This window comes from Bos javanicus, chromosome 11, assembly GCF_032452875.1.
Source record: "Bos javanicus breed banteng chromosome 11, ARS-OSU_banteng_1.0, whole genome shotgun sequence".
NCBI classification, from domain to species: domain Eukaryota; kingdom Metazoa; phylum Chordata; class Mammalia; order Artiodactyla; family Bovidae; genus Bos; species Bos javanicus.
The window spans coordinates 93081997-93154085 of NC_083878.1; the positions used below are offsets into that span (position 1 = coordinate 93081997).

Here is a 72089-nt window from a genome sequence, read left to right on the forward strand (position 1 = left end):
TGTCTGGGGAGGCACATGGATTAGACATTTTTGTATGTGGGATTAGGCTAATGTAAGTTTATATAGGCTTAAATCACAGGGTCAGTCAATAGTTATTGTCATATAACAAACGGACTTTGGATCAAATAATCCATGTGTTTTCAGAGTTTAGTCTCAGAGCTTTGGGGTTCAGCATGAGGAAAATAGATACTTATTAGAATGCTGGTCTTGCCTCTTAGTAGTTCCTTTTGAGAAGTTACTTAGCTCTATGAACCTCAAGTCTTTCCTCTGCTAAATGAAGATTTAACTCTTCTTGGCACTGAAATCAGGGAGCAAATTTTCTTTTGGATTTTATACAGAGAATACTTGTGTATTTTGGTGAATATCATTCACAGCAAGGATATAGGGGAAAAAGTACATTCTGCTACTGCCCTCAGGAGAGGCCAGTGCCTCATACAACACATGTGTGTCTTTTCCCTTACCTGTGAATTTAATTTAAAAATTTTATCTACATATTAAGAGTAAATACTATAGAGACAGAAAGTCCTGGGTTTGGGTCCTGCATCTTCTAATTACTATTCAGATGGCTGGCTTTCTTTCTATTAATTTAATCTCTTGACAAATACTATTTATTTACAGTTTATTGAGAAATAATGGACATAGAACATTGTTTAATGTGTACAACACAGTGATTTGACAGATGTATTTATTGCAAAATGATGACCACAATAATGTTAGTTAACATATCCATAGTTTTGATTTTTGTAGTGACAACTTTTAAAATCTACTGTCATAAAAATTTTCAAATGTACAGCACCGTCTTGTTAAACCTAGTCACCTTGCTGTATCTTTACTTGAACTATATGGATGATAGCAAATTGTTTCCTAAAGTGACTGTACAATTTATATTGCCACTAACAGCATAATTTTATATTGCTTCATATTTTTTAAACTTTTCATATTTATCCTCAGAATTCTAATTTTTGTTATCTGTTGGTGTGCAATGGCTTCCCATTGTGATTTAATTTGAATTTCTCTGATTATTAATGTAACACATCATATTTTCATATGATTATTGGTCATTTAGATTTTCTTCTCTTTTGTGACATGTTTATTTAATTTTTTTCCTAGACCCTCATCTCCCTCAGCCCCCAGCTTTGCCTGTTTTTCTTACTGATTTCTAGGGATCTTTATGTACTCTTAATCTGGTTGTTTTAATTGGTTTTTTGAATTTCAAATACCTTTTACTATTTTGTTATTTGTCTTTTTCTGCTATGATGTCTTTGATAGTAACACAGTCTAATTTACAATTTCCTTTTATGGTTAGTGCTTACTTTCTGTTTCTTATTGAAGAAATATTTTTCTATCTTAAGGAGAAAAAGATATTCTCCTATATTACTTTCTAAACATTTTTAGTTTTTGGTTTTCAAATGTAAGTTTGTAATTCATCAGGAGTAAATTTTTGCATATGGTATGTGGTAAGAATCCAGTTTCATTTTTGCATGTGATTTTCCAACTGTCTTAAGCTGCACTCAAGAAAAAATGCGCCTCATTCGTGTGAAGTGTATACCAACAGGGGGCGGGGTGTGTGTGTTTCTGGGCTCTCTATTTTATATTATTAAAAAAAATAAATTTATTAATTTTAATTGAGGTTAATTACTTTACAATATTGTATTGGTTTTGCCATACATCAACATGAATCTGCCACAGGTATACACGTGTTCCCCATCCTGAGCCCCCCTCACTCCTCCCTCCCCATACCATCCCTCTGGGTCATCCCAGTGCACCAGCCCCAAGCATCCAGTATCATGCATAGAAACTGGAATGGCAATTCGTTTCATATATGATATTATACATATTTCAATGCCATTCTCCCAAATCATCCCACCCTCTCCCTCTCCCACAGAGTCCAAAAGACTGTTTTATACATCTGTCTCTTTTGCTGTCTCGCTTACAGGGTTATCGTTACCAGCTTTCTAAATTCCATATATATGCGTTAGTATACTGTATTTGTGTTTTTCTTTCTGGCTTACTTCATTCTGTACAATAGGCTCCAGTTTCATCCACCTCATTAGAATGGATTCAAATGTATTCTTTTTAATGGCTGAGTAATACTCCATTGTGTATATGTACCACAGCTTTCTTATCCATTCATCTGCTGATGGACATCTAGGTTGCTTCCATGTCCTGGCTATTATCAACAGGGCTGCGATGAACATTGGGGTACATGTGTCTCTTTCCCTTCTGGTTTCCTCAGTGTGTATGCCCAGCAGTGGGATTGCTGGGTCATAAGGCAGTTCTATTTCCAGTTTTTTAAGGAAATCTCCACACTGTTCTCCATAGTGGCTATACTAGTTTGCATTTCCACCAACAGTCTAAGAGGGTTCCCTTTTCTCCACACCCTCTCCAGAATTTATTGCTTGTAGAATTTTGGATTGCAGCCATTCTGACTGGCGTGAAATGGTACCTCATAATGGTTTTGATTTGCATTTCTCTGATAATGAGTGATGTTGAGCATCTTTTCATGTGTTTGTTAGCCATCTGTATGTCTTCTTTGGAGAAATGTCTATTTAGTTCTTTGGCCCATTTTGTGATTGGGTCGTTTATTTTTCTGGAATTGAGCTGTAGGAGTTGCTTGTATATTTTTGAGATTAGTTGTTTGTCAGTTGCTTCATTTGCTACTATTTTCTCCCATTTTGAAGGCTGTCTTTTCACCTTGCTTATAGTTTCCTTTGATGTGCAGAAGCTTTTAAGTTTAATTAGGTCCTATTTGTTTATTTTTGCTTTTATTTCCAATATTCTGGGAGATGGGTCATAGAGGATCCTGCTGTGATGTATGTTGGAGAGTGTTTTGTATATGTTCTCCTCTAGGAGTTTTATAGTTTCTGGTCTTATGTTTAGATATTTAATCCATTTTGAGTTTATTTTCGTGTATGGTGTTAGAAAGTGTTCTAGTTTCTTTCTTTTACAAGTGGTTGACCAGATTTCCCAGCACCACTTGTTATAGAGATTGTCTTTAATCCATTGTATATTCTTGCCTCCTTTGTCAAAGATAAGGTGTCCATAGGTGCATGAATTTACTCTGGGATTTCTATTTTGTTCCATTGATCTGTATTTCTGTCTTTGTGCCAGTATCATACTGTCTTGATGACTGTGGCTTTGTAGTAGAGCCTGAAATCAGGTAGGTTGATTCCTCCAGTTCCATTCTTCTTTCTCAAGATTGCTTTGGCTATTTGAGGTTTTTTTTTGTATTTCCATACAAATTGTGAAATTATTTGTTCTAGCTCTGTGAAAAATACCATTGGTAGCTTGATAGGGATTGCATTGAATCTATAGATTGCATTGGGTAGTATACTCATTTTCACTATATTGATTCTTCCGATCCATGAATATGGTATATTTCTCCATCTATTAGTGTCCTCTTTGATTTCTTTCATCAGAGTTTTATAGTTTTCTATATACAGGTCTTTAGTTTCTTTAGGTAGATATATTCCTAAGTATTTTATTCTTTTCATTGCAATGGTGAATGGAATTGTTTCCTTAATTTCTCTTTCTGTTTTCTCATTATTAGTGTATAGAAATGCAAGGGATTTCTGTGTGTTGATTTTATATCCTGCAACTTTACTATATTCATGATTAGCTCTAGTAATTTTCTAGTGGAGTCTTTAGCATTTTCTATGTAGAGGATCATGACATCTGCAAGCAGTGAGAGTTTTACTTCTTCTTTTCCAATTTGGATTCCTTTTATTTCTTTTTCTGCTCTGACTGCTGTGGCCAGAACTTCCAAAACTATGTTGAATAGTAGTGGTGAGAGTGGGCACCCTTGTCTTGTTCCTGACTTTAGGGGAAATGCTTTCAATTTTTCACCATTGAGATAGTATTTGCTGTGGGTTTGTCTTATGTAGCTTTTATTATGTTGAGGTATGTTCCTTCTATTCCTGCTTTCTGAAGAGTTTTTTTTTTTTTTTTAAACATAAATGGATGTTGAATTTTGCCAAAGGCTTTATCTGCATCTATTGAGATAATCATGTGGCTTTTATTTTTCAATTTGTTAATGTGGTATATTACATTGATTGGTTTGTGGATATTGAAGAATCCTTGCATCCCTGGGATAAAGCACACTTGGTCATGGTGTATGATCTTTTTAATGTGTTGTTGGATTCTGATTGCTAGAATTTTGTTAAGGATTTTTGCATCTATGTTCATCAGTGATATTGGCCTGTAGTTTTCTTTTTCTGTGGCATCTTTGTCAGGTTTTGGTATTAGGGTGATGGTGGCCTCATAGAATGAGTTTGGAAGTTTACCTTCCTGTGCAATTTTCTGGAAGAGTTTGAGTAGGATAGGTGTCAGCTCTTCTCTAAATTTTTGGTAGAATTCAACTGTGAAGCCTTCTGGACCAGGGCTTTTTTTGCTGGAAGATTTCTGATTACAGTTTCAATTTCGTGCTTGTGATGGGTCTGTTAAGATTTTGTATTTCTTCCTGGTTCAGTTTTGGAAAGTTGTACTTTTCTAAGAATTTGTCCATTTCTTCCACGTTGTCCATTTTATTGGCATATAATTGCTGATAGTAGTCTCTTATGATCCTTTGTATTTCTGTGTTGTCTGTTGTGATCTTCCATTTTCATTTCTAATTTTATTGATTTGATTTTTCTCCCGTTGTTTCTTGATGAGTCTGGCTAATGGTTTGTCAATTTTATTTATCCTTTCAAAGAACCAGATTTTGGCTTTGTTGATTTTTGCTATGGTCTCTTTTGTTCCTTTTGCACTTATTTCTGCCCTAATTTTTAATATTTCTTCCCTTCTACTAACCCTGGGGTTCTTCATTTCTTCCTTTTCTAGTTGCTTTAGGTGTAGAGTTAGGTTATTGATTTGACTTTTTTCTTGTTTCTTGAGGTATGCCTGTATTGCTATGAACTTTCCCCTTAGCACGGCTTTTACAGTGTCCCACAGGTTTTGGGTTGTTGTGTTTTCATTTGCATTCGTTTCTATGCATATTTTGATTTCTTTTATGATTTGTTCTGTGATTTGTTGGTTATTCAGCAGCATGTTGTTCAGCCTCCATATGTTGGAATTTTTAATAGTTTTTCTCCTGTAATTGAGATCTAATCTTACTTCATTGTGGTCAGAAAAGATGCTTGGAATGATTTCAATTTTTTTTGAATTTACCAAGGCTAGATTTATGGCTCAGTATGCGATCTATCCTGGAGAAGGTTCCATGTGTGCTTGAGAAAAAGGTGAAATTCATTGTGTTGTGGTGAAATGTCCTATAGATTTCAGTTAGGTCTAACTGGTCTATTGTATCATTTAAAGTTTGTGTTTCCTTGTTAATTTTCTGTTTAGTTGATCTATCCATAGGTGTGAGTGGGGTATTCAAGTCTCCCACTTTAATTGTGTTATTGTTAATTTCCCCTTTCATGCTTGTTAGCATTTGTTGTACATATTGTGGTGCTCCTATGTTGGGTGCATATATATTTATAATTGTTATATCTTCTTCTTGGATTGATCCTTTGATCATTATGTAGTGTCCTTCTTTGTCTCTTTTTACAGCCTTTGTTTTAAAGTCTATTTTATCTGATATGAGTGTTGCTACTCCTGCTTTCTTTTGATCTCTATATGCATGGAATATCTTTTTTCCAGCCCTTCACTTTCAGTCTGTATGTGCCCCCTGTTTTGAGGTGGGTCTCTTGTAGACAACATGTATAGGGGTCTTGTTTTGTATCCATTCAGCCAGTCTTTGTCTCTTGGTTGGGGCATTCAACCTTTTATGTTTAAGGTAATTATTGATAAGTGTGATCCCATTGCCATTTACATTATTGTTTGGGGTTTGAGTTTATACACCCTTTTTGTGTTTCCTGTATAGAGACTATCCTTTAGCATTCGTTGGAGAGCTGGTTTGGTGGTGCTGACTTCTCTCAGTTTTTGCTTGTCTGTAAAGCTTTTGATTTCTCCTTCATATTTGAATGAGATCCTAGCTGGGTACAGTAATCTGGGCTGCAGTTTATTTTCTTTCATCACTTTAAGTATGTGTTGCCATTCCCTCCTGGCCTGAAGAGTTTCTATTGAAAGATCAGCTGTTATCCTTATGTGAATCCCCTTGTGTGTTATTTGTTGTTTTTCCCTTGCTGCTTTTAATATTTTTTCTTTGTATTTGATCTTTGTTAACTTGATTAATATGTGTCTTGGGGTGTTTTGCCTTGGGTTTATGCTGTTTTGGACTCTCTGGGTTTCTTGGACTTGAGTGATTATTTCCTCCCCCATTTTAGGGAAGTTTTCAACTATTATCTCCTCAAGTATTTTCTCATGGTCTTTCTTTTTATCTTCTTCTGAGCCTCTTTCTGGGATTCGAATGTTGGGGTGTTTAACACTCTTCTGGAGGTCTCTGAGATTGTCCTAGTTTCTTTTAATTCATTTTTCTTTTTTCCTCTCTGATTCACTTATTTCTACCATTCTATCTTCTACTTCACTATTCCTGTCTTCTGCCTCTGTTATTCTACTATTTGTTGCCTCCAGAGTGTTTTTGATATCATTTATTACATTATTCATTATATATTGACTCTTTTTTATTTCTTCTAGGTCCTTGTTAACCTTTCTTGTATCCTCTCAGTCCTTGTCTCCAGGCTATTTATCTGTGATTCCATTTTGATTTCAAGATATTGGATCATTTTCACTATCATTATTTGGAATTCTTTATCAGGTAGATTCCCTATCTCTTGCTATTTTGTTTGGTTTGGTGGGCATTTATCCTGTTCCTTTACCTGCTGTGTATTCCTCTGTCTCTTCATCTTGTTTATATTGCTGAGTTTGGGTTGGCCTTTCTGTATTCTGGCAGTTTGTGGAGTTTCCTCACTGTGGGTGGGTTGTACAGGTGGTTTGTCAAGGTTTCTTGGTTAGGGAAGCTTGCGTCGGTGTTCTGGTGGGTAGAGCTGGATTTCTTCTCTCTGGAGTGCAATGAAGTGTCCAGTAATGAGTTATGAGATGTCAATGGTTTTGGAGCAACTTTGGGTGGCCTGTATATTGGAGCTCAGGGCTGTGTTCCTGTGTTGCTGGAGAATTTGTGTAGTACGTCTTGCTCTGGAACTTGTTGGCCCTTGGGTGGTGCTTGGTTTCAGCGTAGGTATGGAGGCGTTTGATGAGCTCCTATCACTTAATGTTCCCTGGAGTCAGGTGTTCTATGATGTTCTCAGGATTTGGACTTAAGCCTCCTGCTTCTGTTTTTCAGTCTTGTTTTTACAGTAGTCTCAAGACTTCTCCTTCTATACAGCACCATTGATAAAACATTTAGGTTAAAGATGAAAAGTTTCTCCACAGTGAGGGACACCCAGAGAGGTTCACAGAGTTACATGGAGAAGAGAAGAGGGAGGATGGAGTTAGAGGTGACCCGAATGAGATGAGGTGGAATCAAAAGAGGAGAGAGCAAGCTAGCCAGTAATTACTTCCTTGTGTGTGCTCCACAGTCTGGCCCGCTCAGAGATGTTCATGGAGTTATACAGAGAAGAGAAGAGGGAGTAAGGAGACAGAGGTGGCCAGGAGGATAAAAGAGGGGAATGAAAAGGAGAGAGACAGATCCAGCCAGTAATCAGTTCCCTAAGTGTCCTCCACCGTCTGGAATACACAGAGATTCAGAGAGTTGGGTAGAGAAGAGAGGAGGAAGGGAAGAGACAGAGGCAACCTAGTGGAGAGAAAGGAGAGTCCAAAGGGTGAGAGAGCAGTCAATCCAGTAATCTCACTCCCAAGTAAAAGTGGGTACTGAAGATTGGGTTCTTAAAGGTACCAATTTGATAACAAATAGCAAAAAGCAAAGATTAAAATTCTAGAGTAGAGGTTGGATTTTTCAGAAATACAATATTAAAGAAAAGAAGAAGAAGAAGAAAAAAAAACAAAGTCACAAAAGTTATTAAAAAATATATATATGAAGTTTGTTTTAAAAATAGTGTTTTTTTGAAATGTTATAACAGATTATAAAAATGAAAATTAAAGGAGTAATAGAGGACTTAAAAATTTAAAAAAGTTAAAAAGAAATAAAAGAAAAAAATGATCATAAAAATAGTAAAAATATATATAGGACTTTCTCTGGTGTTGTTGTGGGCAGTGTGGGGTCACTTCATTTTTGGATAATTCCTTGGTCTGGCTTATATTTCTCAAGATCTATAGGCTCCTTCCTATGTAGTTGGTACTAACTACAGGGTTTTAATCTACTGCACCTGTCACTTCCAAGGCGGTTCCCTTGGTTTTAGCTTCTGTTTGCTGGTCTCTTCAGTGTCTGATTTCCACCCTGACACAAAGGGGTTGGTGGTGGACACTTTTTAAGGCTCACTTGTTCAGTTGCACTATGGGGAGGGAGGGACGCTGAAGACAAATAACACTGGCGTGTGCTCGCAGTGTCTCAGCCACACTGGGTCTGCTCCCGCTCACGGCACATGCACCCTTCCTGCTCACACTGCTCAGGCTCTCGGTTGCTCCACCAGGAACTGTCCGAGGGTGGCCCTGGGCTGCATGCACCTCCCAGGTCTAAGCCTCTCAGGTTCAGGCACTCGGGTAGTCCTCAGAGGCGCAGACTCCATTGGGCCTGCATTTTGTGCCCTTTCCAGCTCCGAGCAGCTTGGGTGATGAGGTGTTTGGAGAGTGTGGTCACTGCGACTTATTGCCTCTCCCGTCCCTGCTGCTTGGTTTTCTGGGTGTACAACTGGTGCACCTTCTCAGGCAGATGACTGTCCAGAACCCCAAGAAGTCTTAGTTAGCAAAGACGCCTGCTTGCAGTTAGGTAGATAATCTCTCTCTGGGTCTGCGATTGTCCCCTTCTGGCTCTGGCTGCCTGTCACCGCAGGGGGATGGTCTGCAGCCGGCTAGTTCTGTTCTGCCCTTTGTTCTGTGCAGGGGCCTTGTGGTGTCTTAGGGCTTTTCACGTGGTAGCTATCCCACAGTCTGGTTTGCTAGCCTAAATTAGTTCACTCTGATTACCCTCGGGGGCATTCAGGCCCGATCCTTACTCTAAGCAATGCAGCCTGTGCCTCCCTGCCTAGCCCCCATTTGCTAGTGGCGGGTGAAGGTGTCTGCGCTGCTTCTCCGCTGGGGGAGTTACCATTGGGCTCGTAATTTATGGGTTTTAATTATTTACTTATTTTTCCTCCCTATTATATTGCTCTCTGTGCTTCCAAGGCTCACCACAGACTCAGCAGTGAGAGTGTTTCCTGGTGTTTGGAAACTTCTCTCTTTTTAAGACTCCCTTCCTGGGATGGAGCTCCATCCATACCTCTTTTGTCTCTTTTTTTGTCTTTTATATTTTTCCTACTTCCTTTAGAAGACAATGGGCTGCTATTCTGGGTGCCTGATGTCCTCTGCCGGCATTCAGAAGTTGTTTAGTGGATTTTACTTAGTGTTAAATGTTCTTTTAAAGAATTTGTGGGGGAGAAAGTGGTCCCCCTGTCCTATTCCTCTGCCATCTTAGGACTGCCTCCCACCCTGTGCTTTTAGAATGTTCTTTCTGATTCTCAGATCTAAAACCTCCCTCCTTTTTTCTAGTCATCAGTCTGAGTGTTCCTCAGATCTACAACCTGTTGTACTCAACCCCATTCATTCACCAATTCAGTTAGTTCAGTTCAGTCACTGAGTCGTGTCTGACTCTTTGCAACCCCAAGGACTGCAGCATGCCAGGCCTCCCTGTCCATCACCAACTCCTGGAGTTAACCCAAACTCATGTCCATTGAGCCGGTGATGCCATCCAACCAAATCTCCACTAATTGTTGTATTGAACATTCCCCAAGCAGCCCTTTCACAAATGACTCATTTTTTTAAAACATTGATTTGTGTGTGATAAACTGCTTTACAGACAAAAACAAGGTATCTCCCTTGTTATTCACAAAACATCAGGAACCAACTTATGAGCAGGTGATGCAGGACAAAACAAACCCCTACTTTTTGTCTTCAACTCAGGGCAGTGTGCACCACAGGGCCACAGCTCCACATACCAGACATATCCTGGTCGTGCATGGCCAATTATTTCTGCCTGATTATGGCCAGTTAATCATGGATATTCACATTTTCAAATTCTACCATCTCTACAACATAGAAAGATAACTCACCTCCTTGCAAGTGAGTATGGGAGAAGAAACATTGTCAGTTAAGGGAATAGAAGGGTAATTCATGTAGGAAATTATCAAAATGAGAAAACAGAACCTTGCCTCATTGCAACAGAAAGTTAATATACCAAAACTAGAAGAGATTTAGCACAATGCTTGAGAGCATATGCTTAGAGTGAGTCTGAAATCAGAGTGGGGTTCAAATCCTGATGGCTATTTACTACCTTTAGTGACCTTGGGCAAATTGCTTCATTTCTATAAAACTCAGGCACATGATTTCAACACATGTCTCCCAATTTTTATTGTGGGGTTTAGTGAGATGTTTAGCATAAACACGATATCGAAAACTTTCAATAAATATTGATTAATAACAATATTGACTTCATTTGCTCGCTTAGTCACTCAGCCGTGTTGACTCTGCACACTTTGGACTGTAGCCCCCCAAGTTGCTCTGTCCATGGAATTTTTCAGGCAAGAGTGCTGGAGGGGGTTGCCATTTACTTCTCCAGGGGATCTTCCAAACTATAGATCAAACCTGTGTCTCCTGCATCTCCTGCATTGCAGGAGGATTCATTACACACTGAGCCATCAGGATGTGTTGAGGTTTTTACAAGATTTTATGGAAGTAATATTTGTTATGCATTGAGCTTTAAGTAATAATTATTGATTCACTCAAAGCTAAATGCCTAAACAAACATTTCTTCCATAAAATCTTGTAAAAACTTGAAATTAGCCTGACAATTTGACAGTGAGGGATAATGTAAGTGTGTATTGTGGAGATTTTTACAGTAACCAAAAATATATAACCAATGTCTCAAAATGCTTACAAAACCCTATGCTGCTGCTGCTACTGCTAAGTTGTTTCAGTCGTGTCTGACTCTGTGCAACCCCATAGACGGAAGCCCACCAGGCTCCCCTGTCCCTGGGATTCTCCAGGCAAGAACATTGGAGTGGGTTGCCATTTCCTTCTCCAATGCCTGAAAGTGAAAAGTGAAAGGGAAGTCGCTCAGTCATGTCCGACTCTTAGCGACCCCATGGACTACAGCCTACCAGGCTCCTCCATCCATGGGATTTTCCAAGCAAGAGTACTGGAGTGGGGTGCCATTGCCTTCTCCGACAAATCCCTATGGAATATGTCTATTCACAAGGCATGAGTGGATGTGCTGACTCTAAAATTTTTATTTAAAGCACTTTGCTAGTGTAAGATCTCCCATTACCTAGTTTTTCACAGCACCAAGAAACAGGCTTTTTCAATATCCACTGTTGGACAACTGGATATGATTGAAAAAATGTATATAAATGTTTCTCATATATTTTTAAATAAACATATGAAAAAGAAATTTTTAAACATGAATTGAATAATCAACAAAGGATGCCCATCCTGTACACATGAGATTTAGGACAGGGGAATTAAAGAAAGGAAAAATTATATACAACTTGCAAAGGCTGGCGATGATAGCATCCCATGAACTAAGAAGGATGAACCTCTCATTCTCTGCCAAGAGGAGGAAAAAATGCTGTTGAACTACATTTACCGTTCTTCCTAGATTTGCCCTGTTGATTATTTTCACAAATGCTCTTATTCTATCCAAAACACTGCAAAGAAAAACTTTAGAATTATGCAACAGAATTTGCTTTAATAAAAAATGAGGGCTCTCTGACTTCCCTATCTAAAATACCTCCACCTCCACTCCCCAGTCAGCTCCATTCTCTTAGGTTGCTCTATTTGCTTAACAAAATTTATCCGTACCTGATACTATGTTACATATTTGTTTGTTGATGATCTAACTCCCCAAGTACAACATAAACTACACAAAGGCAAAGATTTGTCAGTTTTATTGCTATGTTCCCAGTAAGGAAATAGGACTTTTCCCAGAATAGGAACTAAGGAACTTGAATCAGAGAGGGCCACCTCTGGCAATTTCTAAAGGAAAACTTGTCTTCTTCTGTCTCTCCAGCTTGCAATACAAGGCCCTTATGGTGCCCATGAATTTGGGAAGGGAAGAACACATCAACGACCATAAGCTGGACACGCTTTCCCGGGACGGTTACTAACAGTGACCAAATAGAGGAAAGAAAGACTTGCTGGGTTATCATGACTTGGGCTATGGAATTGGAACATGACAAATAACAAACCTTCTTGTATATGACTAGATGCAAGTCAATGGAAAGATTCAACCAAACGAGCAGAGTCTCTGAATTCATCCTCCTGGGACTCTCCTCCCTGCCTGAGGAGCAGAAGCCACTCTTCATCCTCTTCTTCATCATATACCTGGTCACCATAACAGGGAACCTGCTCATCATCCTGGCCATCCACTCTGACTCCCAGCTCCAAACCCCCATGTATTTCTTCTTGAGTTTCCTGTCTTTCATTGACATTTGCTTCACAACAACCATTGTCCCCAGGACGCTGGTGAACTTCCTGTCACATAAGACCATCTCCTATTCTGGGTGTCTGGCCCAGATGTATTTTATATATGCCTTGGGCAACACTGACAGTTGGCTTCTAGTAGTCATGGCCTTTGACCACTATGTGGCCATCTGTGACCCCTTCCATTATGTCACCATCATGAGCCATCACCACTGTGTCCTGCTTGTGGCCTTCTCCTGCTCATTGCCTCACTTCCATTCACTCCTACATACACTTCTGCTGAATCAGGTCACTTTCTGTGACTCTAATATTATCCACCACTTCCTCTGTGACTTCAGCCCTCTGGTGAAATTATCCTGCTCCTCCACATTTGTCAATGAAATTGTGATGATGATAGAAGGATCTGTTTTTTTGGTGACTCCCTTTCTATGCATTACTTTTTCATATATACGAATCCTCCTTGCGGTTCTCAAAATTCCCTCGGCTGATGGGAAATGCAAAGCTTTCTCCACGTGTGGGTCTCACCTCACTGTGGTAACACTCTTTTATGGAAGCATCTTCTATGTCTATTTACAGCCTGTGTCCACCTACAGCATCAGGGACCACATGGCAACAATCATCTACACAGTTTTAACTTCCACCCTCAATCCCTTTATCTACAGCCTGAGAAGCAAAGACCTGAAACTGGGCCTGAGAAAGCTGTTGGTTAGAAGGAAACCATAGGCAGCACCCTCTTGAGAAACACACGTGTGGATTCTGCTCCACTTGAATCTGGTTTCTGCTGATTCTTGGTAAACAAGCAAGTTCTTGGAGGTTAGCTTCTTTAACCCATGTGAGATGAGGCATCATGGGTAATTACATCCAGTGATGATGATCCTTCAGTTGGCTCTGCCTCTGCTTAATCAAGATACTTTCCCTCTCTATTTCTCCTCTCTCCTATCAAGAGTCATCACAGAGAATCTTCCAAATGAGATGCTTAAACTAATCCTTTTCCCACGGATACTTCCTGAACAAATTACTCTCTTTTCAAGACTTATCCACCCACCAACATCCTTCACATTTCAGTATATTGCTAAAAATAATTTCCTAATTTGTAGCTCTTGAATGCCTTTGTAAACATTTGAAAAGGGAGAGGAAGAAAGGAGAGGGAGGAGGAGGAGAAGGAGAAAGTACATTTTAGCTGATTTTCAATTTGAAGATTTTCATAATTCTTCATTTTTCTCTTTCAAAATATTTTTCTTTAAAACTTAAGTTTTCACTTTTTCTCTTCTCTTGGTTTTCCATTCCTCCTTTATTATATTGTTATGTCTTTCTTTCTTTTCAATTTCCTCATTTTTTCCAAACAATTAGAAATTCATGTTGATGTATGGCAAAACCAATACAATATTGTAAAGTAATTCGCCTCCAATTAAAATAAATCAATTTAAATTAAAAAAAATTGCTAATGATCAGAAAGAACAAGAACCAAGAAATTATCCATTCCACAATAGCAATGTTGAAACCATTTTTTCCTCCATCTCTTCCTACAACTATATGTTTAAAATATGTAATTTAGTATTTCTTCTAGAAACTCAAAGTCTTTTTTTTAGTATAGAAACATAATACAAAAATTTTTAAGTAGAAATTTAAAAATTACCATAACCTCATGACCTAGAGGCAGTGACTGGTAATATAAAATTACACAATCACTTTGGAAAGCAGTATGGAAATTCTTATAAACATAAAAATATGTTTATTAAAAACTCAAAAATATTCATAGTATTTTATGTTAGGAAGAACTAAACTCAAATTAAATGATCATCAACAAGAAACAGATGACCAAGTCATCAGTAAAATGCTGTACACATAAGATTTGTCATTTTACTAAATAAAAATCATGCATCAATTAAAAAAAAAAAAGCCAGGAACCTGGAGATAATAAGTAAAGGCTTTGGGGATGATTCATCACTGGTGCACAATAAAGATTAATACCAGCTGAATGTGTGCTTCATCTGAATACAAGGGAATGAGAGGGTCAAGGGTAATGTGACCCTTCACTTCACAGAATTTACCTTCAACTCACCAATTTTCTCTTTGTCTCATGTGGTGGCTCAGACAGTAAAAAATCTACCTGCAATGCAGGAGACCCAGGTTCGATCCTGGGAAGATCCCTGGAGAAGGGTATGGCAACCCACTCCAGTATTCTAGTCTGTTGAATTTCATGGACAGAAGAGCCTGGTGGGCTAAATGAAGTTCCATGGGGTCTCAAAGAGTCGGACACAACTCAGCAACTAACACGTTCACCAGTTTACTCTTTGTCTTGGGAATCCAATTGATTTAAGTTAAGGGTACTATTTATATGTCCATACCAAAGGAGACAGTGCTGCTGAGAATTCTATTTAAATTCCAACCAGTTTGGCTACAAAGGTCTGTATAGTCAAAGCTATGGTTTTTCCAGAAATCACATATGGATGTGAGAGTTGGACCATAAAGAAGGCTGAATACCAAAGAATTGATGCTTTTGAACTGTGGTGCTGGAGAAAACTCTTGAGAGTCCCTTGGACTGCAAGGAGATCAAACCAGTCGATCCTAAAAGAAATCAACTCTGAGTATTCATTGGAAGGACTGGTGCTGAAGCTGAAGCTCCAATACTTTGGCTACCTGATGTGAAGAGCTGACTCATTGGAAAAGGCCCTGATGCTGGGAAAGATTGAGGGCAAGAGGAGAAGCGGTCAGCAGAGGATGAGATAGTTAGCATCACTGACTCAACGGACATGAATTTGAGAAAACTCCAGGAGATAATAAAGAACAGAGGAGCCTGGTATGTTACAGTCTGTGGGGTCTCCAAGAGGGAGACATGACTTAGCAACTGAACAACAACAAATTTTGACTGTGCCTACTTCTGAAGGAAAAATGTTCTGGGGCATGCCTTCCTCTAGATGGGCCCAATTAAGACTCACCATGGGCAATGCCTCAGTCCCTCTATTTAGAGATAATCCCATCATTCTTTGTCTTTCTACTTCTTTCTGGTCTTCTGGTTTATAATCACTCAGTCAAATCCAAGTCTTTGTGATCCCATGGACTATAGCCCTCCTGGTTCTTCTGCCCATGGGATTCTCCAGGCAAGAATACTGGGTGGGTAGCCATTCCCTTCTCCAGGGGATCTCCTCAACCCAAGGATCAAGCTTGGGTTTCCTGCATTGCAGGCAGATTCTTTACCATCTGAGCCACTAGTGTTGCACTTCTTCCTACAAATGGACAAAAGCAGCAGCTCTGGAGAGCCTCATCTTTCTGCATGCCTATAGAAGGCAGTAGAGCTAAACCGAGCTGATTATCCAGAGAAGTGCAGTCTGGGTTAGGACAGATGCTCGAGAATATCCAGGGGGACTCCTGAGGCTCGATCCAGCCTTTGCGAATGTCAAGCCTCCTTCCTCATGACCTTTGCCACGGATGGAGGTCCTCACGCCGACTCCCAGCAGACAGGCTCAGTTCTGTTCAGCACTCAGTCGTGTCCAACTCTCGGTGACCCCATGGACTGCAGCAAGCCAGGCTTCCCTGTCCATCACCAACTCCTGGAGCTTACTCAAACTTTTGTCCATTGAGTCAGTGATGCTGTCCAACCATCTCAACCTCTGTCGTCCCCTTCTCCTCCTGCCTTCAATCTCTCCCAGTATCAGGGTCTTTTCCAATGAGTCAGTTCTTCACATCAGTTGGCCAAAGGATTGGAGTTTCAGCTTCAGCATCAGATCTTCCAATGTATATTCAGGACTGATTTCATTTAGGATGGACTGGTTGGATCTCCTGGCTGTCCAAGGGACTCTCAAGAGTATTCTCCAATATCAGAGTTCAAAAGCATCAATTCTTTGGTGTTCAGCTTTCTTTATAGTCCAACTCTCACATCCATACATGACTAATGGGAAAACCATAGCTTTGACTAAATGGACCTTTGCTGGCAACGTAATGTCTCTGCTTTTTAATATGCTGTCTAGTCCTTTAGGATTGACTGGTTTGAACTCCTTTCAGTCCAAGGGAATCTCAAGAGTCTTCTCCAATACCACAGTTCAAAATCATAAATTCTTTGCTGCTCAGGTTTCTTTATAGTCCAACTCTCACATCCATTCATGACTCCTGGGAAAACCATAGCTTTGAGTAAAGGGACCTTTGTCTGCAAAGTAATGTCTCTGCTTTTTAATATGCTGTCTAGGTTGGTCATAGTTTTTCTTTCAAGGAGCAAGTGTCTTTTAATTTCACGGCTGCAGTCACCATCTGCAGTGATTTTGGAGCCCAAAAAATTCAAGTCTCTCACTGTTTCCATTATTTCCCCTTTTATTTGCCATGAAGTGATGGGACTGGATGCCATGATCTTAGTTTTAGGACAGCTAGTAATTGGAAAAAGTGGGAGAACTAAGGCAGCTGAAGTGAGATCACCTAATGAAAAATAAAGGCAGGAAAGGGATTCAATATTCCTTTCTTGCAAAACTACCTCAAAGCAAGAGTGTAGTGTTTTTAACCCTCTCTCACATGTGGTGCTGAGTCAGGGCCAATACAGGATGTTTCCAGGGTTCGTTTTTCCAGGAGGTGAAGTATTGGGCCAAAGCCAAACTATAATAATTTCCTGAGACATTTTGTATACAATTTAGAGAGAAGCTATCAATGAGTTTCTTAAAGACCTGCCTAGACAATAGTAAGTTAGGATTATCACTGTAGACACATATTGCTGTTACATTTGCTGTAGCACTAAGACAGGGCGCCTGCCTTTGAACATCAGTGACATACTGCGACTGTGAGTGAGCAGCTGCTGCTTTATGTTTCTGTAACCAGGATGACACCTTGGTTAAAGCAGGCACCTGAGTACAAGAGAGACATGCCGAGGTCCTCCACCCTGTATGGTGGAATCTAATTGGTCTTTTAACTACAACAGATTTAAATTGGGTGGAAAATTATATTGGAAGGAACTCAAAGAGTTAAAAATAGAACTGCCACATGATCCAGCAGTTTCACTTCTGAGCATTTTCTTGAGGAAAACAAACACACTAATTGAAAAAAAAAAAGTGCACCCTAACGTTCACTGGAGCATTGTTTACCACAGAGAAAGTATGAAACTAATTAACTATCCATCAGTAGATAAATAGATTTTAACAATGTGGTATGCATACAAAATAGAATATTACTCAGCCAGAAAAAATGAGATCTTGCCATTTGCAACAACATGGATGAACTTAGAGGGTATGATGCTAAGTGAAATAATCACACAGAGAAAGAAAAATATCATATGACCTCACTTCAATGTGGAATATGAAAAACAAAACAAGCAAAACAAACGAAAAATCTCACATGTACAGAGAAGAGACGGGTGGTAGCCAGAGGAGATGGACTTTGCAGGGGAGTGGGTATAGTTGAAGGGAACTAAAAGACCCAAACTTCCAGTTATAAATAAGTTGTGGAGATGTAATGTACATCTTGGAGAAGGAAATGGCAACCCACTCCAGTATTCTTGCCTGGAGAATCCCAGGGACGGGGGAGCCTGGTGAGCTGCCACCTATGGGGTCGCACAGAGTCAGACATGACTGAAGTGACTTAGCAGCAGCAATATAATTTTAAGAAATGAGGTCAATAGTATTATAATAACTTTGTATGGAACAAATGATTACAGACTCACACCTATACAGAAATAACTAGTAGTTACCAGCAGGGAGAAGGAGAAGGGGAGGGGAAACACCGGGGTACGGAACTTGTTAAAAAGAGTTACTGTGGGATTATATGAAATTGTGTAAGTGAAATTTTTAAAAGTTGTAAAGCACTATAGAATTTAAAGAATATTTCATTGAATAAAAACAAAACACTAAATGAAACAATAACAGAGACAAATACTATATGATATCACTTATATCAGATCAGGTCAGATCAGTCACTCAGTCGTGTCCGACTTTTTGAGATGCCATGAATCGCAGCACGCCAGGCCTCCCTGTCCATCACCAACTCCCAGAGTTCACTCAGACTCACGTCCATCGAATCAGTGATGCCATCCAGCTCTCTCATCCTCTGTCGTCCCCTTCTCCTCTTGCCCCCAATCCCTCCCAGCATCAGAGTCTTTTCCAATGAGTCAACTCTTCACATGAGATGGCCAAAGTACTGGAGTTTCAGTTTCAGCATCATTCCTTCCAAAGAAATCCCAGGGCTGATCTCCTTCAGAATGGACTGGTTGGATCTCCTTGCAGTCCAAGGGACTCTCAAGAGTCTTCTCCAACACCACAGTTCAAAAGCATCAATTCTTCGGCGCTCAGCCTTCTTCACAGTCCAACTCTCACATCCATACATGACCACAGGAAAAACCATAGCCTTGACTAGATGAATAGACTATTAAAAGACAAAATAATGAAAATTTTAAAAAGACCAACTTGTAGATACATACACCAAACTATAGATTAGCAGTAGGCAAAGAGAAAGGGAAGAGACAAGTTAGGGGTAGAGAATTAAGAGGTACAAACCACTATGTAGAAAATAAATAACCTACAGGGACATATTGTTCAGCACAGAAAATATACCCAATATTTTATAATAACTATAAATGGAGTATAACCTTTAAAAATTGCAATTCAGTATGTTGGATACCCGAACTTACATAATATTGTATATCAACCATACCTCAATTTTAAAAAATTTAAAGAAAGAACTTAACCTCAAAACACTGCTCCAGGTCCATCCATGTTGTTGCCAGAGCCAAGATTTCCTTTTTTCTGGCTGAGTAATATTCTATTTTGTATGCATACCTCCTGAACTCTGAAATACATACATCTTTTCCAAAAGCTCCTTTGTTAAATATGACAATAAATTTGCCTGACCCTGTGCATTAAAAATACATTAATATCAACCTAATCCCACACAGAAAAAATCTAATCCACATGCACACCAGACACTGGCAAGCACATACACACCATTGATCTCCCTCAACTGAATCCCCTGAAAAGTACAATGTTCCCACATTGACTTATGATCTGCCAGATCTAGACTACACCTTGGTCCATACCTGAATCCCCCAAAATAAAAGTACTCACCCACATAAATATTTGTCCACTCATGATAGCCCATCCTGGGAAAACTGAAGCATAGTCTTGAGATGATGTACTGAGGTTCAGAAACTCTGAGATTAGTGCCAACATCTTAACAGGAAGCCTCAGGGGTCCCCTGTCCTCTTGGAGTCAGCAGTGCTGGCTGTGATTCCCATTTGCTTTCTCTGCCTACAGAGATTCAAGGACAAACTCCTCTGAGAGGTGCTCACATCACGACTCCCTCAGCCTAATAAATGCCCCAGAGACCAGCAGAGCAGATCTCAGACTCATGAGAAGCTGGCTGGGCTTCCACAATCAGGAGAGTCCTCCCACTTGAGTCAGACCATCTCTGCCTTCTGAGATCTGGAGCTAGGAGGAGCAGCATCATGCTAGGGACCAGGCGTTAGGGAGGAAATGGGGATTGAGGTCAGGAAAGGGAAATGTGCTATCTCTTTGGAGTAGTGTGTCGGCTCCTCCTCCATCCCTGCTTCTCTCCTTGTCAGTCAGCCCAGAAGTACATGGAAGACACATGCAGAAGCTGAACTTTGGCTGAGAAGCAGATTTGACCTGATGAACAGACGTGGTGCACATCATCTTCTGGAGCGGCTGGGAAGGAAAGAAAAGCATCTGGACGTGGAGGTGAGCTGCAGAAGCTGTCCACTCACTTGGCTACTCCAACCCAGTTTGGTACCTTACTCTTTTCTCCCTGATACTTTCAAATATTTCATGGATTGGGAAGTCATAAGATCCAAGTAACATTTTCATATGTCACTTGGTTTTAAATCCATCCAGTTGGACTTCTAGGCACCTATACCATATGTTTTGGTGGAAGCAAAATCCTTCAATAGAAATAAGAGGAAAGAGTTGTATTCCCAGCATCATTCATACACCCTGTCCTTTTAGAGCTAATCTTCCTGATTCTCAAATCCAAAACCTTCCTCTCTTTCTAGTCATCAGCCTGGGTGTTCCTCACTTCTCTGACCTAGAGCAATCAATTCCATTAATTCACCAAATCTCCACTAATTTTTGTATTGCACATTCCCCAGGCAGCCCTTTCACAATGACTCACTTTTGAATATTGATCTGTGTGTGATGTATGGCTTTACAGACATAGTGTCTCCCTTGTTATTCATAAAACATCAGGAACCAGCTTGTGAGCAGGTGATGCAGGGTGAATCAAACCCCTCACTGTTTGTCTTCACCAGAGGGCACTGTCCACTGCACGACACCAGCTCCACACACCAGACACGCCCAAGTCATTCATGGCCAATTTTTTCCACCCGATTTGGCCTGTTAATCATGGATATTCATATTTTCAAATTCCACTACAACACAGAAAGGCCACCTCTCTAGCAAATACAAGGATAAATTCTGAATATGGGAGAAGAAAGTGTGTCAGAGGGTACAAGGGCAATTCGAGTAGGAAATTTTTAGAACAATAAAAACAGTGCCTATGTTGATGGTGATCGACAATTAACATAGCGTAATTAGAGGAGGGGAAGCTTAACACTGGAGAGCATAAACTTAGAGTGAGCCAGCTTGGAGTTAAACCTGATTGCTTCTCAGGTCCTTAGTGAACTTCAGCAAACCACTTCACCTCTGTAAGCCTTAGTCTCCTGAAATGCTTCATAATTCCTTGGGATTCAGTGGCATGTTTAGCATAAGCTTGGTACAATACTTACTCATAAATATTGGTCATTATTATTAGTTTTAATTACTGATTCATCCAATTCTTCAGTGCATAAACAAATATTCTTTCCATAAAAACTTGACAAATCCTGAAATTAGCTGGACAGTTTGGCAGTGAGGGATGTGATACTTTATATACATAAATTAATTGATTTGAGAACATCAAGAAATAGAAGACAAAGGAAGGTGACACAGGGACTGATGAGGATCAACAGCTTCTCCTGCATGCTGACAATATGCTCTTCTCTCTTCTAAGTGTTTTCATGCATTATTTCACTATCTTCATGAGAATGTGAATATTTGTGTCCTATATGACACATGAAGTACTTGAGGTTTAAAGATGTTTAATAACTTATATAAAAATATGAGCAGTTAATTGTAAATGAAGTAATGTATTAATTTAATAATGTTAAATATATTAATATATTAAGAAATTCATGTGTAATATATGACTTTAAGGCCTTCCCAGGTTGCACTAGTGGTAAAGGATCTGCCTGCCAGTGCAGGAGTTGTAAGAGACGTGGATCCAATCCCTGGGATGATCTCCCTGAGAAGGGAATGGCACCTCACTCCAGTATTCTTGCCTGGAAAATTCCATGGGCAAAGGAGCCTGGCAGACTATAGTCCTTGGGGCCTCAATGAGTTGGACGCGACTGAACGACCGAGCACACACACGCACACAAGACTTAAAGTCCTGAGTATGACTGGAAGACACATATTTACATGTTTCTCATACGTATCTTTGAATAAATATATGACAGAAGAAATTTTAAAACATAAACTGTATAGTTAACAATGGATGCCTTTCTGTACAAAAGTGGTTTACGACAGGGGATTAATGAAGGGAAGAATGATTTACAAAAGAGGGGAGACTTGCACAGACTGATGATAGCATGCCGTGAGTTCAGGAGGGGTTAACCTTTGAAAGGTTAAGAACCCTTCATTCTGTGTCCAAACAAGGAAAAACCACTGTTGAATTGGATTCAATATCTCTCTCAGATATTCACTGTTGATTATTTTGGCAAATGCTTATTTCTATCAAAGACACACAAAGTCTAGTTTTATAACAGCTGAATTTGCTTTGGTAAAGAATGGGGGTCCTTCATGTTGATACATGGCAAAACCAATACAATACTGTAAAGTAATTAGACTCCAATTCAAATAAATAAATTTATATTATAAAAAGAAAGTGGAAAAAAAGTACTCCCTACCTCCAATGATCTCTATCTGCTTATACTAATAATACCCTGTTTTTTAACAAATGTATAACTCAGTTCAGTTCAGTTCAATCACTCAGTCACGTCCAGCTTTTTGCAACCCTATGGACTGCAGCACGCCAGGCTTCCCTGTCCATCACCAATACCCAGAGCTTGCTCAAACTCATGTCCATACACTCGGTGATGCTATCCAACCATCTAATCCTGTTTTCCCCTTCTCCTCCTGCCTTCAATCTTTCCCAGCATCAGGGTCTTTTCCAATGGGTCAGTTCTTCATGTCAGGTGGCCAAAGTATTGGAGTTTCAGCTTCAACATCAGTCCTTCCAATGAATATTCAGGACTGATTTCCTTTAGGATTGATTGGTTTGATCTCCTTGCAGTCCAAGGGACTCTCAAGAGTCTTCTCCAACACCACAGTTCAAAAACATCAATTCTTTGGTGCTCAGCTTTCTTTATAGTCCAACTCTCACATCCATTCATGATTACTGGAAAAACAGTACGTTTGACTAGATGGACCTAGTAAAGTAATGTCTCTGCTTTTCAATATGCTGTGTAGATTGGTCATAGCTTTTCTTCCAAGGAGCAACCATCTTTTCATTTCATGGCTGCAATCAGCATCTGTAGTGATTTTGGAACCCAAGAAAATTAAGTCTGTCACTGTTTCCATTGTTTTCCCGTCTATTTTCCATGAAGTGATGGAACTGGATACCATGACCTTAATTTTTTGAATGTTGAGTTTTAAGTCAGCTTTTTCACTCTCTTGTTTCAATTTCATCAAACGGCCCTTTAGTTTCTCTTCACTTTCTGCCATAAAGGTTGTATCATCTGTGTATCTGAGGTTATTGATATTTCTCCCAGCAATCCTGATTCCAGCTTATGCTTCATCCAACCCGGCATTTTGCATGATGTACTTTGCATATGAGTTAAACAAGCTGGGTGACAATATACAGCCTTGATGTATTCTGTACTGCTACGTGTATGTATCACTACCTGATACTGTATTACATATACTGTTTGTGATCATCTGACTTATCACCCAAGCTACATGAATTACACAAAGGCAAGAATTTCTGTTCTATTGCTGTTTTCCCACCAGGGACACAGATTTCATAGACTAGGAACTAAGGAGCTTGAATCAAGGGGTCCAGCTGTGACGGTTTCTAAAGGAAAACACTTCTGTTCCTTCAGGTTTCATCATAAGGCCCTTATGATCACATGGATTTGGGAAGGGAGGACAACATCAAGGCACCAGGAGGGTAACAAGCTTTCCCAGCACAGCTGCTAATAGTGCCCAAATAGAGGACAACAAAAACTTGCTGGGTTCTTGTAATTTGGGCTGTGGAATTGGAGCATGATAAATAACAAACCTTCTTGTACATAGCGAGACCAAAGTCAATGGAAAGACTCAATCAAACCAGCAGTGTCTCTGAGTTCATACTCCTGGGACTTTCCTCGTGGCCAGAGGACCAGAAGCCACTCTTTATCCTCTTCCTCATCATGTACCTGGTCACCATAACAGGGAACCTACTCATCATCCTGGCCATCAATTCTGACCCTCAACTGCACACCCCCATGTATTTCTTCTTGAGTTTCCTGTCTTTCATTGACATTTGCTTCTCAACCACCATTGTCCCCAGGGTGCTGGTGAACTTCCTGTCAGAGAAGAAGACCATCTCCTATGCTGGATGTCTGACCCAGATGTATTTTACATATGCCTTGGGCAACACTGATAGTTATCTTCTGGCAGCCATGGCCTATGACCGCTATGTGGCCATCTGTGACCCCTTCCACTATATCACCATCATGAGCCGCCGCCCCTGTGTCCTGCTGGTGGCCTTCTCCTGCTCACTGCCTCACCTCCACTCACTCCTACACATACTTTTGCTGAATCAGCTCACCTTCTGTAACTCCAATGTTGTCCACCACTTCCTCTGCAACATCAACCCTCTGCTGAAATTGTCCTGCTCCTCCATATTTGTCAATGATCTCACAATAAAGACAGAAGGGCTGGTGTTTTGGGTGACCCCCTTCCTATGCATTGTTTTCTCGTATGTGCGAATCCTCATAGCAGTTCTCAGGATCCCCTCAGCTGCAGGGAAACGCAAAGCCTTCTCCACCTGTGGCTCCCATTTTACTGTGGTGATCCTGTTTTATGGAAGCATCTTTTATGTGTATTTACAGCCCTTGTCCAGCTACACTGTTCAGGACCAAGTGGCAACAATTGTCTACACGGTCCTGACCTCCATGCTCAACCCTTTCATTTACAGTCTGAGAAATAAAGACATGAAGAGGGGCCTGGTGAAGCTGATGGGCAGGAGGAAAACCTAGCTAGAAGGAGGAAATCCTAGCCTTCTGGGGATATGTTCATGGGTTTCTCTGAGGCTCTAGATCCTGTTTCTCTTGGTTCTTGACAAACATAATAAACTCTTGTAGGTCAGTAGATATGACTCACACGTGTCATTGATGTTGGGTTGCACCCACTTCTTTACACATGCAACTACTAACCATGGAGACTTTATGATGATTCAGGAATAGGCTCCAGGTCTACCAATATCTTGGCTTCCATTTTTCATATATCTGCAACTCTCTTTCTGCCTTCCTCTTCTTCAGGAAACCACATCTTTTTCATTGCTTCAAATGCTGTTGAAACCTTTGTTTTCCACAAAATTTCCTAGAACATACATCAGTCTGATAACTTTTGATTCTCTTAATATAATTTGGGTTTCAATGTAATTTCTGTAATGAGTTAGCTTTTTGAAAATCGTTGCAGTAATTTAGAAAAAAGAAGCAACTAGACAGAGATGGTGACAAGACAGAGACTTAAAAAACTGAAGCTTCCACCAAGCGAGGAGTGTGTCTAGTGGAACAGTTATACAGAGATTGTGCCCTTCCTTCTTCCATGTTTTTGACAGCAGAATGTTCTGAGCTCTGTAGTGAACAAAAACCCAACTCTTATGCATGTTAATTATCATTATTGTGGTAATCATTCTGTAATAAAAACATCTATCAAATCACTGTGTTGGACAACTTATTGTCATGTATCCATTATGTCTCAATAAAGCTGGAATAAATAAATCACACTTGTCAAGAGGATGAATGAATAGAAAGGCAGACACATGAATAGTAAGTGGAGGAGACAAAACCCAAAGCCAAGACTTTCTGTCTCTACATTATTTATTCTTGATATGTAGATGAAAGTTTAAAATAAATTCACCATAAAGGAAAAGGACCCCTCACTGCATGAGGCAGTGGTTTATTTTGAGGGTGGTAGCCAAATGTACCTTCTTATCTATAACTTTACTATGGATAATGTTTACCAAAATACACAATATTTTCTGTATAAAATTCAAAAGTTAATTTTCTCTTCAATGTTCATGCCAAGAAGCAGTTTTACCCTCATTTAGTAAAGGAAGAACCTGAGGCTTCTAAAGGCTAAGTAACTTCTTAAATGTAACTACTAATAGAAAAGGGCAGTATTCTAATAAATATCTCTTTTCCTCAACACTAAACTTCAAACACTGCTCTGAGACTGAACTTTAAAAACACATGCTTTTTTTTATCCAACATCCATTTGCCACATATGACAATATCCTTTGCATGGCTCTGGGCTTTAAACATACATAAACGTTTACTGCATACCACATGGAAAAATGTCTAGTCCACATGCCAACCCAGATACTGGGAAGCACAGACACTGAAAGCACATAGATCTACCACTGCCTTCCCTGAAAGCGTTAACCTTCCACTACATTAACTGATGACCTGCCAGGATCTAGAATACACCTTGGTCCACATTTGAATGTCCTGAAATAACAAGATTTACCCCAGTGAGTATTTGTCCATCCTTGATAAAGCATATCACTTGGGGAAACTGAAACAGCCCATGACACAGTGCACTGAGGTTCAGAAGCTCTGAGCTTAGTCCCAACATCTAATCAGAAAGTCTCAAGGGTCTCCTGGCCCCTTGGAGTCAACAGTGCTAGTTGTGATTCCTCTTCTGCTTTCTCTGCCTACAGAGATCCCAGGATAAACTCTATGAAGAGATCATCACACCTCAACTCCCTCAGCCTAACAAACACCCCAGAGGCCAGCAGTGCAGACCTCAGACTCATGAGAAGCTGGCTGGGCTTCCTCAAACAGGAGCATCCTCACACTTGAGTCAGAGCATCTCTGCCTTCTGAGATCTGGAGCTGGCAGAAGCAATAGAGAGCTAGGGACCAAGTGTTAGGAAAGAAGTGGGAGTTGAGGTCAGTGAAGGAAAACATGTTACCCCTTTGGAGTAGCCTATCAGCTCCTCCTCCATCTCTGTCTCCTTGTCAATCAGTCCAGAAGTTCATGGGAGACATATGAGGAAGCTGATCTTTGGTTGAGAAACAGACTTGACCTGATAAACAGACGTGGTGCACATCAACTTCTGGAGTGGCTGGGAAGGAAAGAAAAGCATCAGGATGTGGAGGTGAGCTTCAGAAGCTGGTCACTTACTTGGCTACTCCAACCCAGTTTGGTACCTTACTGTTTTCTCCCTGATACTTTCAAATATTTCATGGATTGAGAAGTCATAAGTCCAGGGAGATAAGACTTACTTTTGGAATTTGGTTTTAAGTCCATGCATTTGGACTTCTAGGCCATATACACCATGTATTTATTTAAATTTTATTTTATTTTTAAACTTTACATAATTGTATTAGTTTTGCCAAATATCAAAATGAATCCACCACAGGTATACATGTGTTCCCCATTCTGAACCCTCCTCCCTCCTCCCTCCCCATACCATCCCTCTGGGTCGTCCCAGTGCACTAGCCCCAAGCATCCAGTATCGTGCATCGTACCTGGACTGGCATCTCGTTTCATACATGATATTTTACATGTTTCAATGCCATTCTCCCAAATCTTCCCACCCTCTCCCTCTCCCACAGAGTCCATAAGGCTGTTCTATAAATCAGTGTCTCTTTTGCTGTCTTGTACACAGGGTTATTATTACCATCTTTCTAAATTCCATATATATGCGTTATTATACTGTATTGGTGTTTTTCCTTCTGGCTTACTTCACTCTGTATAATAGGCTCCAGTTTCATCCACCTCATTAGAACTGATTCAAATGTTTTCTTTTTATGGAAACAAAACCCCAGCAGTAGAAAGAAAAGAGAGAGAGAGAGAGAGAGAGAAAAGATTATAGTGTTGGCCTGATCCATTTACCCTCTGCTTTTAGAATGTTCGAGTCAAAAACCTTCCTCCTCTTTTCTTGTCTTCAATCTGGGTGCCCCTCACTCTCTGAATAGAACAACCAATCCCATTAATTCACCAAATCTCCACTAATTTTTGTATTGCACATTCCCCAGGCAGCCCTTTCACAAATGACTCACTTTTGAATATTGATCTGTGTGTGATGTACTGCTTTACAGACATGGTGTCTCCCTTGTTATTCATAAAACATCAGGAACCAGCTTGTGAGCGGGTGATGCAGGATGAACCAATGTCATCAGCCCAGGGTGCTGTCCTCTGTATGACTCCAACACCAACGCCAGACACGCCCTAGTTATGCATGGCCAATATTTCTACCCAATTTGGCCAGTTAATCATGGATATTCAATTTTCAAATTCCACTATCTCTACAACACAGCAAGATAGGCCACCTCTCTAGCAAATACAAGGATAAATTCTGAATATGGGAGAAGAAAGTGTGTCAGATAAGGAGGATAGATGGGGAAACTGTGTAGGAAATTGTCAAAACAATTAAAATAGAGCCTATGTTGATTGTTATAGACAATTAACATGCCAAACCTAGAGGAGGAGTAGCATGATACTGGAGAGCATAAACTTAGAGTGAGCCAGCTTGGAGTTCAAATTCTGATTGCTCTTCACATCCTTGAAAGTGAGAATGCAAGTAGCTCAGTCGTGTCCGACTCTTCGTCACCCCATGGACTATACAGTCAATGGAATTCTCCAGGCCAGAATACTGGGGTGGGTAGACTTTCCCTTCTCCAGGGGATCTTCCCAACCCAGAGATTGAACCCAGGTATCCCACATTGCAGGTGGATTCTTCACCAACTGAGCTATCAGGGGAGCCTTAATGTCCTTAGTGAACTTCAGCAAACCACTTCAATGCTGTAAGCCTTAATCTCTTAAAATGCTTCACAATTCCTTAGGATTTAGTAGGATGCTTAATATAAACTTGATACATAATACTTACTCACAAATATTGGTCATTGTTATTAACTTTAATTACCAATTCATCCAATTATTCGGTGCATAAACAAATATTCCTTCCATTAAAACCTTGCAAAATCCTGAAATTAGCCAGACAATTTGGCAGTGAGGAATGTGATACTTTATGTACGTAAATTAATTGATTTGAGAACATCAAGAAATAGAAGATAAAGGACGGGTACACAGGGACTGATAAGAATCAACAGCTTCTCCTGCATGCTGACAATATGCTCGTTGCTCTTCTAAGTGTTTTCATGCGTTATTTCACTAAATCTTCATGAGAATGTGAATATTTGAGTCCAATATTACACATGAAGTATTTGAATTTTAAAGATGTTTGCTAAGTTAGTATATGAGCAGTTAATTATAAATGAAGCAACATGTTAATTTAACAATGTTAAATAAATTAATATAGCAATCAATAAATTAATATATAATATAAGACTTTAAGGGCTTCCCAGGTTTTGCTAGTGATAAAGGATCTGCCTGCCTGTGCAGGAGATGTAAGAGACATGGATTCAATCCCTGGGAAGTTCTCCCAGAGAAGGGAATGGCACCTCACTCCAGTATTCTTGCCTGGAAAATTTCGTGGGCAGAGGATCCTGGCAGGCTGTAGTCCATGGGGCCTCAATGAGTTGGACACGACTGAGTGACTGAGCAAACACACACACATACACACACACACACACACACACACACACACACAAGGCTTTAAAATGCCTTAAAGTTCCAGTGTGATATGTCCATTTAAAATGTATTAAAGAATACACTGCCTCTGAAAATGAAACACTTGAATGATATAAGTATATTCATTGTAGGGATTTTTGTGGTAACCAAGAATTTATAAATAACCAATGTCTCAAAATGTTTGAAGCTTCGGATGTAATATGTAATTCAGAAATTATGGATGAATATGCTGGCTCTAAAAAATTTCTTTAAAGAACATTTGCTGATGTAAGATCTATCATTATAGAGTATTTTGCAGTAGCAAGAAAGAGAGGCAATTTGATGTCCATTATTAGGTAACTGGGTATGACGAAAATGCATACTTACATGTTTCTCATAGATATCTTTGAATAAATATGTGAGAGAAGAAATTTTAAAACATGAATTGAATAGTTAACAATGGATGCCCTTCTGTACAAATGTGGTTTAGGACAGGGGATTAATGAAAGGAAAAACAATTTACAAAAGAGGGGAGACTTGCACAGACTGATGATAGCATGCCGTGAGCTAAGGAGGGTGACAGACAAGTGTATCCAGACAAGGACAGAAACACTGTTGAACTGGGTTCAACATTCCTCTCAGATATTCCCTGTTGATTATTTTGGCAAATGCTTATTTCTATTGAAGACATGCAAAGATAAAGTTTAATTTTACAACAACTGAATTTGCTTTGATAAAGAATGGGGGTCGTATGACTTCAGTATCTAAAATACTCCCTACCCCCAATGATCTCTTACACTATTAATACCCTCTTTTTTAACAAATGTATTGCTATTTGGTATTATATTACATATACTGTTTGTAATCATCTGATCTATCAGCCAAGCTACATGAATTACACAAAGGCAAAGATTTCTGCTTTGTTGCTGTGTTCCCAGCACTAGGAACTTCCTAGATTTCCCAGACTAGGAACTAAGGAACTTGAATTGGAGGTTTCTAAAGGAAAACTCTTCTTCTGTTCCTCCTGGTTTCAACACAAGGCGCTTATGATAATGTGGATTTGGGAACAGAGGACCACATCAAAGACCACGAGGGTAACGAGCTTTCCCAGCACAGCTGCCAATAGTGACCAAACAGAGGAAACAAAGTTTGCTGGGTTCTTGTGATCTGGGCTGTGGAATTGGAGCATGATGAATAACAAACCTTCCTGTATCTAACTAGACCCAAGTCAATGGAAGGACTCAACCAAACCAGCAGTGTTTCTGAGTTCATCCTCCTGGGACTCTCCTCCCAGCCTGAGGACCAGAAGCCACTCTTCATCCTCTTCCTCATCATGTACCTGGTCACCATAACAGGGAATGTGCTCATCATCCTGGCCATCAGCTCTGACCCCCAACTGCACACCCCCATGTATGTCTTCTTGAGTGCCCTGTCTTTCACTCACATTTGGTATACAACAGCCATTGTCCCCAGGATGCTAGTTGACTTCCTGTCAGAGAAGAAGACCATCTCCTATACTGGATGTCTGACCCAGATGTATTTCATATATGCTCTGGGCAATACTGATAGTTATCTTCTGGCAGCCATGACCGCTATGTGGCCATCTGTGACCCCTTCCACTATGTCACCATCATGAGCCACCGCCGCTGTGTCCTGCTAGTGGCCTTCTCCTGCTCATCGCCTCACCTCCACTCACTCCTACACATACTTCTGCTGAATCAGCTCACCTTCTGTGACTCCAATGTTGTCCACCACTTCCTCTGTGACATCAACCCTCTGCTGAAATTGTCCTGCTCCTCCATATTTGTCAATGATCTCACAATAAAGACAGAAGGGCTGGTGTTTGGGGCGACCCCCTTCCTATGCATTGTTTTCTCATATGTGCGAATCCTCATAACAGTTCTCAGGATCCCCTCAGCTGCAGGGAAACGCAAAGCCTTCTCCACCTGTGGCTCCCACTTCACTGTGGTGATCCTGTTTTATGGAAGCATCTTTTATGTCTATTTACAACCCTTGTCCAGCTACACTGTTAAGGACCGAGTGGCTACACTTGTCTACACAGTTCTGTCCTCCATGCTCAACCCTTTCATTTACAGTCTGAGAAACAAAGACATGAAGAGGGGCCTGGGGAAGCTGCTGGGCAGGAGGAAATCCTAGCTAGAAGGAGGAAATCCTAGTCTTTTGGGGATATGTTCATGGGTTTCTCTGAGGCTCTAGATGCTGTTTCTGCTATTTCCTGATACACATAATAAACTCTTTAGGTCAGCAGAAATGACTCACATGTGTCATGGATGTTGGGTTGTGTCCACTTCTTTACACGTACAACTATTAACCATGGAGACTTTATGATGATTCAGGAATAGGCTCCAGTTCTACCAAAGTCTTGGCTTCCAGTTTTCATGTATCAGCATCTCTCTTCCTGTCTTCCTCTTCTCCATGAAACCACATCCTTTTCATTGCTCCAAATGCTGTTGAAACCTTTTTTTTCCCACAAAATTTCCTAGAACTTAACATATATCTGTTCAATAACTTTTGATTCCCTTAATATAATTTGGCTTTCAATGTAATTTCTGGAATACACTAGCTTTTTGAAAGTCGTTGCAGTGATTCAGAAAAGGAGAAGCAGAGAGAGAGGGACAGGATTGAGGCTCTTAAGAAAATGAAACCTCCACCAAGCGAGGAGTGTGTCTAGTGCAACAGTTATCCAGGGATTGTGCCTCATCCTTCTTCCATATGTTTGGCAGCACAATGTTCTAGGCTCTGTAGTGAACAAAAGCCCAACTCTTAGCCCCGCTTAGCCAGGTGACCTAGTAGTTCAGCACACAACTGCCCTGATTATCAGGCCAGTGTGCATGAGGCTGAGTTGCCTCTGGGTCTCTACCCTGGTCATCTGGTGCCTCAAATATGCCTCGAGGCACTGGTCTTGTTCCCTCTCTTAGCTTTAGTTCCCCTTAGAGAGTCCCCTCTTGCCACCATCATAATCATCCAGATCTGTCTGCTTCCCAGAGAAAGTGCATACATTAATTCTATGTACTTAGAACTGATGATTCTAAAGAGAGTATAAAAACCCACATGTGAACATTAAAGGCAGATGTAACTAGGAACTTTGGGAACCATTCAGAGACATATGGAGTGTTCTGGGAAGTAGAGTCATCTAGGCAAGGACTTTATGCTGTTCACTTCTGTTTCTTCCTTTATTCTCTATTATTACTCAGTGATTTTATACTTTATTTTATATCTGAATATTTTATCATTTATTATTCTTCTATGTTCTTCTTGGAGCTATTATTCAATAGGTCCCATGTGGGCCTGTGAACCTGCATTTTAAGGAGCCCCCCATAGAAAAGACTAACCTAGTCTTTATGTGGGAAGCTGCATGATTGAAAATTCCTGACCACTGCCTATGTCCCAGTATTTGTATTTCTGGACTCATGCCTTCAGTAATGCTATACCAAGTGTATAATCTACATGTATACAGATACTCATTGATTGCAGCATTTTTCATAATAGAAAAAATTAGAAAAATTAAAAATAATCTAAATGCCCTTCAATAGAGAAATAGATAAATAGTGCTTCAATTTTTCTTTTTTTTTTCTTCCAATTTTATTTTATTTTAAACTTTACATAATTGTATTAGTTTTGCCAAATATCAAAATGAATCCGCCACAGGTATACATGTGTTCCCCATCCCGAAATACCATCCCTCTGGGCCGTCCCAGTGCACCAGCCCCAAGCATCCAGCATCATGCATCGAACCTGAACTGGCAACTCGTTTCCTACATGATATTTTACATGTTTCATTGCCATTCTCCCACATCTTCCCACCCTCTCCCTCTCCCACAGAGTCCATAAGACTGTTCTATACATCAATGTCTCTTTGCTGTCTCGTACACAGGGTTATTGTTACCATCTTTCTAAATTCCATATATATGCGTTAGTATACTGTATTTATGTTTTCCTTCTGGCTTACTTCACTCTGTATAATAGGCTCAGTTTCATCCACCTCATTAGAGCTGATTCAAATGTATTCTTTTTAATGGCTGAGTAATACTCCATTGTGTATATGTACCACAGCTTTCTTATCAATTTTTCCATAGAGAGAAATAATCTGTAATAGATATACATAAGGAGGTATATCTCTAGGACTGACGTGAAAAGCCATTACGAATACCAGCGAAATTGTCTATGAATAAACCTGTTAGGGTAAAAAAAAAGTATATATCTGTGTGTGTGTGTGTGTGTGTGTGAGGGTATATTTTTTTGTATCTGGTGAGATTATATACCCAGTAAGAAAACATGCACCCTTACACACACATGCACACACACACACACATATAACACACACACCATTACACAGAAGACTAGAAGGAAATAATGTGTGCTTTAAAGTCTGCACATGTTTTTAACATCAGAATTTTTAAATGGGGACTTTTTTTTTCATAAAATAAACACCAATTGTTAAGAGTACTGTAAAATCTATCTATTGCTCTGTTGTTCCTCATCATTGAGTTTTGTTGAGTTTTGTTTTGTTTAAAAAGTAATAATATTGCATCATGATAGGAAAGAGCTGGTAGAAAAGAGGTCGGATCACCAATGGGACCCTCCATTGAATGTCCTAATTCTCATTTTGATGAACTAGATAAGGAGGAAACACTTCATGCCTGAAATCATCACACTTCTACACAACATAGGGTTTTTGCTATCAACACTTTGGGTTTGGAAGAGAAAATCCTGATCTGTACACTTTTCTCCAAGACTAGGCATGGCCATGGAGCTATGGCTATGTCCCTTGAGTCAGTCTGAGTGAGGCCCAGGAATTTTCATTTCTAACAAGCCCTCAGGTGATGCCACATACTGATTAAGAAAAATACTTTGAGAATCACTAGTCTAGTAGATACCAAGACCCACTATAGACCTATTGTAATGAAGGCTATGTGGATATTGGTGAAAGAGTAGACAAACAAGACAGCTGCTATAAAATAGAGAGCCCAGAAACACACACACCCTGCCCCCTGTTGGTATACACTTCACACGAATGAGGTGCATTTTTTCTTGAGTGCAGCTTAAGACAGTTGGAAAATCACATGCAAAAATGAAACTGGATTCTTACCACATACCATATACAAAAATTTACTCCTGATGAGTTACAAACTTACATATGAAAACCAAAAACTAAAAATGTTTAGAAAGTAATATAGGAGAATATCTTTTTCTCCTTAAGATAGAAAAATATTTCTTTAATAAGAAACAGAAAGTAAGCACTAACCATAAAAGGAAATTGTAAATTAGACTGTGTTACTATCAAAGACATCATAGCAGAAAAAGACAAATAACAAAATAGTAAAAGGTATTTGAAATTCATAAAACCAATTAAAACATCCAGATTAAGAGTACATAAAGATCCCTAGAAATCAGTAAGAAAAACAGGCAAAGCTAGGGGCTGAGGGAGATGAGGGTCTAGGAAAAAAATTAAATAAACATGTCACAAAAGAGAAGAAAATCTAAATGACCAATAATCATATGAAAATATGATGTGTTACATTAATAATCAGAGAAATGCAAATTAAATAACAATGGGGAGCCATTGCACACCAACAGATAATAAAAATTAGAATTCTGAAGATAAATATGAAAAGTTTAAAAAATATGAAGCAATATAAAATTATGCTGTTAGTAGCAATATAAATTAACAGCATAATTTTATATTGCTTCATATTTTTTAAACTTTTCATATTTATGCTGTTAGTAGCAATATAAATTTGAAGAAGGCAATGGCACCCCACTCCAGTACTCTTGCCTGGAAAATCCCATGGATGGAGCAGCCTGGTAGGCTACAGTCCATGGGGTCGCTAAGAGTCGGACACGACTGAGCAACTTCACTTTGACTTTTCACTTTCATGCATTGGAGAAGGAAATGGAAACCCACTCCAGTGTTCTTGCCTGGAGAATCCCAGGGATGGAGGAGCCTGGTGGGCTGCCGTCTATGGGGTCACACAGAGTCGGACACGATTGAAGCGACTTAACAGCAGCAGCAGCAGCAGCAGCAATATAAATTGATACAGTCACTTTAGGAAAGAATTTGCTATCATCTATATAGTTCAAGTAAAGATACAGCAAGGTGACTAAGTTTAACAAGACGGTGCTGTACATATGAAAATTTTTATGACAGTAGATTTTAAAAGTTATCACTACAAAAATCAAAACTATGGATATGTTAACTAACATTGTTGTGGTCATCATTTTGCAATAAATACATCTGTCAAATCACTGTGTTGTACACATTAAACAATGTTCTATGTCCATTATTTCTCAATAAACTGTAAATAAATAGTATTTGTCAAGAGATTTAGAAATTAATAGAAAGAAAGCCAGCCATCTGAATAGTAATTAGAAGATGCAGGACCCAAACCCAGGACTTTCTGTCTCTATAGTATTTACTCTTAATATGTAGATAAAATTTTTAAATTAAACTCACAGGTAAGGGAAAAGACACACATGTGTTGTATGAGGCACTGGCTTATACTGAGGGCAGTAGCAGAATGTACTTTCCCCCCTATATCCTTACTGTTAATGATATTCACCAAAATACACAAGTATTCTCTGTATAAAATCCAAAAGAAAATTTGCTCCCTGATTTCAGTGCCAAGAAGAGTTAAATCTTCATTTAGCAGAGGAAGGACTTGAAGTTCATAGAGCTAAGTAACTTCTCAAAAGCAACTACTAAGAGGCAAGACCAGCATTCTATTAAGTATCTATTTTCCTCATGCTGAACCCCAAAGCTCTGAGACTAAACTCTGAAAACACATGGATTATTTGATCCAAAGTCCATTTGCTATATGACAACAACCATTGCCTGACCCTATGATTTAAGCCTATATAAACTTACACTAGCCTAATCCCACATACAAAAATGTCTAATCCATGTGCCTCCCCAGACACTGGAAAGCACATTTACACCATTGAACTACCCCTCACTGAATATCCTAAAAATTGCAACCTCCTCATTTTGGCTTGTCTTCCCCAGATTTAGAATACACCTTGGTCGACATCCGAATCCCCCCAAATTCAAGTTTTCACCTACATAAGTATCTGTCCATCCCTCATAACTCATAGTTGGGGAAACAGAAGTATGCCCTTGAGATGTCACAGAGAGATTAAGAAGATCAAAGATCAGTCCCAACATCTAAACAGGAAGCCTCAGGGGTCCTCTGTCCCCTTGGAGACAAACCCCCTAGAGAGTTCATCACATCACAACATCCTTAGCCTAATAAGAATCTGAGAGGCCACAGAGGAGACCTCAGACTGTGAGAAGCTGGCTGTACTGCCACAATCAAGAGAGCCCTCCCACTTGAGTCAGAGCATCTCTGCCTTCTGAGATCTGGAGCTGGGAGAGCAGCAGTGAGCTAGGGACCAGGGACCGTTAAGAAAGAAGGGTGGGGGTTGAGGTCAGGGAAGGAAAATGTGTTACCCCCTTGGAGTAGTATATCAGCTCCTCCTCCATCCCTGCTTGTTTCCTTGTCAATCAGCCCTGAATTTCATGGGAGACACATGAGGAAGCTGAGCTTTGACTGAGAAGCAGACGTGACTTGACGAACGCACATGGTGCACATCAGCTTCTGGAGAGGCTGAGAAAGAAGGAAAAGCATCTGGACATAGAGGTGAGCTTCAGAAGCTGGCCACCCACTTGGCTACTCCCACCCACTTTGGTACCTTACTTGTTTTCTCCCAGATACTTTCAAATATCTCACAGATTGAGACATCCTAAGGTCCAAGTAGAACTTCCATGTGGCATTTGGTCTTTAGTTCAACCAGTTTGATCTCTAACCCATTTATACCATTGGTTTTATTGGAAGTAAAACCCCACCAGTAGAAGGGAAAGAAAAGAAAACCCATCATATTCACAGCCTGATCCACTCACCCTGTGCTTTTAGAACGATTCTTCCTGATTCTCAGATCCAAAATATTCCTCCTTTTTTCTAGTCATCAACCTGTGTGTTCTTCACGTCTGTGACCTACAGCACCGAATCCCATTAATTCACTAACTCTGCACTAACTTTTGTATTCCACATTCCCCAGGCAAACCTTCCATAAATACCTCATCTTTGAATATTGATCAGTGTGTGATACACTGCTTTACAGACATAGTATCTCAGTTGCTATTCATTAAACATCAAGAATGAGTTTGTGAACAGGTGATGGAGGACAAATCAAATTCCCACAATTCAACTTTAGTCCAGGGCACTGTCCACTCCAGGACCCCAACTCCACTCACTAGACACACAGCGGTCACACATAGTCAAAATTTTCCACCTGATTTTGGCCAGTTTATCATGCAGATTCAAAATTTCAACTTCCTCCATCTCTACTTCACAGAAAGATAGGCTACCTCTTTTGCAACTCCAAGGATGCATTCTGATCATGGAAGAAGAAACATTGTCAGTTAAGGGACATAAAAGGGTAATTCATGTAGGAAACTGTCAAAATGAGGAAAACAGTGTCTGTGCCTGATTGTGATAGACAATAAATATACCAAAACTGGAGGAGAGATACATAATGCTTAAGAGCATAAGCTTGGTGTTTGATACCTGATTGCTATTCAACTCCTTAGTAACCGTGAGCAAACTGCTTCACCTCTGTAAACCTTAGTTTCCTGAAACAATGCATGCTTCATAATTCCTTATCATGGGATTTAGTCAAGTGCTTAGCATAGGTTTCATAGGGAATATGTATTTGTAAACACTGGTTGTTATTTTCTGCTTTAACTACTGATACACTCAAATCACTAGATGCATGAACAAATATTCCTTCCATAAAATTTTGCAAAATGATATCATGCCATGAGGTAAGGAGGATTAGCTTCCCATTCTGTGCCCAAACAAGGAAAATAAAACAATGTTGACCTAGCTTTACCATTCCTCTTAGACTTGCCCTGTTGGTTGTTTCAGCAAACCTTTACCCGTTCCCCAGACGTGCAAAGTTAAATCCAATAGGATAACAACTTATTGTGCTTTAGAAGGAATGATGGTTCTGCGACTTCTGTGTTTCACCATCCACACCCTCCAGCCATCTCCATTGTCTCATAATACCCTATTTTGCTAATAAAACTTCTCTTCACCTGATATAATGTTCTATATTCTGTTTTTCCATGATTTATCTCCCAAAATACAACATGAACTACACAAAGCAAATATTATTTTTTGCTATGTTCCCATTAGGGAAACAGAGTTTCTCCCAGAACAGGAACTAAGCAACTTGAATCAAAGAAGACCACTCTGATAGATTCTATAGGAAAACTCTTCTTCTGTCCCTACAGCTTGCTATATAAGGTCCTTATGATGCCCATGGATTTGGGAAGCTAAGACCACATCATGGACCATGAGGATGAGAAGCTTTCCCTGCACACCTGCTGTGAAAGTGAAAGTGTTAGTGGCAGTATGGACTGTAGCCTGCCTGGCTTCTCTGTCCATAGAATTCATCAGGCAAGAATGCTGGAGTGGGTAGCCATTCCCTTCTCCAGGGAATCTTCCCAACCCAGTGATTGACCCAGGTCCCCTGCATTGCAGACAGATTCTTTGGGAGAGTACAGTTGCTACTGGTAACCAAAAAGCCTTGGTGGGTTCTCCTGATTTGGACAATGGAATTGGAGCATGTGAAATAACAAAGCACCTTGCATATAACTTAGACCCAAGTCAATGGAAAGACTCAACCAAACCAGTAGTGTCTCTGAATTCATCCTCCTGGGACTCTCCTCACGGCCTGAGGACCAGAAGCCACTCTTCATCCTCTTCCTCATCATATATCTGGTCACCATAACAGGGAACCTGCTCATCATCCTGGCCATCTGCTCTGACCCCCAACTGCACACCCCTATGTATTTCTTTTTGAGTTTCCTGTCTTTCACTGACATTTGCTTCACCACAACCATTGTCCCCAGGATGCTGGTGAACTTTCTGTCACACAAGACCATCTCCTATGCTGGGTGCCTTGCCCAGATGTATTTTATATATGCCTTGGGCAACACTGACAGTTGGCTTCTAGTAGTCATGGCCTTTGACCGCTATGTGGCCATCTGTGACCCCTTCCACTATGTCACCATCATGAGTCACCGCCGCTGTGTCCTGCTGGTGGCTTTCTCCTGCTCATTGCCTCACTTCCACTCTCTCCTACACACACTTCTACTGAATCACCTCACCTTCTGTGACTCCAATATCATCCATCATTTTCTCTGTGACCTCAGCCCTCTGATGAAATTATCCTGCTCCTCCACATTTGTCAATGAAATTGTGTTAATGACAGAGGCATCTGCCTTTTTGGTGACTCCTTTTCTATGCATTGCTTTTTCTTACATACGAATCCTCATCACGGTTCTCAAAATTCCCTCAGCTGCTGGGAAACACAAAGCCTTCTCCACCTGTGGGTCTCACCTTACAGTGGTAACACTATTTTATGGAAGCATCTTCTATGTCTATTTACAGCCTGTGTCCACCTACACTGTCAGGGACCACGTGGCAACAATTGTCTACACAGTTCTCTCCTCCATGCTCAATCCTTTAATCTACAGCCTAAGAAACAAAGACCTGAAACAGGGTCTGAGGAAGCTGGTGGGCAGGAGGAAACCTCAGGCAGCACCCCCTTGATGAAAACACAAGGGAATCTTCCCCATTTGAATCTGGTTTCTACTGCGTCTTGGTGAACAAGCAAGCTCTTGGAGGTTAACATTTTTAACCCATGTGAGAATAGGCATTGTGGTCAATTACATCCATTGATGAAGACCCTTTATTTGACTTTGCTTCTGCTTAAATCATGATGTTCTTCCCCACTGTTTCTCCTCTTTCCTATGAAGATTCATTACTTTGCATCTTCCAGATGAGATGCTTTAAACCAATCTTTTTCACACAGATATTTCCTAAACAAATTTCTCATTTCAAGACTTATCCTCCAAAATCCTTCACATTTCAGTATATTGCTACAAATAATTACTTAATTTGTAGCTGTTGGATGCCTGTGCAAACATTTGAAAGGGGGGACAGAAGAAGAGGAGGAGGAGAAAGAGTACATTTTAGCTAACTTTCACTTTGAATATTTTTATAACTCCTCATTTTTCTCATTCAAAAATGTTTTCTTGTTTAAAAGTTCAGTTTTCACTTTTTCTCCTCCTAGTTTTTCTGTTCCCCCCTTATCATATTGCTATGACTTTATTTCTTTTCAATTTCATCATTTTTTAACCAAACAACTAAAAATTGCTAATGACCAGAAAGAATAAGAATCAAGAAATTATCCATACCACAGGTGGAATGCTGAAACCTTTCCTCCCTCCATCTATCACTAAATTATGTTTTAAAATATATAATTTAATACTTATTCTAGAAACTTCAAGTCTTAAGAATCTCACAGAAATATTGCCATAACCGTATGTTGAGTGTAGAGATTTTATTTGAGTGAATCTTAGTTTTTAATATAAAAATAGGCCAAAACATAAAATCTTATCAGTAGGAAATAAATCAATTATGATTAATTGCAGTATTGTTTTAAGATGTAAGGGCTGTAGTAGACGGAGAATGGGAGACATTTGTGTTTCAAAAAATAGTGTGCATACATAAAAAGCCAGGAGTCTGATCTTCAAAGCAGAAAGCTTTTCCACCCCATCACAATAAAAATAGTGCAAACTCCAAGTAGCAGACAGATTATATAGTGACTTATTTGGTAATTGCTGTTGTTCAGCCACTAAGTCATGTTCAACTCTGCCACTCCATGACCTGCAGCATGTCAGGCTTGCCTGTCCTTCACTGTCTTCTGGTGTTTGCTCAAATTCATGTCCATTGAGTAGGTGATGCCATCCAATCTTTTCTTCCTCTGTCTCCCCCTTCTCCTCCTGCCCTCCATCTTTCCCAACATCAGTTTTCTCCAGTGAGTCAGGTCTTCGCATCAGGTGGCCAAAGTATTGGTGCTTCAGCTTCAGTATCAGTCCTTCCAATGAATATTCAGGACTGATTTCCTTTAGGATAGACTGGTTTGATCTCCTTGCTGTCCAAGGGACTCTCAAGAGTCTTCTCCAGCACCACAGTTGAAAAGCATCAATTCTTCAACAGAAATGGAGGAAAGCAGCAGCTCTGGAGAGTCTCATCTTGCTGCCTGCCTATAGAGGCGGTAGGGTTGAACCAGAGCTGATAATCCAGAGAAGTCCGGTTTGGGTTAGGACAGGTAGAAAGCAGAAAAAGTGCAAGAACTAAGGCAGGTGAAGAGAGATCACCTAATGAAAAATAAAGGCAGGAATGGGATTCAATATTCCTTTCTTAAGAAACTACCTCAAAGCAACAGTTTAGTGTTCTTAACTGTTTATCTCATGTGTAGTGCTGAGTCATGGCCAATAATGTTCCAGAATTCGTTTTTCCATGAGACGAAGAATTGGACCAAACCTACATTAAAACAATTTTCTGAGACCTTTTATTTTGTTGTTGTTTGGTCGCTAAATCATTTCCCACTCTGAGACCCCATGGCCTGCCGCATGCCAGGCTTCTCTGTTCTTCACTGTTTCCTGGAGTTTGCTGAAATTCATGTCCATTGAGACCTTTTATATACAATTTATGTACAATTTAGAAAGACAATGTCAATGAGTTCCTTAAAGACCTGCCTAAACTATAGTAATTTGGGCTTATCACTTGAGTCACATATCATTACGTTTGCTGTTGCACTAGGAGGATGCCTGCCTTTGAACCTCTATAACACACTGTGACTGTCAGGTAGTAACTGCTACTTTATGTTTCTGTAGCCAGAATAACACCCTGGTTAAAGCAAGTACTTGATTGTGAGAGAGACACATTACTGTCCTCTGCCTGACACATTGGAATCTAATTTGGTCTTTTAACTACACCAGATTTCAATGTGGATGGAAAATTATACTGGAAGGAATTTACAAAGTTAAAATGGAACTGCTAAATGATCCAGCAATTTCACTTCTGGGTATTTACCTGAATAAAAGAAAAACACTAATCCAAAAAAATGCACGCTGATGTTCACTGAAGCATTATTTACAATAAAGAGGGTATGAAAGCTCACTAAGTGCTCATCAGTAGATGAATAGATTAAACAAAGATGTGGTGTGCACGACACAGAGCAGGCTGCTACATTTGGGGGGTGGCTACCCCCACGACCACCATGTCCTCTGCCTGCCTTTTGTCAAAGAGTAAGTTTAATCAGAGAAGAACTGCAGAAACAAAGGAAAACAGTCAAAGGAGACCAAATAATAATAACGTGGTCATTAAGCTTGAACTAAAGTCAAGGACCTTTAGTGCTTTCTCAAGGGCTGTAGATAATATTCTGAGCCATATCCTGGGAGCTGTCTTAAAGATACTAGACTACCAGGTGGAGAAGTTAACTGCTTGATGACCAGATTGCACCCAGGTCATGAGGGGCCACAATTCTGAGAACTGGCTGAAAAGAAATGGGAACATATGGACCCTGAAACTGAAGATTATTAACTGTACCTAAAACAACCAAGATGATGCTGGTCAGATCAACGATGACCAGTTTGAAAATGACTATGCTGTTTCTATACATTGCTCGCCCCCACTCCCACCCCGCCGCCAGTCTGTCTGTAAAAGCTCTCACCCCCTGCTTGTTGGGGGCAGGGTGGAAGTCGGCCTTTGGACAGATGTCGATGTCGGCCACCCTTCCCCGCAGTTGCTGGCACCTGAAATAAAGCAAACTTTCCTTTCCACCAACCTGGTCTGTCTGTTGAGTTTTGAGAGGTGAGCAGCCAAAGCCCACATACCTTTCAGTAACATGCATAGAAAATGGACGATTACTCAGCCATAAAAAATGAAATCTTGCCATTTGCAACAAGATGGATGAACTTGAGGCTATTATACTAAGTGAAATAAGTCACACAGAGAAAGAGAAATACCATATGATATCACTTTAATATGTAATCTAAAATACAAAACAAAATGAAAACAGACTCATAAACACAGAGAACAAATGGGTGATAGCCAGAGGGGATTTGGAGGGGAGGGGGAAAGTGGAAGGGGATTAGAGATACAAGCTTCCAGCTATAAATCAACAAGCTGCAGAGATGCACCATACATCATAAGAAGTCTGGTCAGTAATAATGTAATAACTCTGTGTGAGGACAGATGATGACTGATTCACAGATACAGAGAACAAACTAGTGGCCACCAGTGATGAGAGGGAAGAAGGGAGAGGCAATAGAGCCTTAGGAATTCTTTTAAGGATTATGATGGAATTATATGGAGAAGGCAATGGCACCCCACTCCAGTACTCTTGCCTGGAAAATCCCATGGATGGAGCAGCCTGGTAGGCTGCAGTCCATGGGGTTGCTAAGCGTCTGACATGACTGAGCGACTTCACTTTCACTTTTCACTTTCATGTATTGGAGAAGTAAATGGCAACCCACTCCAGTATTCTTGCCTGGAGAATCCTAGGGATGGGGGAGTCTGGTGGGCTGCTGTTTTTGGGGTCGCACAGAGTCGGACACAACTGAAGCGACTTAGCAGCAGTAGCAGCATGGAATTATATGAAATCATGTAAGTGAAACTTCAAAATTGTAAAGGCACTATATAATTAAAGAATCTTTCATTGAATAAAAACAAGGATCTAAATAAAACAATTTCCCCTTAAAAAAATAAAACAGAGGAAGACAAGTATTGTCTGATAATACTTATATGTAGACTACTGAAAAAACAAACTACTGAAAAAAAGACACAGATTCATGAATATATGGAGCAAACTATAGATTAGCAGTAGGGAAGAGGGGAGGGAAGAGGCAAGATGGGGTAGAGAATTAAGAGTTACCAACCATTATGGGGTCCATGGGGTCACTAAGAGTCGGACACGACTGAGCGACTTCACTTTCACTTCTCACTTTCATGCATTGGAGAAGGAAATGGCAACCCACTCCAGTGTTCTTGCCTGGAGAATCCCAGGGATGGGGGAGCCTTGTGGGCTGCCATCTATGGGGTCACACAGAGTTGGACACGACTGAAATGACTTAGCAGTAGCAAAAGCAACCACTATGCAGAAAATAAGTAACCTACAAGGACATATTGTTCAGCACATGGAATACACCCAATATTTTATAGTAACTATAAATGGAATATAACTTTAAAATTTATGAATCACTATGTTGGATACCCAAACTTATATAATATTGTACATCAACTAGACCTCAATTTGAAAAAAAAATTTTTTTAAACGTCTGAGTGAGCAGATATAACAGTTCTCACCAAAACAAGTCAGTAAGTTTTAACCATGTAAACGTATGGATGTGTTAGCTAACATTACTGTAGTGATCATTCTTCAACAAGTACATGTTCTGTGTGAGGCAGTGGTACTCTGAGGGTGGTAGCAGAATGTGTTTTATTTCCTATAATATTGTTGTAGATATTATTCACCATAATACACAATATTCTCAGTATAGAACTCAAAAGGAAATTTCATTTCTTGTTTTGGTGCCAGAATTGTTACACTAATTTTTCAGATGAAGAACCTGAAGCTTATAGAGGCTAAGAAGCTTATTAAAAGCAACTACTAAGTGACAAGGCCAAAGTTCTAGGAAATATCTCCTTTCCCCAACACTTTACCTCAAAACACTGCTCTTAGTCTAAACTATGAAATACATACCTTTTTTCCAAAGCTCTTTTGCTAAATGTGACAGTAACTTTTGCTGGAACCTGCCCCTTAAATATACATTAATGTTAACCTAATCTCACCTAGTAAAACATTTATTTACTCCACATGCGGACAGACAGTGGAAAGCATGTACACACCATTGATCTACCCCCATGGAATCCCCTGGAAACTGCAGCCTTTTCAACACATTGACTCATGACCTCCCCAAACCTAGAATACACTTTGGTCCACATCTGAGTCTCCAAAAATGAAAGTATTCACCCACATAATTATTTGTCCACTCTTGATAATCCATAGTAAAGGAAATTGAAGCATGCCCTTGAGATGTCACAGTGAGGTTTGGAAGCTCTGAGATTAGTCCTAACATCTAAACTGGAAGCCTCAGGGGTCCCCTGTCCCCTGGGAGTCAGCAGTGCTGACAGTGATTCCCATTCTGCTTTCTCTGTCTGCTCTCTACTCCCCCTCTGGGGACAAATTCCCCTGAGAGGTCATCACACCTCAACTCCCTCAGCCTAACAAGTGCCCCAGATGCCAGTAGAGCAGACCTCAGACTCATGAGAAGCTGGTTGGGCTTCCTCAATCAGGAGAGTCCTCCCACTTGAGTCAGAGCATCTCTGCCTTCTGAGATCTGGAGCTGGGAGAGCAGCAGTGAGCCCAGGACCAGGTGTTGGGAAAGAGGTGGGTGTTGAGGTCAGGGAAGGGAAACATGTTATCCCTTTGGAGTAGTAGATCAGCTCCTCCTCCATCCCAGCTTCTCTCGTCGATCAGCCCAGGAGTTCATGGGAGACATATGAGGAAGCTGAGCTTTGTGTGAGAAGCAGACTTGACCTGATGAACAGATGTGGTGCAGATCAACTTCTGGAGTGCCTGGGAAGGGAAGAAAATCATCTGGACATGGAGGTGAGTTTCAGGAAACTGGCCACCCACTTGGCTACTCCAATCCAGTTTGGTACCTTACTCTTTCCTCCAAGATACTTTCAAATAACTCATGGATTGAAAAGTCATAAGGTCCAAGTAAAATTTACATATGCCATTTGGTTTTAAATCCATCCAGTTGAACTTCTAGGCTATCTATATCACATTTTAAAAAATGTTGGCTGCACCACATCTTCGTTGCAACATGCAGACTCCTAGTTGTAGGATATGAATTCTTAATTTTGTCATGTGGGATGTAATTCCCTGACCAATGATCAAACCCAAGCCCCCCTGTGTTGGCAGCATGGAGTCTTAGTTCTGGACCACCAGATAAGTCCCCCTATACCACAAGTTTTAATGGAAGCAGAGCCCATAGGTAGAAAAGAGACAAAAACTATGGAATCCCCAGCCTCATTCACTCAACCTGTGCTTTTTTTTTTTTTTAGATTAATTTTTTTGATTGTATTCGTTTTGCCACACATCAACATGGATCTGCCACAGGTGTACACGTGTTCCCAATCCTGAACCCCTCCTTCCACCTCCCTCCCCACACCATCCCTCTGGGTCATCCCAGTGCACCAGCCCCAAGTTTCTGGTATCCTGCATCGAACCTGGACTGGCGATTCATTTCATATATGATATTACATATGTTTTAATTCCATTCTCCCAAATCATGCCCCCCACCTCTCCCACAGAGTCCAGAGGACTGTTCTATACATCTGTGTCTCTTTTGCTGTCTCGCTTACAGGGTTCTCGTTACCGTCTTTCTAAATTCCATATATATGCGTTAGTATACTGTATTGATGTTTTTCATTCAGGCTTACTTCACTCTGTATAATAGTCTCCAGTTTCATCCACCTCATTAGAACTGATTCAAATGTATTCTTTTTAATGGCTAAGTAATACTCCATTGTGTATATGTACCACAGCTTTCTTTATCCATTCATCTGCTGATGGACATCTAGGTTGCTTCCATGTCCTGGCTATTATAAATAGTGCTGCGATGAACATTGGGGTACACGTGTCTCTTTCCCTTCTGGTTTCCTCAGTGTGTATGCCCAGCAGTGGGATTGCTGGGTCATAAGGCAGTTCTATTTCCAGTTTTTTAAGGAATCTCCACACTGTTCTCCATAGTGGCTGTACTAGTTTGCATTCCCACCAACAGTGTAAGAGGGTTCCCTTTTCTCCACACCCTCTCCAGCATTTATTGCTTGTAGACTTTTGGATCGCAGCCATTCTGAATGGTGTGAAATGGTACCTCATTGTGGTTTTGATTTGCATTTCTCTGATAATGAGTGATGTTGAGCATCTTTTCATGTGTTTGTTAGCCATCTGTATGTCTTCTTTGGAGAAATGTCTATTTAGTTCATTGGCCCATTTTTGATTGAGTCGTTTATTTTTCTGGAATTGAGCTGCAGGAATTGCTTGTATATTTTTGAGATTAGTTGTTTGTCCGTTGCTTCATTTGCTATTATTTTTTCCCATTCTGAAGGCTGTCTTTTCACCTTGCTTATAGTTTCCTTTGTTGTGCAGAAGCTTTTAAGTTTAATTAGGTCCCATTTTTTAATTTTTGCTTTTGTTTCCAATATTCTGGGAGGTGGGTCAGAGGATCCTGCTGTGATGTATGTCGGAGAGTGTTTTGCCTATGTTCTCCTCTAGGAGTTTTATAGTTTCTGGTCTTACGTTTAGATCTTTAATCCATTTTGAGTTTATTTTTGTGTATGGTGTTAGAAAGTGTTCTAGTTTCATTCTTTTACAAGTGGTTGACCAGTTTTCCTAGCACCACTTGTTAAAGAGATTGTCTTTGATCCATTGTATATTCTTGCCTCCTTTGTCAAAGATAAGGTGTCCATAGGTGCATGGATTTATCTCTGGGCTTTCTATTTTGTTCCATTGATCTATATTTCTGTCTTTGTGCCAGTATCATACTGTCTTGATGACTGTGGCTTTGTAGTAGAGCCTGAAGTGAGGCAGTTTGATTCCTCCAGTTCCATTCTTCTTTCTCAAGATAGCTTTGGCTATTCGAGGTTTTTTGTATTTCCATACAAATTGTGAAATTATTTGTTCTAGCTCTGTGAAAAATACCATTGGTAGCTTGATAGGGATTGCATTGAATCTATAGATTGCATTGGGTAGTATACTCATTTTCACTATATTGATTCTTCCAATCCATGAACATGGTATATTTCTCCATCTATTAGTGTCCTATTTGATTTCTTTCATCAGAGTTTTATAGTTTTCTATATATAGGCCTTTAGTTTCTTTAGGTAGGTATATTCCTAAGTATCTTATTCTTTTCGTTGCAATGGTGAATGGAATTGTTTCCTTAATTTCTCTTTCTGTTTTCTCATTATTAGTGTATAGAAATGCAAGGGATTTCTGTGTGTTGATTTTATATCCTGCAACTTTACTATATTCATGATTAGCTCTAGTAATTTTCTGGTGGAGTCTTCAGGGTTTTCTATGTAGAGGATCATGTCATCTGCAAACAGTGAGAGTTTTATGTCTTTTCCAATTTGGATTCCTTTTATTTCTTTTTCTGCTCTGATTGCTGTGGCCAAAACTTCCAAAACTATGTTGAATAGTAGTGGTGAGAGTGGGCACCCTTGTCTTGTTCCTGACTTTAGGGGAAATGCTTTCAATTTTTCACCATTGAGGATAATGTTTGCTGTGGGTTTGTCATATATAGCTTTTATTATGTTGAGGTATGTTCCTTCCATTCCTGCTTTCTGAAAGTTTTTATCATAAATGGATGTTGAATTTTTTCAAAGGCTTTATCTGCATCTATTGAGATAATCATGTGGCTTTTATTTTTCAATTTGTTAATGTGGTGTATTACATTGTTTTGTTTGTGGATATTGAAGAATCCTTGTGTCCCTGGGATAAAGCACACTTGGTCATGGTGTATGATCTTTTCAATGTGTTGTTGGATTCTGATTGCTAGAATTTTGTTAAGGATTTTTGCATCTATGTTCATCAGTGATATTGGCCTGTAGTTTTGTTTTTTTGTGGCCTCCTTGTCAGCTTGTGGTGTTAGGGTGATGGTGGCCTCATAGAATGAGTTTGGAAGTTTACCTTCCTGTGCAATTTTCTGGAAGAGTTTGAATAGGAGAGGTGTTAGCTCTTCTCTAAATTTTTGGTAGAATTCAACTGTGAAGCCGTCTGGACCTGGGCTTTTGTTTACTGGAAGATTTCTGATTACAGTTTTAATTTCCATGCTTGTGATGGGTCTGTTAAGATTTTGTATTTTTTCCTGGTTCAGTTTTGGAAAGTTGTACTTTTCTAAGAATTTGTCCATTTCTTCCACGTTGTCCATTTTATTGGCATATAATTGCTGATAGTAGTCTCTTATGATCATTTGTATTTCTGTGTTGTCTTATGATCTCTCCATTTTCGTATCTAATGTTATTGATTTAATTTTTCTCCCTTTGTTTCTTGATGAGTCTGGCTAATGGTTTGTCAATTTTGTTTATCCTTTCAAAGAACCAAATTTTGGCTTTGTTCATTTTTGCTATGGTCTCTTTTGCATTTATTTCTGCCCTAATTTTTAAGATTTCTTTCCTTCTACCAACCCTGGGGTTCTTCATTTCTTTCTTTTCTAGTTGCTTTAGGTTTAGAGTTAGGTTATTGATTTGACTTTTTTCTTATTTCTTGAGGTATGCCTGTATTGCTATGAACTTTCCCCTTAGCACGGCTTTTACAGTGTCCCACAGGTTTTGGGTTGTTGTGTTTTCATTTTCGTTCGTTTCTATGCATATTTTGATTTATTTTGTGATTTGTTCTGTGATTTGTTGGTTTTTCAGCAGCATGTTGTTCAGCCTCCATATGTTGGAATTTTTAGTAGTTTTTCTCCTGTAATTGAGATCTAATCTTACTGCATTGTGGTCAGAAAAGATGCTTGGAGTGATTTCACTTTTTTTGAATTTACGAAGGCTAGATTTATGGCCCAGGATGTGATCTATCCTGGAGAAGATTCCGTGTGTGTTCGAGAAAAAGGTGAAATTCATTGTTTTGGGGTGAAACGTCCTATAGATATCAATTAGGTCTAAATGGTCTATTGTACCATTTAAAGTTTGTGTTTCCTTGTTAAATCTGTTTAGTTGATCTGTCCACAGGTGTGAGTGGGGTATTCAAGTCTCCCACTATCATTGTGTTATTGTTAATTTCCCCTTTCATACTTGTTAGCATTTGTCTTACATATTGTGGTGCTCCTATGTTGGGTGCATATGTATTTATAATTGTTATATCTTCTTCTTGGATTGATCCTTTGATCATTATGTAGTGTCCTTCTTTGTCTCTTTTCACAGCCTTTGTTTTAAAGTCTATTTTATCTGATATGAGTGTTGCTACTCCTCCTTTCTTTTGATCTCTATTTGCATGGAATATCCTTTTCCAGCCCTTCACCTTCAGTCTGTATGTGCCCCCTGTTTTGAGGTGGGTCTCTTGCAGACGACATATATAGGGGTATTGTTTTTGTATCCATTCAGCCAGTCTTTGTCTTTTGGTTGAGGCATTCAACCCATTTATGTTTAAGGTAATTATTGATACATATGATCCCATTACCATTTACTTTATTGTTTTGGGTTTGAGTTTATACATCCTTTTTGTGTTTCCTTTCTAGAGAATATCCTTTAGCATTTGTTGGAGAGCGGTTTGGTGGTGCTGACTTCTCTCAGCTTTTGCTTGTCTGTAAAGCTTTTGATTTCTCCTTCATATTTGAATGAGATCCTTGTTGGGTACAGTAATCTGGGCTGTAGTTTACTTTCTTTCATCACTTTAAATATGTCTTGCCATTCCCTCCTGGCCTGAAGAGTTTCTATTGAAAGATCAGCTGTTATCCTTATGGGAATCCCCTTGTGTGTTATTTGTTGTTTTTCCCTTGCTGCTTTTAATATTTTTTCTTTGTGTTTGATCTTTGTTAATTTGATTAATATGTGTCTTAGGGTGTTTTGCCTTGGGTTTATCCTGTTTGGGACTCTCTGGGTTTCTCAGACTTGAGTGATTATTTCCTTCCCCATTTTAGGGAAGTTTTCACCTATTATCTCCTCGAGTATTTTCTCATTGTCTTTCTGTCTTCTTCTTCTGGGACCCCTATGATTTGAATGTTGGGGCATTTAACACTGTCCTGGAGGTCCCTGAGATTGTCCTCATTTCTTTTCATTCGTTTTTCTTTTTTCCTCTCTGATTCATTTATTTCTACCATTCTATCTTCTACTTCACTAATCCTATCTTCTGCTTCTCTTATTCTACTATTTGTTGCCTCCAGAGTGTTTTTTTATCTCATTTATTACATTATTCATTATATATTGACTCTTTTGTATTTCTTCTAGGTCCTTGTTAACCTTTCTTGTATCCTCTCAATCCTTGTCTCCAGGCTATTTATCTGTGATTCCATTTTGATTTCAAGATATTGGATCATTTTCACTATCATTATTCGGAATTCTTTATCAGGTAGATTCCCTATCTCTTGCTATTTTGTTTGGTTTGGTGGGCATTTATCCTGTTCCTTTACCTGCTGTGTATTCCTCTGTCTCTTCATCTTGTTTATATTGCTGAGTTTGGGTTGGCCTTTCTGTATTCTGGCAGTTTGTGGAGTTCTCTTTATTGTGGAGTTTCCTCACTGTGGGTGGGGTTGTTCAGGTGGATTGTCAAAGTTTCTTGTTCAGGGAAGCTTGCGTCGGTGTTCTGGTGGGTGGAGCTGGATTTCTTCTTTCTGGAATGCAATGAAGTGTCCAGTAATGAGTTATGAGATGTCAATGGTTTTGGAGCAACTTTGGGTGGCCTGTATATTGGAGCTCAGGGCTGTGTTCCTGTGTTGCTGGAGAATTTGTGTAGTATGTCTTGCTCTGGAACTTGTTGGCCCTTGGGTGGTGCTTGGTTTCAGTGCAGGTATGGAGGCGTTTGATGAGCTCCTGTCAATTAATGTTCCCTGGAATCAGGAGTTCTTTGGTGTTCTCAGAATTTGGACTTAAGCCTCCCGCTTCTTGTTTTCAGTCTTATTTTTACAGTAGTCTCAAGACTTCTTTGCAACACCATTGATAAAACTTCTAGGTTAAAGATGAAAAGTTTTTCCACAGTAAGGGACACCCAGAGAGGTTCACAGAGTTACATGGAGAAGCGAAGAGGGATGAGGGAGTTAGAGGTGACCCGAATGAGATGAGGTGAAATCAATAGAGGAGAGAGCAAGCTAGCCAGTAATCACTTCCTTATGGGCACTCCACAACTGGACCACTCAGAGATGTTCATGGAGTTATACAGAGAAGAGAAGAGGGAGGAAGGAGACAGAGGTTGCCAGGAGGATAAAAGCGGGGAATCAAAAGGAGAGAGACAGATCCAGCCAGTAATCAGTTCCCTAAATGTTCTCCACTGTCTGGAACACACAGAGATTCAGAGAGTTGGGTAGAGAAGAGAGGGGGAAGGGAGGAGACAGAGTCGAGCTGGTGAAGAAAAGGGAGTGTCCAAAGGGGGAGAGAGCAGTCAAGCCAGTAATCTCGCTCCCAAGTAAAAATGGGTACTGAAGATTGGGTTCTTAAAGGTACAAAAGTGATAACAAATACCAAAAAGCAAAGATTAAAAATCTAGAGTAGAGTTTGGAATTTCAAAAATACAATATTAAAGAAAAGAAGAAAAAAAAAGACAAAGAAAGAAAAGAAACAAAATCGCAAAAATAATAAAAAAATATATGTATATATGAATTATGCTTTAAAAAACAGGGTCTTTTTTTTTTTTTTGCAAAATAATGGTAGGTTATAAAAGTGAAAATTAAAGGAGTAACAGAGGACTTAAAATTTTTTTAAAATAATAAAAAAAAGAATGATCATAAAAATAGTAAAAATATATCTAGGACTTTCTTTGGTGTTGTGGTGGGTATTGTGGGGTCAGTTCATTTTTGGATAGGTCCTTGGTCTGGCTTATATTTCTCAAGATCTAAAGGCCCCTTCCTATGGAGTCAGTACTAACGACAGGGTTTTAATCTGTTGCACCTGTCACTTCCAAGGTGGTTCCCTCTGTTTTAGCTTCTTCTGTTTGCTCGTCTCTTCAGTGTCTGATTTCTGCCCTGATACAGAGAGGGCAGTGGTGGACACTTATTTTAGGCTCACTTGTTCAGTCGGGCTGTGGGAGGGAGGGACAGTGCAAACAAATAACACTGGCATGTGCTCGCAGTGTCTCGGCCACACTGGTCCTGCCCCCACTCACGGCTGGTGTACCCTCCCTGCCCACACTGCTCAGGGTAGGTTGCTCCCCCGGGAACCGTCCGAGGCCGGCCCTGGGCTGCATGCACCTCCCAGGTCTATGCCGCTCAGGTTCAGGCACTCGGGTAGTCCTCAGGGGCACAGACTCCGTTGGGCCTGCGTTTTGTGCCCTTCCCAGGTCCCAGCACCTCAAGTGATGAGATGTTTGGCGAGCACGGTCGCTGCGACTTATCGCCTCCCCCGTCCCTGATGCTCGGTTTTCTGGATGTACAACTGGCGCACCTTCTCAGGTTCACTGTCCAGAACCACAGGAAGTCTTAGTTAGCAAAGAAGCCTGCTTGTGGTTTGGTAGATAATGTCTCTCTGGGGCTGTGATTGCCCCCTTCCAGCTCTGGTTGCCTGTCACCGGAGGGGGATGGTCTGCAGTCGGCTACTTCTGTTCAGCCCTTTGTTCTGTGTGTGGGCCTGGCAGTGTCTTAGGGCTTTTCGTGTGGTAGCTATCCCACAGTCTGGTTTACTAGCCCAAGTTAGTTCGCTCAGATTGCCCTCAGGGTATTCAGGCCAGATCCTTAACTCTAAGCAATGCAGCCCGTTCCTCCCTGCCCAGCCCCCACTTGCTAGTGGTGGGTGCAGGCGTCTGCACTGCTTCTCTGCTGGGGGAGTTACGGTTGGGTTCATAATCTGTGGGGTTTAATTATTTATTCATTTTTCCTCCCTGTTATGTTGCCCTCTGTGCTTCCAAGGCTCACCACAGACTCAGCAGTGAGAGTGTTTCCTGGTGTTTGGAAACTTCTCTCTTTTTAAGACTCCCTTCTTGGGATGGAGCCTATCCCTACCTTTTTTGTCTCTCTCTCTTTTTTTTTGTCTTTTATATTTTTTCCTATCTCCTTTCGAAGACAATGGGCTGCTTTTCTGGGTGCCTGATGTCCTCCGCTGGCATTCAGAAATTGTTTTGTGGAATTTACTCAGAGTTTAGATATTCTTCTGATGAATTTGTGGGGGAGAAAGTGGTCTCCCTGTCCTATTCCTCCACCATCCTAGGACCGCCCCTTGGGCTCTCTATTTTATAGCAGCTGTCTTGTTTGTCTAGTCTTTCACCAATATCCACATAGCCTTCATTGCAATAGGTCTATCGTGGGTCTTGATATCTACTAGACTAGTGATTCTCAAAGTATTTTTCTTAATCAGTATGTGGCATCACCTGAGGGCTTGTTAGAAATGAAAATTCTTGGACCTCACTCGGACTGACTCGAGGGACATAGCCATAGCTCCATGGCCATGCCCAGTCTTGGAGAAAAGTGTAAAGAACAGGATTTTCTCTTCCAAACCCAAAGTGTTGATAGCAAAAACCCTATGTTGTGTAGAAGTGTGATGGTTTCAGGCATGAAGTGTTTCCTCTTTATCTAGTTCATCAAAATGAGCATTAGGACATTCAATGGAGGGTCCCATTGGTGATCCGACCTCTTTTCTACCAGCTCTTTCCTATCATGATGCGATATTATTGCTTTTTAAACAAAACAAAACTCAACAAAACTCCATGATGAGGAACAACAGAGCAATAGATTTTACAGTACTCTTAACAATTGGTGTTTATTTATTAAAAAAAATGTCCCCTTTTAAAATTCCTGATGTTAAAAATATGTGCAGACTTTAAAGCACACATTATTTCCTTCTAGTCTTTTGTATAACGGTGTATGTGTTTTGTGTGTGTGTGTGTGTGTGTGTGTGTGTGTGTAAGGCTGTATGTTTTCTTACTGGGTATATAATCTCACCAGATACAGAAAAATATACCCTCACACACACACACACAAACACACACAGATATATTTACCTTTTTTTTTTTTACCCTAACATGTTTACTCATAGACAATTTCATTTATATTTGTAATGGCTTTTCAGGTCAGTCCTAGAGATATACCTCCGTATGTATACATATTACAGATTATTTCTCTCTGTGGAAAAGTGAACCACTATTTATCTCTTTCTCTATTGATGGGCATTTAGATTATTTTTAATTTTTCTAATTTTTTCTATTATGAAAAATGCTGCAATCAGTGAGTATCTGTATACATGTAGATTCAGGTCAGTTCAGTCGCTCAGTCATGTTTGACTCTTTGTGACCCCATGAATCGCAGCACACCAGGCCTCCCTGCCCATCACCAACTCCCGGAGTTCACTCAGACTCACGTCCATTGAGTCAGTGATGCCATCCAGCCATCTCATCCTCCATCGTCCCCTTCTCCTCCTGCCCCCAATCCCTCCCAGCATCAGAGTCTTTTCCAATGAGTCAACTCTTCGCATGAGGTGGCCAAAGTACTGGAGTTTCAGCTTTAGCATCATTCCTTCCAAAGAAATCCCAGGGCTGATCTCCTTCAGAATGGATTGGTTGGATCACCTTGCAGTCCAAGGGACTCTCAAGAGTCTTCTCCAACACCACAGTTCAAAAGCATCAACTTTTCGGCACTCAGCTTTCTTCACAGTCCACACATGACCACACATCCACACATGACCACTGGAAAAATCATAGCCTTGACTAGACGGACCTTTGTTGGCAAAGTAATGTCTCTGCTTTTGAATATGCTATCTAGGTTGGTCATAACTTTCCTTCCAAGGAGCAAGTGTCTTTTAATTTCATGGCTGTAATCACCATCTGCAGTGATTTTGGAGCCCCCCAAAATAAAGTCTGACACTGTTTCCACTGTTTCCCCATCTATTTCCCATGAAGTGATCGGATGCCATGATCTTCATTTTCTGAATGTTGAGCTTTAAGCCAACTTTTTCACTCTCCACTTTCACTTTCATCAAGAGGCTTTTGAGTTCCTCTTCACTTTCTGCCATAAGGATGGTGTCATCTGCATATCTGAGGTTATTGATATTTCTCCCAGCAATCTTGATTCCAGCTTGTGCTTCTTCCAGCCCAGCGTTTCTCATGATGTAGTCTGCATAGAAGTTAAATAAGCAGGGTGACAATATACAGCCTTGATGTACTCTTTTTCCTATTTGGAACCAGTCTGTTGTTCCATGTCCAGTTCTAACTGTTGTTTCCTGACCTGCATACAGATTTCTCAAGAGGCAGATCAGGTGGTCTGGTATTCCCATGTCTTTCAGAATTTTCCACAGTTTCTTGTGATCCACACAGTCAAAGGCTTTGGTGCCGAGGTCCAGCCCTGGCTGATCCAGGGTATTCGAAGGGGAGACGGCATCGGCGACCTATTCAAATGGTAATTAGAGATATAAAGAGTAATAGAATGAGGATAGCTCAGTAGGAAAATTCAGTGGAGAAAAGAGGCTGAGTAGCTCGGGTTTACGCGGAAAATCAATATAACCCGTGACACCAGGTTAGCTCTGACCACGGAGGCCGCAGGCGCCCTCTCGAATAGCAGAAGGTGCCCCACCTTAGACACCTTCTCGAGTGGCTCTTAGAAGCCCAGGCAAATAAATGATCACAGAAGATATCCGCGCTCCAGATGGAGACTTCAGCCAGAATGTGAAAAGAATGACATGGGGAGACCAAGCGTTGGTGAGCAAGGCCCATAGCTTTATTTTTAACAGGGGTTTATATACCCTAAGTTACACATAGAGGATAATAGGGGATGCAAAGTCAGCAGTCTTTGATCCTTATCAAAAACCAGGGTTTCTTTCCTGCAAATTTATCGTATACAAATGGTTTAGGTGATTTACATCATCTTCTGGCCAGAAGGCCTATTAACATTTTATGACTCTTGACAAGGACTTATCAACAAAGACTTATTTTCTCTAAGAGTAATTATTTTAAGGTTTGGCACCATCTTCCAAAGATAAAATTGCATTCCTATAGGGTGGATGTGTAATGGGTTTACAACAAAGGAAAGAATTTATTACCTTAAGGGTCTAACACTACTTATTTTTTCTACATACCAACTGTATTAATTAATACACATTCAAGGATACAATTCAGGGGATGTGAAAACTTGGCAACAAACATTGGCTCATCAATGAAATCCTTTACTAGTTTATTCTGACAGTTTCTAACTCTCTGAGAGGTTCTAAGCTATTTGAATATCTTAAGCTTCCCGGGAGACTGTAAACAATCGTATGCATAGCTGTAGGAGTCCGGGTAAACTTGTCAGGTGAGTTAGAGAGCCATCTGAGGGGTTTGGATTTAAACACTCCTAATTGCCCAGGAACTTTATTAATTGGAGCTGTAAGTTAACTTTTTGACAGAGAGAGCGAGATGGTGGTGGGGGACAGCCCCCAGTAAAGTCAGAGGTGAGAGCACAAAGCAATAAAGTAGGCACACCCTGGTTTTTTGGGGGTAGATGCTCGAGAATATCTGGGGGGACTCCTGAGGCTCGATCCCACCTTTGCGTATGCCGAGCCTTCTTCCTCATGACCTTTGTCACGAGTGGAATGTCTCTTGCCGGCTCCTGGCACTTTGGCATAGTCAAAAAAGCAGAAATATATGTTTTGCTGGAACTCTCTTGCTTTTTCCATGATCCAGCGGATGTTGGCAATTTGATCTCTGGTTCCTCTGCCTTTTCTAAAACCAGCTTGAACATCAGGAAGTTCATGGTTCACGTATTGCTGAAGCCTGGCTTGGAGAATTTTGAGCATTACTTTACTAGCATGTGAGATGAATGCAATTGTGTGGTAGTTTGAGCATTCTTTGGCATTGCTTTTCTTTGGGATTGGAATGAAAACTGACCTTTTCCAGTCCTGTGGCCACTGATGAATTTTATAAATTTGCTGGCATATTGAGTGCAGCACTTTCATAGCATCATCTTTCAGGATTTGGAATAGCTCAACTGGAATTCCATCACCTCCACTAGCTTTGTTTGTAGTGATGCTTTCTAAGGCCCACTGGACTTCACATTCCAGGATGTCTGGCTCTAGGTCAGTGATCACACCATCGTGATTATCTGGGTCATGAAGATCTTTTTGTACAGTTCTTCTGTGTATTCTTGCCATACACTTGATATAGCATTACTGAAGGCATGAGTCCAGAAATACAAATAATGGGACATAGGGAGTGGTCGGGAATTTTCAATCATGCAGCTTCCCACATAAAGACTAGGTTAGTCTTTTCTATGGGGTGCTCCTTAAAATGCAGATTCACAGGCCCACATGAGACCTATTGAATAATAGGTCCAGGAAGAACATAGAAGAAGAATAAATGATGAAATATTCAGATATAAAATAAAGTATAAAATCACTGAGTAATAATAGAGAATATAGGAAGAAGCAGAAGTGAATTGTATAATGTCCTTGCCTAGATGACTCTACTTCCCAGAGAACTCCGTATGTCTCTGAATGGTTCCCAAAGTTCCTAGTTATATCTGCCTTTAATGTTCACATGTGGGTTTTTATACTCTCCTTAAAATCATTAATTCTAAGTACATAGAATTAATGTATGTGCTTTCTCTGGGAAGCAGACAGATCTGGATGATTATGATGGTGGCAAGAGGGGACTCTCTAAGGGAACTAAAGCTAAGAGAGGGAACAAGACCAGTGTCTCGAGGCATATTTGAGGCACCAGATGACCAGGGTAGAGACCCAGAGGCAACTCAGCCTCATGTACCCTGGCCTGATAATCAGGGCAGTTGTGTGCTGAACTACTAGGTCACCTGGCTGAGCGGGGCTAAGAGTTGGGCTTTTGTTCACTACAGAGCCTAGAACATTGTGCTGTCAAACATATGGAAGAAGGAAGAGGCACAATCCCTGGATAACTGTTGCACTAGACACACTCCTCGCTTGGTGGAGGTTTCCGTTTCTTAAGAGCCTCAATCCTGTCACTCTCTCTCTGCTTCTCCTTTTCTGAATCACTGCAATGACTTTCAAAAAGCTAGTTTATTCCAGAAATTACATTGAAAGCCAAATTATATTAAGGGAATCAAAAGTTATTGAACAGATATATGTTAAGTTCTAGGAAATTTTGTGGGAAACAAAGGTTTCAACAGCATTTGGAGTGATGAAAAGGATGTGGTTTCCTGGAGAAGAGGAAGACAGGAAGAGAGCTGCTGATACATGAAAACTGGAAGCCAAGAATTTGGTAGACCTGGAGCCTATTCCTGAATCATCATAAAATCTCCATGGTTAATAGTTGTACGTATAAAGAAGTGGATACAACCCAACATCCGTGACACATGTGAGTCATTTCTGCTGACCTAAAGAGTTTATTATGTGTATCAGGAACTAGCAGAAACAGCATCTACAGCCTCAGAGAAACCCATGAACATATCCCCAAAAGACTAGGATTTCCTCCTTCTAGCTAGGATTTCCTCCTGCCCAGCAGCTTCACCAGGCCCCTCTTCATGTCTTTGTTTCTCAAACTGTAAATGAAAGGGTTGAGCATGGAGGACAGGACTGTGTAGACAAGTGTAGCCACTCGGTCCTGAACAGTGTAGCTGGACAAGGGCTGTAAATACACATAAAAGATGCTTCCATAAAACAGGATGACCACAGTGAAGTGGGAGCCACAGGTGGAGAAGGCTTTGCGTTTCCCTGCAGCTGAGGGGATCCTGAGAACTGCTACGAGGATTCGCACATATGAGAAAACAATGCATAGGAAGGGGGTCACCCAAAACACCAGCCCTTCTGTCTTTATTGTGAGATCATTGACAAATATGGAGGAGCAGGACAATTTCAGCAGAGGGTTGATGTCGCAGAGGAAGTGGTGGACAACATTGGAGTCACAGAAGGTGAGCTGATTCAGCAAAAGTATGTGTAGGAGTGAGTGGAGGTGAGGCAATGAGCAGGAGAAGGCCACCAGCAGGACACAGCGGCAGTGGCTCATGATGGTGACATAGTGGAAGGGGTCACAGATGGCCACATAGCGGTCATAGGCCATGGCTGCCAGAAGACAATTATCAGTGTTGCCCAGAGCATATATGAAATACATCTGGGTCAGACATCCAGCATAGGAGATGGTCTTCTCTGACAGGAAATCAACTAGCATCCTGGGGACAATGGTTGTTGTATACCAAATGTCAGTGAAAGACAGGACACTCAAGAAGACATATATGGGGGTGTGCAGTTGGGGGTCAGAGCTGATGGCCAGGATGATGAGCACATTCCCTGTTATGGTGACCAGGTACATGATGAGGAAGAGGATGAAGAGTGGCTTCTGGTCCTCAGGCCGGGAGGAGAGTCCCAGGAGGATGAACTCAGAAACACTGCTGGTTTGGTTGAGTCCTTCCATTGACTTGGGTCTAGTTAGATACAGGAAGGTTTGTTATTCATCATGCTCCAATTCCATAGCCCAAATCACAAGAACCCAGCAAACTTTGTTTCCTCTGTTTGGTCACTATTGGCAGCTGTGCTGGGAAAGCTCGTTACCCTCGTGGTCTTTGATGTGGTCCTCTGTTCCCAAATCCACGTTATAATAAGCGCCTTGAGTTGTAACCAGGAGGAACAGAAGAAGAGTTTTCCTTTAGAAATCTCTAATTCAAGTTCCTTAGTTCCTAGTCTGGGAAATCTAGGAAGTTCCTAGTGTTGGGAATACAGCAACAAAGCAGAAATCTTTGCCTTTATGTAATTCATGTAGCTTGGCTGATAGGTCAGATGATTACAAACAGTATATGTAATATAATACCAAATAGCAATACATTTGTTAAAAAAGAGGGTATTAATAGTGTAAGAGATCATTGGGGGTAGGGAGTATTTTAGATACTGAAGTCATATGACCCCCATTCTTTATCAAAGCAAATTCAGTTGTTGTAAAATTAAACTTTATCTTTGCATGTCTTCAATAGAAATAAGCATTTGCCAAAATAATCAACAGGGAATATCTGAGAGGACTGTTGAACCCAGTTCAACAGTGTTTCTTTCCTTGTCTGGACACACTTGTCTGTCACCCTCCTTAGCTCACAGCATGCTGTCATCAGTCTGTGCAAGTCTCCCCTCTTTCATAAATTGTTTTTCCTTTCATTAATCCCCTGTCCTAAACCACATTTATACAGAAGGGCATCCATTGTTAACTATTCAATTCATGTTTTAAAATTTCTTCTCTCACATATTTATTCAAAGATATCTATGAGAAACATGTAAGTATGCGTTTTCCAGTCATATCCAGTCATACCCATTACCTAATAATGGACATGAAAATTGTCTCTGTTTCTTGCTACTGCAAAATACTCTATAATGATAGATCTTACATCAGCAAATGTTCTTTAAAGAAATTTTTTAGAGCCATCATATTCTTCCATACTTTGTGAATTACATATTACATCGGAAGTTTCAAACATTTTGAGACATTGGTTATTTATAAATTATTGGTTACCACAAAAATCCCTACAATGAATATACTTATATCATTAAAGTGTTTAAACTAATTTTCAGAGGCAGTGTATTCTTTAATACATTTTAAATGGACATATTGCACTGGAACTTTAAGGCATTTAAAAGCCTTATGTGTGTGTGTGTGTGTGTGTGTGTGCTCAGTCACTCAGTCATGTCCAACTCATTGAGGCCCCATGGACTATAGCCTGCCAGGATCCTCTGCCCATGTAATTTTTGAGGCAAGAATACTGGAGTGAGGTGCCATTCCCTTCTCTGGGAGAAATTCCCAGGGATTGAATCCATGTCTCTTACATCTCCTGCACTGGCAGGCAGATCCTTTACCACTAATAAAACCTGGGAAGCCCTTAAAGTCTTATATTATATATTAATTTATTGCTTGCTATATTAATTTATTTAACATTGTTAAATTAATGTTGCTTCATTTACAATCAACTGCTCATATTCTAAGTTATCAAACATCTTTATTTTATTTTTTAATTATATTTTATTTTTAAACTTTACAATATTGTATTAGTTTTGCCAAATATCGAAATCTATTCACATTCTCATGAAGATTTAGTGAAATAACGCATGAAAACACTTAGAAGAGTGACGAGCATATTGTCAGTATGCAGGAGAAGCTGTTGATTCTTATCAGTCCCTGTGTCACCGTCCTTTATCTTCTATTTCTTGATGTTCTCAAAATCAATTAATTTATGTACATAAAGTATCACATTCCTCACTGCCAAATTGTCTGGCTAATTTCAGGATTTTGCAAGTTTTTAATGGAAGGAATATTTGTTTATGCACCGAATAATTGGATGAATTGGTAATTAAAGTTAATAATAATGACCAATATTTGTGAGTAAGTATTATGTATCAAGTTTCTATTAAGCATCCTACTAAATCCTAAGGAATTGTGAAGCATTTTAAGAGATTAAGGCTTACAGCATTGAAGTGGTTTGCTGAAGTTCACTAAGGACATTAAGGTTCCCCTGGTAGCTCAGTTGGTGAAGAATCCACCTGCAATGTGGGATACCTGGGTTCAATATCTGGGTTGGGAAGATCCCCTGGAGAAGGGAAAGTCTATCCACTCCAGTATTCTGGCCTGGAGAATTCCATTGACTGTATATCCATGGGGTGGCAAAGAGTCGGAAACGACTGAGCTACTTTCATTTTCACTTTCAAGGATGTGAAGAGCAATCCGAATTTGAACTCCAAGCTGGCTCACTCTAAGTTTATGCTCTCCAGTATCATGCTACTCCTCCTCTAAGTTTGGCATGTTAATTGTCTATAACAATCAACATAGGCACTATTTTAATTGTTTTGACAATTTCCTACACAGTTTCCCCATCTATCCTCCTTATCTGACACACTTTCTTCTCCCATATTCAGAATTTATCCTGTATTTGCTAGAGAGGTGGCCTATCTTTCTGTGTTGTAGAGATAGTGGAATTTGAAAATTGAATATCCATGATTAACTGGCCAAATTGGGTGGAAAAATTGGCCATGTATGACTAGGGCGTGTCTGGTGTTGGTGTTGGAGTCGTACAGAGGACAGTACCCTGGGCTGATGACATTGGTTCATCCTGCATCACCCGCTCACAAGCTGGTTCCTGATGTTTTATGAATAACAAGGGAGACACCATGTCTGTAAAGCAGTACATCACACACAGATAATATTCAAAAGTGAGTCATTTGTGAAAGGGCTGCCTGGGGAATGTGGAATACAAAAATTAGTGGAGATTTGGTGAATTAATGGGATTGGTTGCTCTAGGTCAGAGAAGTGAGGAGCACCCAGGTTGAAGACAAGAAGTGGAGGAAGGTTTTTGACTCGAATATTCTAAAAGCAGAAGGTGAGTGGATCAGGCTGAGACTACAATCTTTTTTTTTTCCTTCTCTTTTCTTTCTACTGCTGGGGTTTTGTTTCCATAAAAACAAATGATATATATGGCCTAGAAGTCCAAATGCATGGACTTAAAACCAAATTCCAAAAGTGAGTTTTACCTCCCTGAACTTATGACTTCTCAATCCATGAAATATTTGAAAGTATCAGGGAGAAAAGAGTAAGGTACCACACTGGGTTGGAGTAGCCAAGTGAGTGGCCAGCTTCTGAAGCTCACCTCCACATCCTGATGCTTTTCTTTCCTTCCCAGCCACTCCAGAAGATGATGTGCACCACGTCTGTTTATCAAATCAAGTCTGTTTCTCAACCAAAGTTCAGCTTCCTTGTTATGTCTCCCATGAATGTCTGGACTGACTGACAAGGAGACAAACAGAGATGGAGGAGGAGCTGATAGGCTACTCCAAAGGGGTAACATGCTTTCCTTCACTGACCTCAACTCCCACTTCTTTCCTAACACTTGGTCCCTAGCTGCCTATTGCTTCTGCCAGCTCCAGATCTCAGAAGGCAGAGATGCTCTGACTCAAGTGGGAGGACTCTCCTGATTGAGGAAGCCCAGCCAGCTTCTCATGAGTCTGAGGTCTGCTCTGCTGGCCTCTGGGGTGTTTGTTAGGCTGAGGGAGTTGAGGTGTGATGATCTCTCCATAGAGTTTATCCTGGGATCTCTGTAGGCAGAGAAAGCAGAAGAGGAATCACAACTAGCACTGCTGACTCCAAAGGGACAGAGGACCCTTGAGACTTTCTGAATAGATGTTGGGACTAATCTCAGAGCTTCTGAACCTCAGTGTACTATGTCATGGGCCTGTTTCAGTTTCCCCAAGTGATATGCTTTATCAAGGATGGACAAATACTCACTGGGGTGAATCTTGTTATTTCAGGACATTCAAATGTGGACCAAGGTGTATTCTAGATCCTGGCAGGTCATCGGTTAATGTAGTGGAAGGTTAACGCTTTCAGGGAATGCAGTGGTAGATCTATGTGCTTTCAGTGTCTGTGCTTTCCAGTATCTGGGTTGGCATGTGGACTAGACATTTTTTCCATGTGGTATGCAGTTAACGTTTATGTATGTTTAAAGCCCAGAGCCATGCAAAGGATATTGTCATACGTAGCAAAAGGATGTTGGATAAAAAAGCATGTGTTTTAGAGTTTAGTCTCAGAGCAGTGTTTGACGTTTAGTGTTGAGAAAAGAGATACGTATTAGAATACTGCCCTTTTCTGTTAGTAGTTACATTTAAGAAGTTACTTAGCCTTTAGAAGCCTCAGGTTCTTCTTTTACTAAATGAGGGTAAAACTGCTTCCTGGCATGAAAATTGAAGAGAAAATTAACTTTTGAATTTTATACAGAAAATATTGTGTATTTCGGTAAACATTATCCATAGTAAAATTATAGGAAAGAAGGTACATTCGGCTACTGCTCTCAATATAAACCACTGCTTCATGCAATACCCATGGGTCCTTTTCCTTTGTCGTGAATTTATTTTTAAACTTTCATCTACATATCAAGAATAAATAATGTAGACAGAAAGTCTTGGCTTTGCGTTTTGTCTCCTTCACTTACTATTCATGTGTCTGCCTTTCTATTCATTCATCCTCTTGACAAGTGTTATTTATTTATTCCAGCTTTATTGAGATATAATGGACACATGACACTGTTTAAAGTATCCAACACAGTGAATTGTTATGTGTTTTTATTACAGAATGATTACCACAATAATGATAGTTAACATGCATAAGAGTTAGGTTTTTGTTCACTACAGAGCCCAGAACATTCTGCTGTCAAAAACATGGAAGAAGGAAGGGCACAATCTCTGTATAACTGTTGCACTAGACACACTCCTCGCTTGGTGGAAGTTTCAGTTTTCTAAGTCTCTGTCTTGTCACCGTCTCTGTCTAATTGCATCGTTTTTCTAAATTACTGCAAGGATTTTCAAAAAGCTAGTTCATTATAGAAATTACATTGAAACCGAAATTATATTAAGAGAATCAAAAGTTATCAGACAGATGTATGTTCTAGGAAATTTTGTGAAAAACAACAGCATTTGGAGCAATGAAAAAGATGTGGTTTCCTGGAGAAAAGTAAGGCAGAAAGAGAGTTGCAGATATATGAAAACCAGAAGCCAAGATTTTGGTAGACCTGGAGCCTATTCCTGAATCATCATAAAGTCTCCATGGTTAGTAGTTGCATGTGTAAAGAAGTGAGTGCAACCCAACATCCATGACACATGTGAGTCATATCTACTGACCTACAAGAGTTTATTATGTTTGTCAAGAACCAGCAGAAACAGGATCTAGAGCCTCAGAAAAACACATGAACATATCCCCAGAAGGCTAGGATTTCTTCCTTCTAGCTAGGATTTCCTCCTGCCCAGCAGCTTCCCCAGGCCCCTCTTCATGTCTTTATTTCTCAGACTGTAAATGAAAGGGTTGAGCATGGAGGACAGGACCGTGTAGACAATTGTTGCCACTCGGTCCCGAACATTGTAGCTGGACAAGGGCTGTAAATACACATAAAAGATGCTTCCATAAAACAGGATCACCACAGTAAAGTGGGAGCCACAGGTGGAGAAGGCTTTGCGTTTCCCTGCAGCTGAGGGGATCCTGAGAACTGTTATGAGGATTCGCACATATGAGAAAACAATGCATAGGAAGGGGGTCACCCAAAACACCAGCCCTTCTGTCTTTATTGTGAGATCATTGACAAATATGGAGGAGCAGGACAATTTCAGCAGAGGGTTGATGTCGCAGAAAAAGTGGTGGACAACATTGGAGTTACAGAAGGTGAGCTGATTCAGCAAAAGTATGTGTAGGAGTGAGTGGAGGTGAGGCAGTGAGCAGGAGAAGGCCACCAGCAGGACACAGGGGCGGCGGCTCATGATGGTGATATAGTGGAAGGGATCACAGATGGCCACATAGCGGTCATAGGCCATGGCTGCCAGAAGATAACTATCAGTGTTGCCCAAGGCATATGTAAAATACATCTGGGTCAGACATCCAGCATAGGAGATGGTCTTGTTCTCTGACAGGAAATTCACCAGCATCCTGGGGACAATGGTTGTTGAGAAGCAAATGTCAATGAAAGACAGGAAACTCAGGAAGAAATACATGGGGGTGTGCAGTTGAGGGTCAGAACGGACGGCCAGGATGATGAGCAGGTTCCCTGTTATTGTGACCAGGTACATGATGAGGAAGAGGATAAAGAGTGGTTTTTGGTCCTCTGGCCGCGAGGAAAGTCCCAGGAGTATGAACTCAGAGACACCGCTGGTTTGATTGAGTCTTTCCATTGACTTTGGTCTCGCTATGTACAAGAAGGTTTGTTATTCATCATGCTCCTATTCCACAGCCCAAATTACAAGAACCCAGCAAGTCTTTGTTGTCCTCTATTTAGGCACTATTAGCAGCTGTTCTGGGAAAGCTTGTTACCTTCTTGGTCCCTTGATGTGGTCCTCCCTTTCCCAATCCATCATAAGGGCCTTATTATGAAACCTGAAGGAACAGAAGAAGGGTTTTCCTTTAGAAACCATCACACCTGGACCCCTTGATTCAAGTTCCTTAGTTCCTAGTCTACGAAATCTGTGTCCCTGCTGGGAATACAGCAATAGAACAAAATTCTTGCCTTTGTATAATTCATGTAGCTTGCGTGATAAGTCAGATGATCAAAAACAGTATATGTAATACAGTATCAGGTAGTGATACATACACGTAGCAGTACAGAATACATCAAGGATGTATATTGTCACCCAGCTTATTTAACTTATATGCAGAGTACATCGTGCAAAATGCCGGGTTGGATGAAGCATAAGCTGGAATCAGGATTGCTGGGAGAAATATCAACGACCTCAGATACACAGATGATACAACATTTATGGCAGAAAGTGAAGAGAAACTAAAGGGCCTTTTGATGAAATTGAAACAAGAGAGTGAAAAGCTGACTTAAAACTCAACATTCAAAAAATTAAGATCATGGTATCCAGTCCCATCACTTCATGGAAAATAGATGGGAAAACAGTGGAAACAGTGACAGACTTAATTTTCTTGGGTTCCAAAATCACTACAGATGGTGATTGCAGCCATGAAATGAAAAGATGCTTGCTCCTTGGAAGAAAATTATGACCAATCTAGACAGTGTATTAAAAAGCAGAGACATTACTTTACTAGGTGCATCTAGTCAAAGGTATTGCTTTTCCAGTGATCATGAATGGATGTGGGAGTTGGACTATAAAGAAAGTTGAGCACCAAAGAATTGATGTTTTTGAACTGTGGTGTTGGAGAAGACTTTTGAGAGTCCCTTGGACTGCAAGGAGATAAAACCAGTCCATTCTAAAGGAGATCACTCCTGAATATTCATTGTAAGGACTGATACTGAAGATGAAACTCCAATGCTTTGGCCACCTGATGTGAAGAACTGACTCATTGGAAAAGGCCTGATGCTGGGAAAGATTGAAGACAGGAGAAAAAGGGGAAAACAGAGGATTAGATGGTTGGATAGCATCACCGAGTGTATGGACATGAGTATGAGCAAGCTCTGGGTGTTGGTGATGGACAGGGAAGCCTGGCATGCTGCAGTCCATAGGGTCACAAAGAGTTGGACATGACTGAGCGACTGAACTGAACTGAGTGATACATTTGTTAAAAAATAGAATATTATTAGTATAAGCAGATAGAGATCATTGGAGGTGGGGAGTATTTTATTTTTTTTCCACTTTCTTTTTTAAAATATAAATTTATTTATTTTAACTGGAGGCTAATTACTTTATAATATTGTATTGGTTCTGCCATACATCAACATGAAGGACCCCTATTCTTTACCAAAGCAAATTCAGTTACTATAAAACTAGACTTTGTGTGTCTTCGATAGAAATAAACATTTGCCAAAATAATCAACAGTGAATATCTGAGAGGAATATTGAATCCAATTCAACAGTGGTTTTTCCTTGTTTGGACACAGAATGAAAGGTTCTTAACCTTTCAAAGGTTAGCCCCTCCTGAACTCACGGCATGCTATCATCAGTCTGTACAAGTCTCCCCTCTTTTGTAAATCATTCTTCCCTTCATTAATCCCCTGTCCTAAACCACTTTTGTACAGAAAGGCATCCATTGTTAACTATACAATTCATGTTTTAAAATTTCTTCTCTCATATATTTATTCAAAGATACATATGAGAAACATGTAAATATGTGTCTTCCAGTCATACTCAGGACTTTAAGTCTTGTGTGCATGTGTGTTCTCGGTCGTTCAGTTGTGTCCAACTCACTGAGGCCTCAAAGACTATAGCCTGCCAGGCTCCTTTGCCCATGGAATTTTCCAGGCAAGAATACTGGAGTGAGGTGCCATTCCCTTCTCAGGGAGATCACCCCAGGGATTGGATCTGTGTCTCTTACAACTCCTGCACTGGCAGGTAGATCCTTTACCACTAGTGCAACCTGGGAAGGCCTTAAAGTCATATATTACATATTAATTTATTTAACATTGTTGGATTAATACATTACATCATTTACAATTAACTGCTCATATTTTTATATAAGTTATTAAACATCTTTAAACCTCAGGTACTTCATGTGTCATATAGGACACAAATATTCACATTCTCATGAAAATAGTGAAATAATGCATGAAAACACTTAGAAGAGAGAAGAGCATATTGTCAGCATGCAGGAGAAGCTGTTGATCCTCATCAGTCCCTTTGTCACCTTCCTTTATCTTCTATTTCTTGATGTTCTGAAAATCAATTAATTTATGTACGTAAAGTATCACATCCCTCACTGCCAAACTGTCCAGCTAATTTCAGGATTTGGCAGGTTTTTATGGAAAGAATATTTGTTTATGCACTGAAGAATTGGATGAATCAGTAATTAAAGCTAATAATAATGACCAATATTTATGGGTAAGTATTATGTACCAAGTTTATGCTAAACATGCCACTGAATCCCAAGGAATTATGAAGCATTTCAGGAGACTTAGGCTTACAGAGGTGAAGTGGTTTCCTGAAGTTCACTAAGGACGTGAGAAGCAATCAAGTTTAACTCCAAGTTGGCTCACTCTAAGTTTATGCTCTCCAGTGTTAAGCTTCCCCTCCTCTAGTTACGCTATGTTAATTGTCGATCACCATCAACATAGGCACTGTTTTTATTGTTCTAAAAATTTCCTACTCGAATTGCCCTTGTACCCTCTGACACACTTTCTTCTCCCATATTCAGAATTTATCCTTGTATTTGCTAGAGAGGTGGCCTTTCTGTGTTGTAGTGGAATTTGAAAATATGAATATCCATGATTAACTGGCCAAATCGGGTGGAAAAAATTGGCCATGAATGACTTGGGCGTGTCTGGTGTGTGGAGCTGGTGTCGTGCAGTGGACAGTGCCCTCTGGTGAAGACAAACAGTGAGGGGTTTGATTCACCCTACATCACCTGCTCACAAGCTGGTTCCTGATGTTTTATGAATAACAAGGGAGACACTATGTCTGTAAAGCCGTACATCACACACAGATCAATATTCAAAAGTGAGTCATTGTGAAAGGGCTGCCTGGGGAATGTGCAATACAAAAATTAGTGGAGATTTGGTGAATTAATGGAAATGATTGCTCTAGGTCAGAGAAGTGAGGAACACCCAGGCTGATGACTAGAAAGAGAGGAAGGTTTTGGATTTGAGAATCATGAAGATTAGCTCTAAAAGGACAGGGTGTATGAATGATGCTGGGAATACAACTCTTTCTTTCCTCTTATTTCTATTGAAGAATTTTGCTTCCACCAAAACATATGGTATAGGTGCCTAGAAGTCCAACTGGATGGATTTAAAACCAAGTGACATATGGAAATGTTACTTGGATCTTATGACTTCCCAATCCATGAAATATTTGAAAGTATCAGGGAGAAAAGAGTAAGTACCAAACTGGGTTGGAGTAGCCAAGTGAGTGGACAGCTTCTGCAGCTCACCTCCACGTCCAGATGCTTTTCTTTCCTTCCCAGCTGCTCCAGAAGATGATGTGCACCATGTCTGTTCATCAGGTCGAATCTGCTTCTCACCAAAGTTCAGCTTCTGCATGTGTCTTCCACGTACTTCTGGGCTGAATGACAAGGAGAGAAGCAGGGATGGAGGAGGAGCCGACATACTACTCCAAAGGGATAACACATTTCCCTTTCCTGACCTCAACCCCCATTTCTTCCCTAACGCCTGGTCCCTTGCATGATGCTGCTCCTCCCAGCTCCAGATCTCAGAAGGCAGAGATGGTTTGACTCAAGTGGGAGGACTCTCCTGATTGTAGAAGCCCAGCCAGCTTCTCATGAGTCTGAGATCTGCTCTGCTGGTCTCTGGGGCATTTATTAGGCTGAGGGAGTCGTGATGTGAGGACCTCTCAGAGGAGTTTGTCCTTGAATCTCTGTAGGCAGAGAAAGCAAATGGGAATCACAGCCAGCACTGCTGACTCCAAGAGGACAGGGGACCCCTGAGGCTTCCTGTTAAGATGTTGGCACTAATCTCAGAGTTTCTGAACCTCAGTACATCATCTCAAGACTATGCTTCAGTTTCCCCAATATGGGCTATCATGAGTGGACAAATATTTATGTGGGTGAGTACATTTATTTCAGGGGATTCAGGTATGGACCAAGGTGTAGTCTAGATCTGGCAGATCATAAGTCAATGTGGGAACATTGTACTTTTCAGGGGATTCAGTTGAGGGAGATCAATGGTGTGTATGTGCTTGCCAGTGTCTGGGGTGCATGTGGATTAGATTTTTTCTGTGTGGGATTAGGTTAATATTAATGTATTTTTAGTGCACAGGGTCAGGCAAAATATACTGTCATATTTAACAAAGGAGCTTTCGGAAAAAAATGTATGTATTTCAGAGTTCAGGTGGTATGCATACAAAATAGATTATTACTCAGCCAGAAAAAAGGAAATCTTGCCTCTGGCAACAACATGGATTGACCTAGAGCAGTGTTTTGAGGTAAAATTCTTTCTTTAATTTTTTTTTAAATTGAGGTATAGTTGATATACAATATTATGTAAGTTCAGGTATCCAACACAGTGAATCACAATTTTTAAAGGTTATACTCCATTTATAGTTATTATACAATATTGGGTATATTTTCTGTGCTGAACAATATGTGCTTGTAGATTATTTATTTTCTACATAGTGGTTTGTACCTCTTAATTCTTTACCCCTATCTTGTCTCTTCCCTCTCTCTTTGCCTACTGCTAATATATAGTTTGGTGTATGTATCTATGATTCTGTCTTTTTAAAATTTTCATTAGTTTGTCTTTTAATAGTCTATATATAAGTGATGTCATATAGTATTTGTCTCTGTTGGTTTTTTTTTAGGGGAAATGTTTCATTTAGTGTTTTGTTTTTATTCAATGAAAGATTCTTTAAATTCTATGTGCTTTACAAGTTTTAAAAGTTTCAGTTACAAAATTTCATATAATCCCACAGCAACCCTTTTTAACAAGTTCCCTACCCTTGTGTTTCCCCTCCACTTCTCCTTCTCCCCACTGGTAACTACTAGTTCTTTCTGTAGAGCAGTGTGTCTGTAATAATTTGTTCCATGCAAAGTTATTATAATACTATTGACCTTTTTTCTTAAGATGTACATTGCTGCAGCTAATTCGCTTCAGTTGTGTCTGACTCTGTGTGACCCCATAGGTGGCAGCTCACCAGGCTCCCCGTCCCTGGGATTCTCCAGGCAAGAATACTGGAGTGGGTTGCCATTTCCTTCTCCAAGATGTACATTACATCTCCACAACTTGTTTATTTACAACTGGAAGTTTGTATCTTTTTGTTCCGTTCAACTATACTTCTCCCCTCCAAAGTCCATCTCCGCTGGCTACCACCCGTCTCTTCTCTGCACGTGTGAGACTTTTCACTTTGTTTTGCTTGTTTTGGTTTTTAGATTACACATTGAAGTGAGGTCATATGATATTTTTCTTTCTCTACGTGAATATTTCACT

General features: G+C 40.2%; 5 protein-coding genes and 1 pseudogene across 5 annotated transcripts; 4 read left to right on the top strand and 2 right to left on the bottom strand.

The window, feature by feature from the left end:
- Positions 1–12219: 12219 nt before the first annotated feature.
- LOC133256616 (olfactory receptor 1L8-like) lies at positions 12220–13149 on the top strand. Its single transcript, XM_061431394.1, has one exon. The coding sequence runs from the start codon at positions 12220–12222 to the stop codon at positions 13147–13149; it is 930 nt and encodes a 309-aa protein (XP_061287378.1).
- Positions 13150–23755: 10606 nt separating this feature from the next.
- LOC133256555 (olfactory receptor 1L8-like) lies at positions 23756–24688 on the top strand. The gene has a single exon (XM_061431345.1). The coding sequence runs from the start codon at positions 23756–23758 to the stop codon at positions 24686–24688; it is 933 nt and encodes a 310-aa protein (XP_061287329.1).
- Positions 24689–30464: 5776 nt separating this feature from the next.
- Positions 30465–31390, top strand: LOC133256556 (olfactory receptor 1L8-like; annotated as a pseudogene).
- Positions 31391–38925: 7535 nt separating this feature from the next.
- On the top strand, positions 38926–39870 carry LOC133256617 (olfactory receptor 1L8-like). The gene has a single exon (XM_061431395.1). It carries the CDS (start codon positions 38926–38928, stop codon positions 39868–39870), a length of 945 nt encoding a protein of 314 aa, XP_061287379.1.
- Positions 39871–59236: 19366 nt separating this feature from the next.
- LOC133256557 (olfactory receptor 1L8-like) lies at positions 59237–60166 on the bottom strand. Its single transcript, XM_061431347.1, has one exon. The coding sequence runs from the start codon at positions 60164–60166 to the stop codon at positions 59237–59239; it is 930 nt and encodes a 309-aa protein (XP_061287331.1).
- A 5330-nt stretch (positions 60167–65496) lies between these two features.
- LOC133256558 (olfactory receptor 1L8-like) lies at positions 65497–66621 on the bottom strand. The gene has a single exon (XM_061431348.1). It carries the CDS (start codon positions 66427–66429, stop codon positions 65497–65499), a length of 933 nt encoding a protein of 310 aa, XP_061287332.1. The 5' UTR covers positions 66430–66621.
- Between the last annotated feature and the right edge of the window lie 5468 nt (positions 66622–72089).

Coding starts and splice junctions, on each gene's coding strand:
- LOC133256617 (XM_061431395.1), top strand. CDS start 38,926: ATGGAAAGACTCAACCAAACCAGTAGTGTCTCTGAATTCATCCTCCTG.
- LOC133256558 (XM_061431348.1), bottom strand. CDS start 66,429: ATGGAAAGACTCAATCAAACCAGCGGTGTCTCTGAGTTCATACTCCTG.
- LOC133256555 (XM_061431345.1), top strand. CDS start 23,756: ATGGAAAGACTCAATCAAACCAGCAGTGTCTCTGAGTTCATACTCCTG.
- LOC133256616 (XM_061431394.1), top strand. CDS start 12,220: ATGGAAAGATTCAACCAAACGAGCAGAGTCTCTGAATTCATCCTCCTG.
- LOC133256557 (XM_061431347.1), bottom strand. CDS start 60,166: ATGGAAGGACTCAACCAAACCAGCAGTGTTTCTGAGTTCATCCTCCTG.